Below are 72089 nucleotides of genomic sequence, written 5' to 3'. Positions count from 1 at the left end.
GACTGGCTACTCAATATTACTATTTGACCTATAGTTCATGTAAATATTCAAGACCTGATTGAGCATATCGTTGATATTTTGCTAAATATGCAAGGCTAAATTTAAGACAATTTAGCTGTATATCTCAAGTCATATAGTTCAGCATAGTAATTTTATTTTCAGGAATGACTTCAAAGATAATAATTTAAAATCAGGAAAATCCAAATATAAACACATATTGTCATAGCATTATAGAAAATATTCAAAATTAAAGTACATTAAATGTTAGATTGGTTGTGATTAAGTATGTAATAACACCTTTTCTTGATTTAATATTATTCAGCCATGTTTGTATATAAACATGTTAATTTAAAAAGTAGAATATGCGATTGCATGTCTATTTCATAATTTATAATATTTTATATTATTAGAATACTTTAAAATGTTGAAGCTATGCAAGAAATGGACTTGACAGAATTGTTTGCAGCAATTAAATTATTTAAATTAATTTGAGTTAGGACAATAATAGGGGAAGCAAAAAGCACATATTTCTTAGACATCTATCTAAGCCTTGCAGTTTCTTGTAAATGGTAGTATTAACACACACACACACATTCAAAACACTAAAAACACCCACTCAACAACAGAGTATCACAGATATTCCTGCAAGAGAGGGAGAAAGTCACTTGTCAGTGAGAAAGATGGTTCACTCCCACTTATTGCAGTAGGAGAACGGGTGGCACTGGAGCCCAGGAGCAAAGAGCATTGCCATTTTTTCCCTCCTTGTCATGACTCTATCTTAATGTGTTCTGTATGTAGTGATTGAATAACAATAGTCGCTTTTCTCAAACTATCCTGTCTTAATCATTAAATAGCATTCAGACTTAATGAAAACATTTGTCCAGAAGACAGAGTAACATAAACAATTTATCATCATTCCCACTGGTCAAACATAAACGTTTTCTGAATTAGATATGGAGTTCTGCTGTGGCTTAGTGGAAAGCACTAGATGGCAAAGGCTCTGCAGTTTTAAGGCTGAATAATTTGTTTTGTGGCACAGTAGAAATATTTACTTTGGATGGAGAGTAGTGTTCAGGAAAACAAAAAAATGCTGACCAAGGGGAATAAGTGCTGGTTTCAGAAACTGGATGTTAGCAGCATTTTCTAGCCCTGTATCTTTATTAGGAAGTATTATCTTACACTGTTTTCTTTGTTTTAGGGTTTTATTTATTCTTTTGAAAAAATAACTCTGAAAATATGGAAGCATAAATATAAAAAGCATGAAGTCAAACCCTCCTAATGTCCACTTTACAACCATCTGTCTTAGTTTGATGATTATTCTTCCAGGTGTATTTCTTACTGATATGCAGAAATATATTTGGCTATTATTATTTATAGAAAATTGAGCAGCGTTGTACAAATTATTCATCTTTTTTTGTCTTACAAATTAACATATAATGCACATCTTTCTATAGCATTCAATATATTCTCTTTCTTTTTCATGGCTGCACTGTATTCACTTTTATGGGTCTATCATTTTATAGCTGCTCTTTTATTGATAGAAAAGTAAGTCATGTTCATTGCTGTACTCTTACTAGCAGTGCTGCTGCGAACATCTGTATCACAATTTCTGTAAAAAAGCTTCCTGTGCATAATTAAAACTTAATGTACACTGAAAAATTTTTCCCAGGAAAGACTGTTGTTAGCAAATATTACACTCACCAGGAGGATGTGAGTGCCCTGTTCCCTTCATCTCTGCACAGAATGTTAAAAAAAAATTAAATTGCTTGCCATTCTGATGGATGAAAAGAATATCAATGTAACATATTAATTGGAAATTCTGTATTGCTGGAACAGAAGTGTATCAAAGATGCAGTGATATCTAGATGATATTTAATTTTAACCACTCAGATATATAATGGATAAATATTGTCTATATCTGTATCAATACTTACATTTTACCAACAAGTGTGTGTGAAATTAGCTACATTTTAAAACATGATAGCACAAAATACTGGTATGTAGATTGTGTCAGTCTGACAATATGAAGTTATAATAAGCTGATATAACAATGAAAAATGTTTTTAATTTGAGCTGCTTCAATTTAAACTATAATTTGAACTATTCAGCAGATTAACTTGGTCATAGTGCTTATCTATGACTGAAGATGGTTTAAAGGACAGACATAAGGCTAAAATACTACAGTTCAGCTTAGCATCATTACATCATGTAGTCCAGACATGCAAAAACACAATGGGATTTAAGTGGCAATGGGACTTAAGTGGAGTCTGCAATAACTTGTTTTTCAACTAAGTTCAGTTATTGTTTTCCTAAATCTTGAATTGTTTGGCTTCAACTTAACCAACAACCCGTCTTTCAAGCCAATATTATGTTCTGGCAGACATCAAAATCTGTGAATGGAATGGTAAACAAAGTTTAAATATGTATTTATTTACCAGGCATTTTATTTTTTTGCCCTAATTCATATTTTATTCCAAACCAGGATAATAACATGAGCAATATTTCAAAATTCCCATCTGCAGAAGTTTCTAACAAAAATCAAATCTTTTGTTCAAATTTATTTGTACTTGGAAAATAGGCCTGTGCTTAAGAAAAAATGCACTTAAAATGATTATTGAAATTGTGGAAAATGATTTTGCATAACAAATTGAGACAAAGAAAGCAAGATTTTAATGATTTAAGTGCAAAACAATCAGAAACAGATGCATTATATATTCCATTAAACTCTTTATTTTGTTTTTTAAAATCAAGAGCACAGTATTCAGCAAAATATATTTTAGATTCTAGTGAATGTTAAAAAATATAGGTCTTTTTTAAAAATTTACCTTAAAGCAACTTACAAGCAGAAGTAATCGTAATGAGTTTTATTTTTCTTGCTCCTTCCTTCCCTCCTTGCTTCCTCCTTCCTTCCTTCCCTCTTTCCTTCCTTCTCTCCTTCTTTCCTTGCTTCCTCCCTTCCTTTCTTCCTTTATTACTCCCTTCACAGATATTACCGCCTACCCTATTCTTTGGTGAACTGGAGCTTCCTCACACACACATTTACAAAATAATTTTGAAGTCTACACTTTCTGGGAAACTAGCCCCAAGCAGTTTTATTTTAAGAAATGTATTAGTAAACATTAGGCTAAATAGCCTGGATCATCCAAAATAAATAATATGAAAATATTATATTTTTAATAAATGTCTTAAAACTACAGTTTCTGGTTTATTTTCCTGTCTTGCTAAAAACATAGTTTTGACCCATATTACTATTATTTTTTAATATTCACCAAGACTTTGTTTTTTCTGAACTCCTTTTCTGTTCATTTTATTCTTTGTTTGAGATTTTGCTTTTATTGTGAAAAACTCCGTATTAATCTATTCATTTTTAAATAATATTTTTCATAGCTCTGGGTTTACTGAAGCAGTAGAGAAAGGACATATTAGGGAGCAACACATAATTGTTCCTTTGCTTATATCCTCACTCCTCAAACTATTTAAGAGAACAGTAAGTCTAGGATATTCATTAAGCTATAAATATTACAGGTTGCTGATAGGGAATGAAGTCACCTAAAAGCAAATCTTTCAAAATATGCTTTATTTTATTAAGCATTTTATCTGAAAATAATATAAAAATTACATACAGGGAACTAGAAGTGTGTGATCAGTCATTTATATTTAACAGAAAGTATTAATGGCCTCAAGGTTTTTAAGCCTTTCACTAATGTAGCTCATTGAAAAATATGTGTTTATTTAATATTTCTATTTTTTAAATATAAGCCTAATTTTAAAAATCACAATTTTGCATAAAACAAGATACCATTTTCTGAAATTAAAGAAGTTTTATTTTTATGTGGCCCCCAAATTATCTTTTTCCATTTTTTTTTCCATTTTGTTTTACGTTAATAAATGGGAAAGATAAAAAGAAAAAATAGCGGAAGTATTTTACCTTCAAACCAATTGATGAGGTTAACAACTTGGATCCCTGAGGCAATATAATCGCTTGTTTAAGTATAGGTACAGACTTTAATTTTGATCATTCTCTTTAATTTCATAGATGCCAATGTGCTCTTAAGATAGCCAATGCTGGCCCATCATTGCACGTTTGGAAATCTCAGCTATGCATTTTAATCTAAGCACAACAATTGACTGTGAACCGTGGATCTTCCAAAATAAGCACAGCTGTGATCTTCATATCTTTAACAGTTCCCTTCCAGTCATGCACAGCTGTCAGAGATGCTCAGTTATTCCAAATGTAAAGTTTGAAAGATCAGCCTTCTGAGAAGCCACAGGAATTGCTTCCTAAGTCTAAGAGTTATAACAAACTATGACTTTTTGTGTGGAGAAACAGATTCAGAGCTGAACAACTTATCTAAAGCATTTCACTAAAGCATACACACTACGTTGGGCTGATTCCAAGGGTTTCACCTTAGATTGGTCAACTAAAGTAGACAGCATAGATCTTCCCCTAAAGTGTTTAACATTAATGCTTACAGTCAAGGAACTCTGGGCTCCTCTCTGTTACAATGTAAAGTCTGTTGTGCTAAATGACCTTAAATGCAATCATCAGGGTTGTAATGTAAACCATGAGTGCTTAGAAATTAATTAGAACATTATGCTCTAACACAAAATTGTATTTTATGAAGATGGTGTAAACCATGCATTGTTCTAGCTAGAAATTATTTTTGACTAGTCAGAGACATAGAATAACCTAAAATTACATACAAACCTATGCTTCTATTTTTCTACTTTGAACGTGGTCAGCATGTATTTCAATCCTGAATTATCTATTGTGGAATTCTGAGAATCACAAAGTCAGATAAATAAGATACTTTCAAAAACACTTCCCTAATCTTTTAGTGTACAAAGAAAGATATGTATTATAACAAATATTTTTTTATTCTACTTTTACCTCTAGAATTTCTCTAATTCTCCTATGTTTAGCATTCCAAGAACAAACAATATATACACCCATTTGGAAAAAAATTGATCTATATCTCTTTATACCTATATCTATGTATTCATAAAGTATTAACATCTATGCATATATAAAATTTATCTATCCACATTTTTTAAATGTTACTTATCTATAGCCCCACTGCCTCTAACTCCTGCCTGCAACTGATATCAGACAGATAACTAGGAAACATTACTCCTTGAAGAGTTTTGATTTTACCAGTCAGTAAATTAAAACTCATACCATATCCTCTCCTTTTTGAATTCTACTAGCTCTCTACCCCCTCATACTATTTCAAGAGGAAGTAGGTAGAATATAAGGAATAAACCATTTACCTCCCTTTACTCTCCCGTACAGCAAATATCACTCTAATGACAGTATTGTAATTGCAAAATGATAGTATCGGTTTTGTTGATTGTGAAGTATTCTTTCACGGCCCTTAATATTATATATGGTTACAATTGGCATTTTTTTTTTTTTCAAATTAACTTTGAGGTTGTAGAAGTATATTAATTGTTTTATTTATTTATTTTTAATGGCAGATGCTGTCCTCATCAAGCTGAGAGGGGGAAATGCCTTGGCTTATAGCTGAAGCATTTGGGCAAAGTTCTTTATGGCATTTTAAAACTATGTTTGCTAGACAAAATAGCATCATGTGACAGGACCATAGCAATCATAACACCTTAGGTGCCAGAAAACACTCAATCTGGGTGGCTCAGATGACTCCAAATTCTTAAGAACACCTTTTTTTTTTTTTTTTAACAGCAGAAATTCCCTACAGTGCATTAATTTCTATATGGAGCTAATAGCAACTCTGTTTCTAAAGCAAATGGTTTTCAGTTTATTAGTCTGCAAAGCAGAAGAATAACAGATACATATCACTGACATTTAACAAAGCTATCTTTCTTTTCTTTTTTGCCCTTTTACCAGAGTCTTTTGTAGAAAAACATCTCTACAAATGATGAACTAAATTATTTCTGAAGAAGCGTTTTCTCCTTCAAATTATCTCAAGTTTTAAAAAGGCCATGATATTATTTTAGCAATTGTTAAAGACTTATTGTCCCCTCTTCTGTGTGTGCATACCAAATGATGTCTATAATAGTCATTCTTGTATCTGATATCTGAGACACCGAATCACAATTAATTCCATAACCTTGGCAATATTTGTTATGGAGAATAGACAGATTCTATTATTTGTAATCTTTTACAAGGATATATATGGTAATGTTACTATCTGACAGATTGTGAATCTGCCTCTGAAAAATAAGATGTTTAGTGATTTTTCTAGATTACTTTCACTATGAATTGCCATATGGAGAAGAAAAGTTATCATAGATGGCCATAATTGTCCAGGTTCCTAAGTTTTACCAGAATGAAATATCACAGCTTTACCAAATCTCCTTTCCTCTTGGCAGATGAATTTTATGGCTGGTACCACAATCAGTTTCTAAAGGAACTTCCCTTCTTCAGTTGTCTTGGCTTAGGTGGACCAACATTCCAAACCAAGTTTATTAAGAAAAGGAAAATGAAGAAATAATAAAATATAAAATCTAGACACAGATGTGTTTACATACAGATTCCCTTCTCTGAAGGTAGCTGAAGCCTAAACCACAGATTAATTCGTCTCACCAGCTTTTATAGACTTGGAATTTGATTTTTTCCTGTCATCTCTGTCTGGCATTGTTTCACACCAGGAAGGCCAACTTCAGATGGGCAGTCTGAGTAGGTAGTAAAGTTCCCAAGCAATACTACAATATTGTTCTTTCCCACCTCCTTTGCTGTCTGTTGTGTTGTAACTTAGTTCAGACCAAGTCTTGATCTCTAGTTCAGAAATGAAAAATAGAATCATACTCTCATCCAAAAAAACTTCTCTCTCTTCAGACTAACCAGTAACTTCTCAGATATTGTCCATGTTTGCATTAGAGGTCTCTCTCCTAAAATGATTATTATGAATCCCAAGTATTTTTCTCTATAATGTTTATTTTATATATATATATATATGTGTGTGTATATATATATATATATATATATATATAATGAAAAGATAATTCAAATACCATTAGAGATCAAAAAGGTAAAATGAATATGTAAGGCAGTGCTGGGGACAGAGGCAAAATAATTATTCTATCTCAGTGAATGTCAAAATGTGATCCCCAGACCAATTATCATCATTATTATCTAGAGACTTCTCAGAAATACAAATTCTCAGCCCTTCCCCAGAACTATTCAGAAACTCTGGAAGTGATACCCAATAATCTGTTTTTAAACAAGCTCTCCAATGTCAGATACATGCTAAAATTGATGAAGATCTGTTTAACCCTAAGGCATTCATTTTTGATTTATTACAAACATAGCAATGGATTATTTTATTTATTTTTATTTTTGCTAGATTTACCTCTGGGTCATTGCTATGGTTTGAATGTTGGTACCTGTACTAGTTTGTTTTCACACTGCTATAAAGAAATACCTGAGACTGGGTAATTTATACATAAAAGAGATTTAATTGGCTCATGGTTCCACAAACTATATAGGAAGTATGGCTGGGAAGGCCTCAGGAAACTTACAGTTATGGCAAAAGGTGAAGGGGAAGCAGGCTCATCTGACATGGTCAGAGCAGGAGAAGGAGAAAAGGTGGGGAGTACTACACATTGTTAAACAAGCAGAACTCAGGTGAACTCATTCACTCTCATGGGAACAGCAAGGGGGAAAGCCATCCCCATGATCCAATCACCTCCCACCAGGCCCGTCCTCCAAAACTGGAGATTACAAGTCAACATGAAATTTAGATGGGGAAACAAATCCAAACCATATTATTCTGCCCCTGGCCCATCCCGAATTTCATATCCTATTCACATTGCAAAACACAATCATCCCTTTTCAACAGTCCCCCAAGTCTTAACTCATTTCAGTATTAACTCAAAATTCCACAGTCCAGAGTCTCAACTGAGACAAGTCCCTTCAGCCTGTGAGCCTGTAAAATCAAAAACAAGTTAGTAACTTCCAAGATACAATGGGGGTATAATTATTGGGTAACTATTCCCTTTCCATAAGAGAGAAATCAGACAAAAGAGAGGGACTACAGACCCCATACAATCCTAAAACCCAGCAGGTTTGGCATTATAATATATTAAATCTTAAAACAACAAAATAATCTCATTTAACTCCATGTCTCACATCTGGGGCATGCTAATGCAAGAAGTGGGCTTCCAAGACCTTAGGTAGCTCCACCCCTCTGACTCTTTAAGGCACAGCCCCTGTGGCTGCTTTCACGGGCTGGCATTGAGTGCTTATGGCTTTTCCAGGTGCACGATGCAAGCGATTGGTGGATCTACCATTCTGGGGTCTGGAAAATGGTGGCCCTCTTCTCACAAGTCCACTAGGCAGTGCTCCAGTGGGGCCTCTCTATGGGGACTCCAACCCTACATTTCCCCTCCAAATTGTCCTGGTAAAGGTTCTTCATGAGGGCTCTGTCGCTGCAGCAGACTTCTGAATGTATATATTCAGAGGATGTATAGAAACATCCAGGCATTTCCATACATCCTCTGAAATCTAGGTGGAGGTGCCCAAGCCTCAATTCTTGTCCTCTCCACAACCATAGGACCAATGCCATGTGGAACCCACCAACACTTGTGTTTGCACCCTCTGAATCAAGGGTCGGATCTGTGCCTTGGACCCATAGGCATGGCTCGAGTTGGAATGGCTGGGACACAGGGTACCATGTCCTGAGGCTGCACAGAGCGATGGGGCCCTGGGCCTGGCCCATGAAACCATTTTTCTTTGCTAGGCCTTTAAGCCTGTAACGGGAGGGGCTGCTTCGAAGATATCTGACATGTCCTGCAGGCATTTTCCCATTGTTTTGCCTATTGACGTTTGGCTCTTCTTTATGCATATTTTGGCAGCTTTGAATTCCTCCCAAGAAAATGTTTTGTTTTGTTTTTTTCTACCACATGGTCAGGCTGAAAATTTTCCAAACTTATTGGGAACTGGAGTAAAGGTCACACTTGTTATAATACATTTGAACTGAATAATATATAATGATTACATAAAACATCTGTTTATGTAATCATCATATATGGTTTAATATAACTGAAAAAAATGTTTCTTGGACTGATACTGCAAACCAATCTTTAAATAGAAGTGGAACAACTGTCAATAATCCAGTTGTTAAACTGAGTTGACAATGGTTGAAACTAAACATGTATAATAACAAGCAAAATCAACCAGGATTTTACCCAAATTTAAATAAACCAAAAGCAGAATTGAAATATGGAATGATTCTTTTGGGTAAATTGAGCTAGTAAGGTAACCTGAAAAGGTTTATTACTCTGTGAAAACTGATGAGAGCGAGCAGGAATATGGGCACAAAGATGACATTTATCTTCATGTTTATAACTTCCTCCAAAAGGAAAGTTCTTTGGTTGCATAAGTGAAGGAAATCTTAAAGAAAGATGTGTCTAAGAAAATGGTTTGGTCCTCGAATTACAGATCTCAGCCAACAAATACATTTTTCAGGATTATTTAGGTATTGACTAATTCTAACACAACATTCTAAATATTTACATTTTCATTCGAGAAATATTTATTGAAATCCTACAAAGTATGTAGTACTCCTTTAGCTGATACATTGAAAGGAAACAAACTTAAGCTAGATTTGGATATTTGCATTCAAAAATGTCAAAGTTGAATTGGGTTGTGTGTGTGTGTGTATGCATGTGTGCACCTTTGGTCATGTTTACTTGCATATTTATAAGTATATAAGGTGGATTCTAGTGTAGCAAGAAAAGCATAATTTAAGTAGGCCTGAGAATATTTACAATGTCCCCAAACTGAGCTCATAAGCTATATTGCCAGTGATATCTCGACTTCGCCACAGGGAATCATTAGCAGAAATATCCATTTTTTGGCCTTTGTAACATAGACAGTGAAACACATATCAGTGTACTAGTGTTATGGATTGGGTTGTGTCCCAACTTCATGTATTGAAGTCCTAACCCCCAATAACACAGAAAGTGCCTTTATTTGCATAAGCACACAAGGAGATTGCCATATGAAGACAAAGGCGAAGATTATGATGATGCATCTATAAGCCAAGGAAACCTGAAGACTACCATTAAACCACCAGGAGCCAGAGGAGAGGCATGGAACAGATTCTTCCTCACAACGCTCAGAAGGAGCAAACCCTGCCAACAATGTAATCTTGCACTTCTCCTTGGTATGAATTATAAAAATTGTACAAATGCATTATCCAAACATAGGAAGAGTGTTCAAAAGGTGTCAAGCATTCAAACCATCAACAATTTTTGTACAATAAATATACATTTATCTATGAATATAAGTTTGTGTTTTTATGGCTCTATTTCTCCCCTACTCTATTTTTTTTTTCCTGAATGCCAGAATGGTTGTCTCAGTAGTTTGTAGTTTGTCACCTCTGTGAGATTGCTGTAAGTTCTAAGGACTAATGTAATATATTGGCATTTTGGGAAGCAACAGAAGGCTATGGAACCTTAATTCTGCATTCTGGTCCAGTCTCCTCGCTGCTGTCCTTACCTCATTATTCCCAAATATAATTCCCATTATTCCACTGGGTCCCTGTGATATATTGCAGTTTAAAGAAAAAAAGATATATACCACTTTAAGTCCTATATTATGCATAACATAGATTTATCATGCATTTTTTAATTTTATTTATTTATTTATTTATTTATTTATTTATTTTATTTTTGAGACGGAGTCTCCCTCTGTTGCCCAGGCTGGCATGTAGTGGCACAATCTCGGCTCACTGCAACCTCCGCCCCTCCAGGTTTAAGCAATTCTCTGCCTCAGCCTCCGGAGTAGCTGGGATTACAGGCGCATGTCACCATGCCAGGAGAATTTTTTTGTATTTTTAGTAGAGACGGGGTTTCACCATCATGCATTATTTTTAATCTAAATACTGGGCACAGGGATTCACCAACCCCTCATTTGAGAAATAAGACATAGTCTTATCTGCCCTCATGTACATAAGCCTATCTGGGGTTTAACATTCTTCTCTCCTAGTCTAAGCTCTCACTCTCACAACCAGGATCACACTCTATACATGTTTCTTGAGTTTCTCATGGTCGTAGATCCACATCTAACCATCTTGTTACATTACTATTCTACCTTTCTAATTTGTGGCCACTGGGTTATAAAAAGAGTCCCTAACTGGTCATCTATTTAAAAATAATTTTGGCATAAACTTTACACTATTTCTTTCTAGGTTAGTCTTTGAAAACACAAGAGCTAAGAACTTACACTAACTTTGCTTTTCTGCTAAAACATACATTATCTCAACAACTGTACGTCCATGCCCCAATTGTAGGACTGTGCTTAGAAACTAGTGCAAGTTTTAAGTGGTAGGGAATAAACACCTCTGACTCTGACGTATTTTTTCCATATAAAGAGATGTACAGTGGTATGAAACCCTTGACCTTTTGCTGTCCCCCACCATCAGTTTCTTCCAAGATTAAAGGCTTGACATAATAAATATGGGGAGAACAAACTAATCATTTGAGCCTGGCTCAATTCTTTCCTTTACTTCTTGGTAGCAAATCTGCCTGCTGAAATATGTGTTCTTCTCTACTTTCCAGTTTGAATTAAAAATGGTTTGCTTCCAAAGGAGAGGCCTGGGATCATTCAGCACAGGCTGGTATAGGGAAGAGAGGTTTATCAAACCTGTGGTTTATTACAAATAGTGTGAATAAACGCCCACGTTTGTTAGGACAGTCCTGGTTTACACTTATTTTCACAACGAAATTATTAACATTGCTACTTTTTGTTTTCTTTCAAAAGTGTTCTGGTTTAGATACTAAATAATGTAGTTATTCTGAAGTTGAGTTAAATCAGCAGAGAAAACTCAGCCCACAGGCAGCTTGCATTCCAGGGTGAAGGGCATATAAAAACAGAATACAAATAATCAAGTTTTGACAGTCCAGTGTTTTCAAACTTTTCTACTACTTCCCTAAAGAATGCAACATATTCAATCATATTTAAACCACACATCTACAAATATTAACTTATTTAAAGTATGATGGCCATTTAACAGTAGATAGAGTAGGTCACGACCTTGGTCTAATAACTGGGAATTTTATAAGGTTTGCTGAAAATGACTTCATGTCAGTAAGGCCTTTAAACTCTCCCATATGAAAAAAAAAAAAAAAAAGTTTCTATTACATAAATGAGAAATAAATAGATAATTTTGCCATTTTACTTGGTATATTGGATATATGCAGAAAACAAAATAGTATAGACTTCAGAGAGCTATGCAGTGAATCGCTACTTTGCTACTCTCTCATACAAAGTTGAAATAGAGTTATAGTATACCAGACATGTCCTTTTTCCAGAAGGAATTTTATGATGCTGTCTAAATTTATATGGTGGTTGCTAAAACTCAGTAACAAGGCACCAAAATAATGGCAAAAACAATATTCATTAGCAATGCTAGAATCACTAAATGTGAGAACATACTTTTTTATGTAACCAGCTCCTGGGAGACTAAAGAGGCCAAAATAGAAAATGATTTCCAAACATTTAACAAAAAAGTCAAAGGATAGTTTTTTTTCATAAAACTCTGTTAGGTAAAACTTTTCTGGCAATGGTTTGTCTGACATTGAATCTCGGAATGGATGATTGTGTTAGGTGGTTCATATCCTCTTCCAGGAAAAAAACAGTATTTGTGTCTGTAAAACACTTATTCTCTTATCCATGACTGTATTTACTGATTAAAAAAAAAAAAAAAAAAGTCTACCAAATGTGCAGGGAATGTTTATCTTCCCATTTTTAATCATGAGGGGATTTTTCAGTTGGTACTGTATATGTAGGAGCCAATCCAGAAGAACGAGCTTTGAAATTTATATCTGCTTTCTGTGGCAATGAAAACCAGTCCACAGTTATCATTTGTTCTGGTGGAATGTAACGCATTAGCTTGCATGGCAATAGATCTAATAAACCTAGTTCCTCATGGAAACAGAAATACAACTGTGGGGAGAATGCTTCATGATCTTAATAATAATTTAAATATTTGCTTTTCAAATCCTACCATTCATTCTTGGAATTCAATATTTTACTTTCACTAATTTACTTACAGTATTTTGGGTGAGTTTTTTCCATTAAAAAATGAATTTAGTGCATAATAAAACTACTAAGTTGACCATTTCTACAAATAAACATCTGAAAAGTAAAAAATAGCAATAACACAGTGTCCTCTGTATTATAATAACACAACTTTTAACCTATTCCTACTTGTTGCTGATATAAATATTGAGTAGTTGAAATATTTTGGTTTTAAAATAATTATAATTTTAAAGATGCAGCATTTGTTCATGTAGGAGTTTTACTTGGAAAAATACTCAGATTAACACTTCAGTTGGCATTGTCTCTACAAAGCATATCTGGAAAACCACTCTTCAAAATAGTCTAAAACTTCCCATTTTCATACACACGATGAAATTTTGTAAGTACATTTTATTAAGTGAGAAATGGAGATATTCATATGCACATGAACATTCTTATACACACATTCCACAATTCAAATACTACACACGAGTATTATACCTGCTAAATCCCAAGTTTTAAAATGTTTAGCCATAAGCATCAACAATTGTGAACAGTCTGAAATTTTACACAAATTACAAGTGAACAAGTTAGTCTGCTAAAGTTCCATGGATATTGGTAGAAGACAAAAGACTCCGAGGTCAAAAGCAAAAGAAATATATGGAGTCCTTCACACTGTAACCAGATATAGTGTAGAATATGTTGCATATTCACTATAATGATGGTTTCTGACAGTAATGGTATTAATCTGGGCAGTGTATCCTTGAGAAACATCTTATTTTCTGTTTGACTTACCATAGAACTGGCTCTTACTCTGAGTATCTACTTAAGTTACCTAGATGTTTTGATAAGCAGCCAATATTTGTTTCCATAGTTAATAATTCCAAAAAGGGGTATCTAATCTGCCAGTCTGAAGTTTTCAAAGTGGCAGATGAAACACCTAGGGCAGTGGCAACAGACCAAGAGTCAGTAAAAGATGGCAAGGACCATCAAGGGATTGGCCAGAGCTGTGAGAATGGCTTTTAGTTCTGCTCAGTAGGCAGAGTGACCGTGTTTGCTTTTGATTATACTTAGTTCAATTCTGAACAACTCACTAGTCCAATGACAATAATGGCTTTTAATTTAGCTGAATCATCATTGAATCAAGCCCAGGCACTAAGGGTGCCTTGGTGGATTGAGGGCCCTAATGAGCCAGAAGCTTTGCTCCAGGTGGCAGAGTGGAAGATTACTGCAATTTTTTCATGTAATGCCAAAATGCTATTAGGGTTAAGATGAGTTTATTTTTGAATAGATCATTTCCATTAGGCAAATAAAACTTGTTGGGTTCTTACTAGTTCGTTAGTTATTTAGTACAAATGTGCCTACTCCGACATGAGAATATCTGGCAAGAGAGTCACCACATCCCTTGGTTAGGCATTCAGTTTTGATGAGAACCTCATAGCAATCTGATGGCTGCCTTCAAAAGGAGTGTATGTGAGAGCCATGTCAGGAAAGCAGTAAGTCCAAAATCCTAGGGAGTACCTTTGGATGGGGAAGCTGCCTCTCTTTGCTCAAGACTCTAGTCAGCAAGATTATCAATCACAGAGACTCATAGCCCAAAATGGTAATTTTTGTTGGGGCACCACAAAAATAAAGAACTTGCCACAACTGGATGGACAATTTCTGAAACAGTATATTAATTTTAGGCACCACTGAAAGAATGCTTCTTTGTAGGACAGCCAATATAAAAGATCAAAAAGAATGCATAAATTCACCATGTACTATCTTCAATACTTAAAGACTCCAATAAAGTCCTAACCACCCCCCCCCTTTTTTTTTTTTTTTTTTTTTTTTTTTTTTTTTTTTTTTTTTTGGCTAGGCAGCCATCCAAATAAATTGCAAATTTCATTGAATGCCAGAGGGGTTGAGCATTGTTAATCTGTTTACATAGTTCCTAGAAACTTTACTTGGTGAACTGAAGTTTTCAGTATTTAACTATTGTCCCTGATAGCAGAGATGTGATAACATCATGGTAATAACCTGAGGACTTTCAATGGATCTGAGGTTGGCATAATAGCTCCAGGAGAGCTAAGCTCTAAGACAGTCCAAGTTTTGCCTTTTTTTTTTTTTTTTGACAAGCAATAGGTGATGTATTCCCTCCACTTTCAAGAGAAAGAAAGTACTCAAAGTGACCCATCATACTGGTGAATTTTATTTTGTTCTCATTCAGCTTAGGCACATGCTTTTCTGACTATTGTCTGAAAGAGAGAGTGACCTCTTGTATATCGAGGACATATCTTAGGACTAGTTGTTGCGATCAAATGGAACAAGGCTGACCACCAGTTCTTTAAGAAAGCCTCCTGCCTAAAGGATAGTAAACAATAAGGATATTGTTCAGGAAGTTGTCTCTGAAACTATTTCAAGTACTCATCTTATGACTACTGTCCTGTTTTTTTCTCACTGACAGGCAATAAAGAAGAGGACTATTTTGCCCAATTTACCATGCAGTTTTGTCAATGCATTTGCTATTTATTCTGATGGTGTCCCTTCAAATTAGGTTAATTGGCCTACCACGCCCTTATGTTTTCTTTCAGAAAGCTGTTTTTCTATCAGCATCCCATCTTCATTCCCAAAACTGTGCAGAAGTATGAAAGGTTTGAGATGTTACCTAAGTTGACATCTAACAAGCTCTGTGGATACTACTATAAGGTAGACAATTTCTGGGTCAGTATACAACAAGCAGCAGGAACATGCACAAATTTGCATCAGTTTCCCTTACCCCTCCATCCCATGGGATGGTGCAGAAGAGACTAGATGGATGCTAGCACATGCAGTGTGGTTGAATTAAACAAAAGGAACCTTGAGTTAAAAGAATCTGCATTTTTATAATGGGAAGAAAGCATGCCTATCTTTTGCTCTAGAAGGAGACATTGTTCAAACTTGTTCCTTACACAAATATCCTTGAAAAGACAATCTACAACAAAATGCCCTTAGTACCTCTTCTCACAAGACGTGCAGAAATGATAGGGCCCTGTGAAGAAATGTTTTCCAATTTTGGTGCTTGGGTCTCTAATGAGGCTGGCCTCAGAATTAAGAGATTCATTCTTGCCATTTCATGATGTCAATGCAATTTTGATGTAGCCTTATTTTTGTGTTCTGCTCCTTTAATTACACAAATTAAGTCTTCACGATCAGCACATTCATATAAACAGTATGGTATGATTTGACAGTGGATTATTCTTCTCAGGAGACTACATTCAAACAAGTTGACCTAGAAAGAAAATGCTTAAGTGAATATAACCAAATGTGTAACAGTATCTCTTTAAGCTCTGTTATTATAAAGACCCCTATTGTGTTTCTTCCTCTGTTTTTAAGTTTTCCTTAATATCCAAATCATTTGTAAATCTGTCTACTTCATTGGCATGTCTGTTATGCTAATCTCCAAATATATTATATTATTTTACCGTTTGGACTTATATAAATATATTTATTTCAGTTGCTTATTTATCTCCTCTAGTTTAGAAACAAGAAAGGGAATTTACCCATTTTATTCTCTATTTCTTTCCCATACTACCTTCCAGTGAGAGGCCTTTAGTAGATGATTAATAAATGTTATTTAATTTCATGTTCACTTAAGTTTAGTCTATAGCCTGTGTAGATAAAAAAAAAAGAAAAAAGAAAAGTAAATGGCTTGTTTTTAAATTATTTTTTTCATTTTCCCTCATAATTCTGTGTGTGAGAGAATGTGTATGTATGCTCGATCAATCATTTCCCTTGTGACATAAAATTAAAATTAATTTGAGAAAAAATATGAAAAAATACATCAATTTAAAATATTAGTCTTATGTTTAATTTTCCCACCATCTAAGATGATAATGAATAAAACATTTTGTTATTGTTCACAGATGTTAAAATTCTATTTTCCATATTTAAGTTTGGTTACATAATATCTTCTGAGAAAATACTATAAAATAAAAAGTGAAAAAATTTTGCTGTTTTGAAAATTTTTTTCTCATGTATTAAAGTGCTTTGAATAATCCTAATTGCCGTGAATCACTTTGATTAACATATTTCATAAATTATAATGCCTAATTCTGAAATTTTAGATTTTTTTAAAAGGGTCATATTTTTTAAATATTTAAATTATATGATACTGAGTCTCTGGCATGTTTGTTGGGAAAATATTCTGTATATATCAAATAAAATCAGATATATTGTTTAGGTAGAGAGTTGTTTTCCATTGATCTCTCCATCCAAATATTTTAATATCTAATACGTGACTGATGCTGTAATAGAAAATGAGAGTCTAAGAGTGAGCCAGAGCAATATGGAACCTTACCTCTTAAAATTTAGTCTGGTGGAGGAAGTGCCTCTTCATCAAATAATCAAGCAACAAAATACAATTACAACTATAACAAGTGTTACAAATAAGAAATTGGTGGAACTATGAAAGCACAGCATAAGGTGATTTCGCCTAGGCAGAGGTGTCAGGAAAGACTTCTCTTAGGAAGTCATGACAGCACTGTGAAAAAAAAATAGGAGTTAACTATGTTAAGAGTATTCTATGTGGAGGAAAATACGTATTTGAAAACATTGCTGAAAGAAGGGCCAAAGTATATTTAAATCCCTGATACAAGTCCCTGGAACAAGGGACTATGGCTGGAGAAGATAGAGAAGAGTTGGTATAAGCCTCAAGCTGAAGAATGAGAACTGAGACCTTCCCATCCAGGTAGTTTAATTATTAAGGACTAAGAACTGAAGCCACCAGGGACAACTATGAATCAGTGATTCAACAGATTTTTCTAGTGGTTTAAAGGAATTCTTGCCTTGGAAATTAGTCTGTAAGCCAATAGATGCCATCTCTGGTTCTTCTGTGAAGTTCCCACATGTCGATCTATCTGAATAATCAGTTACTCCTCTGGGAAAGTAGTTCATTGATCAGAAGAATGCATTGCTATCTTGGACAACCGGCACATTTATCAAACAACAATTTACTTAACAAAGTTCACTTCTAACCTGAGTCACTAAATACTAAGCTTTTATTATGATACAAAATATGCTCAATCCTGGTAGTTTTCCTAACTTGAAATACTGTCTTTACACCATTTAAGTTCATATTTCAAAACTTGATAAATATCGTCTCCTAACTTTTTTCTTCTGAGATACTACTAAGACTGTCAAGGTGGTATCTTCCCTTAGATCTATTGTTCAAGTGGTACCTTTCCAATACATCTAATAAACTTAACTTTCATCAACAGGTTGTATTAGTGACCATTTTAGTAGGAGGCCATAAATGCAGCCACTTGTAGGCCACATGAGGGTTTTTTACTAATTGTTTAGTCCAACCTCCTAACCTATATACAACATAAAACTTGTGAAATGTTTTCAGTTAGAAGATGGAGGGTAGCACTGGAATAGTAATATGACTAGAACTGCATTTTTAAATAACCACCCTAGCTTCAGTGTAATAAACTGATTGGAGTCAGGATAAATTATGGAAGTCTAGAGACAATTACATCAATGAGGTTTATAGATTATGGCAGCTTAGTTTAAGATGATGAAAGTTGATATTATTAGAAATGGACAGTTTCAAAACAATAAATAATCCATAAGATAAATAGAGTATTGTGATCAAATAAGATAGGTAAAAGAAAGTAGGGTGCCCAAGATGTATCCTTGATTTCTAACTTACATAATCCTAAAAAGTATCTATCACTTTTGAAACATGATGACAAAACAGAAATGATATCCCAGGGTAGCCCCCCATTCGGCAGTCTGTTTTAAATTGTGAGTATATCTTTTTAGTAGAAAACTTGACGTTATACTTATCATCTTTCGGAGGAAATTGTCACAATGAAGGCTCTTCCAACAAAAGAAGAATCAGAATAATGTTTAACGCATTTTGATCCATATGACCATGCATTGCACAATTCTGGACTTCACACGAACAAATGTGTGGCTCAGTCCCAATCTTCATGCAGCGTGTCGAGTTAAGAAATGCACAGTCATTTCTCCAGGATACCCTGGCAGATTCAGATTGACTGGCCCAAAGTTGTCCCTGGGTCTCCACTCTATCTCTGCCTCTGGATCTAATCTCCAATGTAAAAACTAAATCCTACAGATTTTGTGGTATAGATACTTCAGCTCTTTCGAGCTCAACAAGTGATTATTTTGGGATTTTCATTAGGCACTTGGCTTATGCGGTGGAAATGTCTCATCACTTGGTGGGGTGAATCATGACAGAGTTACTACAACCTGTATTAGGCAGAGGATCTGTTCTTTCTTTCTTTCTCTTTCTTTCTTTCTTTCTTTCTTTCTTTCTTTCTTTCTTTCTTTCTTTCTTTCTTTCTTTCTTTCTTTCTTTCTTAAATGTTTTAGGAACTGTGAATTGAGGGATAAGTAGTTGCCAGGGTGATGATTGGAGGTAGTCCAGCTGGTTCAGTCACCTCTTAATATTTAATAAGCCCTGAGAGAGATAACTGGCCTCAGTTACTGGCAGGTCACTTTAGAATACCAAGTAATTAAGACCTTTTTGTTTTTGGAGTTTGACTCTGCTCACTATTATTAGAGTAGGAGGAAAAATACAGAAAAAAAATGCCCTAGTATATCATTAAAAAATTTAATTTTTTAATAATACTACTTTATTTTATTATTTACTTTAACCCCTCACCACACATTGGCAAGCTTTCAATATGTTACATATATATCCTTATAATTGCATGTTACCTTATAAATACACAGCACTGATTTGGTCCTGTATATTTGTAGAAACATGTTCTGTAAAAATTCATAAAACTTTTCTTGTTAGTGGCAACATTTTCTTTCCATAATATTAAAATTTGTCTACAATTCTGTGTCTACATCTTGTTTGATGCTTCCAATGGTTGCATAATATTCTTTACTGTATATCATCATATTTTGTTACCTATGTCTGCATTAACAGACATACAAGTTATCTTGAATTTTTCCTTACCCCAAAATGCATGGAAATTAATATCTGTATGTATGTCTTCTAATGGCATAGTGTGTGAATGATACTGTGCTATGTACAAAGAAGAAGAATTGCAAGATCATAGGTTCTGTGAGTGTGCGTGTTTGTGATGGGTATGGGTATGGGTACATACAGGTATATAAGTTAAATTTGACCAAGCACTGTAAGAGTGCTCTCTAGGAAGGCTATACTAATATGCTTGCCTATAAAATACAAATCCATCAGGCATTCTGCACATCTCTAAACTCTTATTGAAGTTTGCATTTTTAATATTTTCAGACCTGGTAGGTAGTTTTATTATGCTCTTGTACCTGATTCCCAGCGAAGTTCCTTATCTCCCCACATACTTGTTACCCCTTTGAGTATTGTAGTCTATGAACTATCTCTTAATTTTCTGCTTATGTACCTACAGATTACTTATTTCTATATATTACAATAATTTTTTGTAAAATATATTAACTTTTGTCAGATTAAGAGAGTGTAAGAATAATCTTACAATGTCAGCTGAATCTTAACATCTACAATGGCCATATTAAAAAATATGCTTATTTCTTAGTTTAACTGTTTTTTAGATAATTGCAGATTCATTTGTCTTATTAAGAAATAATACAAGCCAGGTACAGTGGCTCAGGCCTGTAATCCTAGCACTTTGGGAGGCCGTGGTGGGTGGATCACGAGGTCAGGAGATCAAAACCATCCTGGCTAACACAGTGAGACCCTGTCTCTACTAAAAATACAAAAAATTAGCCAGCATGGTGGCATGCATCTGTAATCCCAGCTACTCAGGAGGCTGAGGCATAAGAATTGCTTGAACCCGGGAGGTGGAGGTTGCAATGAGTCGAGGTTACACCACTGCCCTCCAACATGGGCAACAGAGTGAGACCCCATCTCAAAAAAAGAAAGAAAGAAAGAAAGAAAGAAAGAAAGAAAGAAAGAAAGAAAGAAAGAAAGAAAGAAAGAAATAATGCAAACTGTATATAGTGGCTCATGCCTGTAATGTCAGCACATTGGGAGGCTGACACAGGAGGATCACTTGAGGTCAGGAGTTTAAGACCAGCCTGGGCAACATAGAAGACCCCATCTCTACAGAAATCTTTAAAAACTATCCAGGAGTGGAGGTATGCACCTATAGTCCTAGCCACTCCTAGACTGAGGCAAAAGGATTGCTTTCGTCCAGAAGGTCAAAGCTTCAGTTAACTATGATTATGCCAGTGCACTTCAGCCAGGGTGATAAAGTGAAAGCCTGTCTCAAATTAAAAAAAAAAAAAAAAAAAAAGAAAAGAAAAAGAAAAAGAAATAATACAAAGTAATCTAGTTTCACTTGACAATAAAATCTTGCATAACTATCTTACAAAATTACCACCAGAATATTGGCATAAAAACATTTTATCTACAAAAGAGTTTCATCATCAGAAGGATCCAGTCTGTTACCCTTTTAGTGCTGCACCCATTTCCACAATCTTAACCCTTGGAGTTACTAGTCTTTTTCCATTTCTGTAATTTTCTCATTTTAAGAATGCTATATAGATGAATTCCCTCAGCTTTTGTTTATCTGGGAAGGAATTTATTCCTTGCTCATTTCTAAAGAACTTCATTACTGAAGTTTTGCTGAGTATAGTATTCCTGGTTAATTTTTATTTTTAGTACATTGAATATGTCATCCCATTCTCTACAGGCCTGTAAAGTTTCAGCAGAGACATGCGTTATAAGTCTAGTGAGGATTCCCTTATTTGAGACTGGGCATTTTCTTCTTGCTGTTTTCTCTTTATCTTTGACTTTTGACAATTTCACTGTAATGTTTCTTGAGTTGGACCTTTTTGGGTAAAATATATTTGGAAACTTTTGCAATTACTACATCTGGAATTCAATATCTCACCTCAGACTTGGAAAGTTTTCAGCTATTATCTTATTAAATGTGTGTTATGCCTTTTCCCTTATCTTCTTCTTCTGTAATTCTCATAATATGCGTAGTTGTTTGTGCTGTCTCATAAAACTTGTAGGCTTTCTTCATACAATTTTATCCTTTCTCTCAGTGGGTAATTTCAAATGGTCTATCTTCAAATTCACAGCTTCTTTCTTCTGCTTGATCAAGTCTGCTGTTGAAACTCTCTATTGTGTTTTTTTATTTCATTCATTAAATTTTTCGACTGCAGAATTGGGTGAGCGTTGAAAGCAGAGAGATCAAGAATAATAGCTAATTGATGCTGGGCTTAATACCTGGGTGATGGGATGATCTGTGTAGCAAACCACTATGGCACACATTACCTATGTACCTATGTAACAAACCTGCACACCCTACACATGTATCCCTGAATCTAAAATAAAAGTTGGAATTAAAAAAAAAAATCTTAAAATTCATATGGTAATGGTAAAGATCCAAGATAGTCAATGAAATCTTGAGCAAAAATAACAAAGCTAGAGTCATCACATAATCTGACTTCAAAATTATACTATAGAGCTATAGTAACCAAAACAGCATGCTACAGGCCTAAAAACAGACATGTAGACAATGAAACAAAATAGGAAACTCAGAAATAAATCTACATGTTTGTGTGTATATAATCTATTATAGTCAACTGATTTTCAACAATGGTGCCAAGAACTTTCATTGAGAAAGAAACAATCTTCAACAAATGGTGCTGAAAAAAACAAATAACCATATGCATACAAATGAAACTAGACCCGTATCTGTCCCCATGTACAAAAATCAAATTAAATGGATTGAAGATGTAAATGTTAGGTTTGAAACTACTAAAAAAATCATAGGGGAAATGATTCAGGATATTGATCTGGGCAAATATTTTACAGAGATGACCTCAAGCAACAAAAACACAAAAGTACAAGCAACAAAAGCAAAAATACACAAATGAGAGAGATTATATCAAACTAAAGAGCTTCTGCACAGCAAGGGAAATAATCAACAGAGTGAAAAGACAACCTATAAAATAGGGGAAAATATTTGTAATTTATTCAAGCAACAAAGGACTAATATGCAAAATACACAAGGAACTCAAAGAGCTAAACAGCAAAAAAGCAAATAATGAAATTAAAAAGTGGGCAAAGTATCTGAACAGATATTTCTCAAAAAGACTTAAAAGTGGACAACAGGTCTATGAAGAAATGCTCAACATCACTAATTCTGAGAGAAATTCAAATAAAAACCATGAGATACCTTCTCACTCCAGTTAGAATGGTTATTATCAAAATGATGAAAAATAACAAATGCTGATATGGATGCAGAGAAAGGGAAAGCCTTATACACTGTTGATGGGTATGTAAATTAGTAATCAAGAACAAAGAAAATCAGTATATTAGACAGTTAAGATATTTTCACTTCCATATTTATTGTAGCACTCTTCACAATAGCAAATACATGAAATTCTAGTGTTTTATTGCGCTATAGGGTGGCTGCATTTAACAACAATTTATTGTACATTTTCAAATGGCTAGAAGCACAGATTTTGAATGTTCCCAGTGCAAACAAATTATAAATGCTTGAGGTGACGGTTATGCTAATACTCTCAATTTCATCATTGCCCATTGTATACCTATATTGAAATATCACTCAGTACTCCATAAATATGTATAATTATTATATATCAAAATGATAATAAAAGCAAAACAAAAAATTAAACATGATGTTACTACAAAATCCAGAAATTCAACTTCTGGATATATTCCCAAAGCACTTGAAAGACTGGACTCAAAAAAATATGTTGATATCAATGTTCATAGCAGTGTTAATCACAGTAGCCAAAAGACAGAAACAACCCAAATATTCACCACCACCAACATCAAAAACAAATGTTATATAGTGGAATCATGGTATGAAACTTTGTAGGATTGTGTTTTTTCACTCAGCGTAATGGTCAAGAGATTCATGCAATTTGCTACATGTATCAATAGTTTGTTCCTATGTATTGCTGGGTAGTATTCCATAATATGGATGTACCACAATTTATTTAACTATTCATCCACTGAAGAACATTTGGGTTATCTCCAGTTTGGATTATTACAAATGAAGCTACTGCCCAAGAGTGCAATTTTTAAGTTATATATTTACATGTTTACTCTTATAAGAAACAGGCAAGCTTTTATCCAGAATGACCGTACGATTTCACATACCAACCAGCAATGTAAGATTGACATATTTTCTCCATGTCCTTCACAGCCAGGTGGTGTTGTCATTGTTAAAGTTTAGTTATTCTAGAAGGTACATAGTAATACCTCATCATGGCTTAATATTTGCATTTCCCTAATGGTTAATTATGTTGAGCACTTTTTAATGTACTTTTTCACATTTCACAGCGATCTTAAATCACTGTCCCAGCTATTCGGGAGGCTGAGGCGGGAGAATGGCGTAAACCCGGGAGGCGGAGCTTGCAGTGAGCTGAGATCCGGCCACTGCACTCCAGCCTGGGCGACAGAGCGAGACTCCGTCTCAAAAAAAAAAAAAAAAAAAAGAACATTTAACCACAAAACTTCACTTTTAATACTTAGGCTTTTAATCTACCATGATTTCTCATCTATATGTTGTATTAAGAAATATTTTATTTTTTTTCTATTGAGTAAGCCAGTTGAGCTAAGTCTTAGTTTTCAGTGTATCTTTTCAACATTAATTTGTCATTTCATATTAATATTGACATATTTTCATATAAATCTGAGCCTCTTCCACGGGTCTGTTTTTGTTTCTATTATTGTGTTTTCTGTCCTGTTATAAATGAGAGGTTTTCATAAATGAGAGGTCAATTTCTCCTCTGTACTCTCCTTTTCTACATTTTACATATCTGTCAACTCTTATTATTTAAGATTCAGAGTTCCTCAAAATGTCCAAGTAAACAGTTTCCTCCTTTTGTACTTAATATCTAGATTAATTTTCAAATAAAGTATTAACAATATTGTCCTATTCATGAACATTTTATGTATTTCTGCTTATTCAAATTTTTTCTATGTACTTTAAGAAAAGTTTAAAATTATCTCCGTTAAATATTTGTCTATAAAGAAGATTTGTCTCTTCTCCCATATTGATTTATTCAATAACTAATTTACATAACATATATTTCAAAAGTATAAGTGAGCAAATGTTGTTTTTTCATGTAAGTTACTCATTCAGGCTTTAAGACTATTATTATTGATGATTCTTCCCTTTTACTTAAAACTGACATGGGTAAAATTTGTTTACCACTTTTACAAAATAACTTTTAGAGAAGGGAGAATGCAGGCATGAGACATAATCAAGAGAGAAAAATATAGCATTTTATTTAATGCAAAGATTACAGTTAACTGATATTTTCTATGATCTATTCCTGTGTACCATTGGATCAATCTATGCATGAAGATTTCAATTCTGCTTAACCTAAAAAGCTATTTAACCTAAGCTATTCTTCTTTGTTACAAGTTCAACTCAGAATAGCTGTGATGGGCTCTTTGATTTGTGCCTCTTGCAAAATTTCTATATAATTGCAGAACTCATAATTGATAAAATAAGTTTACGAAAGTAAGTTGTGGAAAATATGTAAAGAAGTTCAGTGTTAGTGCCAGCGTTAATGCTGCTGTTGCTATACCTCACTTGAACTACAGTAGCAAGGCCAGTCTCTACAAGGTCCTATATCTTCTGCTTTCCCTTACTTACATAGTCTCTTGTTTTGCTTCTTCTACCCTTGCTAATTTTGTTACAACAGTCTCCTTGCAGTTACTTGAACATCCAGATGTGCTGCAGTCTTGGGGTTTTTGCACTTACCTCTCACTATCTTGAATGGTGTTGCCCAAACAATCAATGTTCACTATCATTTTCCCCCTTTTTATCTATATTCTAAGGCACTCTTTCAGTGAGGCTTCCTTCATAATTCTAGATTATAATAACCTCTCCCTTTGCTAATAGATTCTATACTTCTTTCCTGTTTTATTTCTCACCATGCCAATGTATTATTGCATAACATACTGTACCTGCTTTTTGACTATTGCTTTTCACTAGAATATAAGCTGCATGAGGGCATGGAATTGTATCTATTTCTTTGCCAATTTTTCTGCATTTCATACAATAGCTCAGGATAGGTAGAAGGTACACAAGAAAAGTTAGCCACTTTTTAAAAGCTTTTGCTAAAATAATTTATATATTTTTTCTAGATTTATGATACTGAGCAATAAAATTGATATAAATAAATATGTATCTTTGATATTTTAATGAATTTCTTATAATTATGTATATCAAGAAGAGAAAAATCGAGGTGCATCCACACTTAGGGAATGCACTCTTTTACTTTAGCTCTAACAGGACGAATTAGAAACAGTTATTTATGTTTAACTTTTTACTAGCCATTAGAGATGAGTATAGTATAATCATTCCCATTTTAACACAAAGGTAAGCACTGAAAACAATTTGCTCTGCAGCGATTCTCATTTTCTTTCTCATTCAATTTCCTTCCACTCAAAACTAAGAACCATGATTTTTGGTAAAAATTCTGGGAGTTTATTTTCAAAAACATAAGTAAAAAGTATAAAAAACATTTTGATAGCTAATGAGCAAATGTGACTGCTTTTCTAGATTGTGTTTTAAAAGTTAAAAACGAAATATATTCTAGATAAATACAGAAAATGAGAACTAGTGATTTTAGGGAGTTGTGGGGAAAATAAATAATTGGTTCTTATTCTATATAGCATAACTTTTCTCTTTATAAACAATTGTAAGAACAAGGTACTCTCCTTGGGACCATAAATATATCTTATACATATACTTCTTGAGAAAGCTGACTTTTTTCTTTTTCTGATGGTCAGATTGTAAAGCCATCCTTTTGGTAATTCATTTGGTTACCTTGTTCATAGAAGTAAGTTTTATGCTCTTGGGAGAGAGGTATGAATGAGTATTATTTTTTATAGTTTTGCTCATATTTTCCTTTCTCCCCGTAAGGTGCAGTTTTGTCCTATCTCTCACAAGGAGTTATTTAAGAGGAGAAATCAGGAACTTCCTTAAATTTTCTCTAAATCCCACTATGTTTTGTCACTTTGGGGATATGAAGCAAATCAGCAAAACTTGCTGACTAAATTTGATGTTATGATTTTAAAATTCACCTTCAAAACATTGCCATCTTTAAGATTCAATTGTGAATCAATTATGAATAGTTGTATACATTAGTAGTTATTAAGCTATTCTTATCATTTTTTTAATTTATTTTTTATTTTTTTATTATACTGTAAGTTCTAGGGTACATGTGCATAACGTGCAGGTTTGTTACATATGTATACTTGTGCCATGTTGGTGTGCTACACCCATCAACTCGTCAGCACCCATCAACTCGTCATTTACATCAGGTATAACTCTCAGTGCAATCCCTCCCCCGTCCCCCCTCCCCATGATAGGCCCCGGTGTGTGATGTTCCCCTTTCCAAGTCCAAGTGATCTCATTGCTCAGTTCCCATCTATGAGTGAGAACATGCGGTGTTTGGTTTTCTGTTCTTGTGATAGTTTGCTAAGAATGATGGTGTCCAGCTGCATCCATGTCCCTACAAAGGACACAAACTCATCCTTTTTTATGGCTGCATAGTATTCCATGGTGTATATGTGCCACATTTTCTTAATCCAGTCTGCCACTGATGGACATATGGGTTGATTCCAAGTCTTTGCTATTGTGAATAGTGCCGCAATAAACATATGTGTGCATGTGTCTTTATAGCAGCATGATTTATAATCCTTTGGGTATATACCCAGTAATGGGATGGCTGGGTCATATGGTACATCTAGTTCTAGATCCTTGAGGAATCGCCATACTGTCTTCCATAATGGTTGAACTAGTTTACAATCCCACCAACAGTGTAAAAGTGTTCCTATTTCTCCACATCCTCTCCAGCACCTGTTGTTTCCTGACTTTTTAATGATCGCCATTCTAACTGGTGTGAGATGGTATCTCATTGTGGTTTTGATTTGCATTTCTCTGATGGCCAGTGATGATGAGCATTTTTTCATGTGTCTGTTGGCTGTATGAATGTCTTCTTTTGAGAAATGTCTGTTCATATCCTTTGCCCACTTTTTGATGGAGTTGTTTGTTTTTTTCTCATTTTTAACTCATCTTTCTACAAAATGATCTATGATCCTGGAGCTGGGACTCTGTAAACCACAATCCATTGTTAGTTGGATTCCTCTTAGGATCAAATAATACAGAGAGTTAAAAAGAGAATGGAGGGCTGAAAGAGACAGGCGGAAATTATTCCTTTCTCTGCTTTCTTTGACTTCCTTTTCCATTCAGTGTCGCACAGCTTTCCTTCTTCAGCTCAACAGTGGTGATTCATTTCAGTTACAACAATCTGGAGTTTTTTCAATACTTCCGCTGGTGACTTCTCAATGACACTGGCAGGAGCCAGCCAGCTTTCCTTCCTCCCGAGTCTGAGTCCCAGCCCCTGAGGGCACCCTCTGCAAGCTCTGAGATATTCCTGCTAGCCAAACAGGGACCCTGGGAGACTAGAGTTCCATTTACCATGACAGGGTCCCCTCCTCCAGACTTTAAAGCTTTAGTGTTCCCAACCTCTTCTTTTCATTCTCCAAGTTCTAGGGGTGACATATGCTTCCAACAGTTGCTTCCAATGTGGTTCCTTATTTTCTCTTTCATAATGTTTCAATTTTTACTATCTACTTACATATTCTTTATGTTAGGTTCTCTTTGTTAAAAGAATTGGCGTAGTTACATCTCTTCACTGGAGTGTGACTGATATGAGAGTCCTTTGGTGTAACCGTCTCTACTTCTTTCTGGATTTTGCTGAATGTCTCTTTAAGGTATTATTATAATAAACTTTAGCAATATTTAAAGAGTAGACAGACAAAAGAGCAGGAGAACATTCTTTCCTGGTGTCCTGCTCAATGGGATTTTTATGTGATCTTTATTGTATTTTAGACTATAAAAATTATACTTATTTTTAAATTATAAGCTGTAAGCATCTCCTTTGTAACTTATTACATTTATTCTAAATTTGTAATAACTACAAAAAATGAAACAATACAATTTTTCACATTAGATATCTAAATTAAATGGTACTTTATTGTTTTACTCTGTTTCACGGTGTTCACATTTCATATGTCTCTCTCATTCTCATTCTACAACTACATGCTGAAATATAACTAGAAACTCATTTCTGAATATCTACTCTGAAGGGACAAAGATAGAAGGGCAATAATATACATGGTGTATATCACTATTAGTATCATAGATAAAGTGCCCTTGGAACAAACTGGTTTTAATAAATAAATAAACTGAAATTAGGTTATGCTCTTTCCTAGGTAAAACTACATGAGAATACATTTTCCAATATTGACCCAGAGGGCTTAATTAAAGTCAGAACCACACAAACAAAAATTTTTTTTGATAGAAGAATCTGTAATCAAATGATTAATATCTTCAAAGGAATCTGAAAGCTTATTCTGGGAAAGCTCAATTGAGAATACAGCAGAAATAATGAAGTTCAAAATGTCCTCACTTCCTTTGTAAGAGATCTCTGTCTTCTGTTTCAAAAGCAATTACATTTCAACGACATTTCTCCGGGTTAATGCATTCAGTAATTTTCAACAAGTAACCACCTCTTGTATGTTCAGAGGATGATCTTCACTGAGCAATGACGGTCTATCTGCTTATGAAGAATATGTCCAATATACTATAAAATTAAATCATTCTAAAAGATTTCAATATATGATTTGTTCTTTGTTAATTCTGGTTGAAAGAACTCATGTTAAGGAAAACTTACATCAATATCAACTTACAAACTATATTGATACATAAATTAACTTCATTTCTCCTTGTGATAGTTCATAAAGCATCCACTAGAAAAAATGAAACCATTTTTCACTTTTTTTTTTTTTTTTATTTTGAGACAGAGTCTCGCTCTGTCGCCCAGGTTGGAGTGCAATGGCGCCATCTTGGCTCACTGCAAGCTCTTCCTCCTGTGTTCATGCCATTCTCCTGCCTTAGCCTCCCGAGTAGCTGGGACTACCAAGCCCGGCTTATTTTTTGTATTTTCAGTAGAGATGGGGTTTCACCCTGTTAGCCAGGAAGGTCTGGATCTCCTGACCTCGTGATCCGCCCGCCTCGGCCTCCCAAAGTGCTGGGATTACAGGCGTGAGCCACCGTGCCAAGCCCATCTTTCACTTTTTAAGACTCTCCTTTATAATTGCCAGGAAATAAACATACATAGTTTACCTTGGTCAGGTATCTCAAATATGCAATAAAGAAAACAACAATATTTCTTGAAGGTAATAACTACCAAAAAAAAAAAAAAAGTTTCACAACTCAGTTATTGACTGATGGTTAAAATGGGTGACATTTGGTTGCGGTAGAGTCAAGTATACACAAAGTACATACTTTTGAGACCCAGATATTTTTCCTTCAGTGCTACATTCCTAATTTTATATCTTCAGAACATATTTCAATTAATGAGTGGCAATTAGACATAGACAGATTTTGAAAATCAAATTGGAAAATGAAGAAAACATTTTTCAAACATGCTATAAAATATTTTATTTAAATATCAGTTGAGTTATATGGCAATGTAAGATTTTAGGAGAGAATCTGTTGAATTCTGGGGATGATAGGCTGACATACTGACATATATCGAAACTATGCGAGCAGACAAAATGAGAGCAGAGATATAATTATAAGGCAAAGCAAAACACCACAGGGAATACTAATATTTACAAGCTAAGCAGGGAAAGGAAATTATAAAACACAATGAAAAAGGGTAGGTAAGAAGGTAGAAGCACCAGGAGAAGGTGTTAATTGCACGCTAATTGGTAAGATAATTGTAGGAAGGAATTACAAAGTGTTAAGTATTATAAGGAAGCAAATTTCCAAGAAAATCGATAACTATTCAATTAGTAATTTAAATCTTTATCAGCAGTCTTTACTAACATTATATTAAGAGAATTTGTATGGGATATAGTACAATTAGTTAATTTAAATGGAAAAAATAAAATAGAATGATAATTACATATTTTTAGGCAAAGAATATATATCTGAAACAAGAACATATGTAGATAATGCAGTAATATTGTGTTCAAAATGATTTAAAAAGAACATATTGAATACTTTTCTTAAGATTTTTTTCCCTTGAATAAAAAAGTCTCCAAATTGAACATTGAGACATAAGAAAATCCCGAATAGATTGGAATTATCAATAGTCTCAGTCCTTTGGACACTCTTTTATTTACTTCTGTTTAGTGTCTTAAGTGCTAGAGGCTAGTAGAATTATAATAACAAAAAATGGAGCTGCTGAGGGTATAATACCCCAGAGCACTGAAGTGTTATTTATTGTCAAGTCTCTTTTTCATTTTCATCTTGGAATTGGTCATAGAGATGGTGGATGAAGGCATTAAAAGAACTCTGATAATCTTTATTTTTATCTCCCAAAAGTAATGTTAAAAAGATTTAGTATAAAAACACATGAAAACTAATGCTTGCTAATATGGCTATAAAGCTATGCCTGGGATCCGACCCCATGCTGAAATTAAACAATTGTATTTGCTGGCTAACCTCATTTTAAATAACAACTTTTCTTCCCTAAGGGAGGCATATATGAAATATAATCATCTTTTCATTATGGGGTTTCAGGTTTTATGTCTTATGGATCCCTAGTATAAGTATTCTAGAGCCCTATATTAGAGATAACTAACTGGAATATTTTTACTCAAAATAAGTTTCTCTCTTTTCCTTAATCTCTTTACAGTAAGGGTGCTAAGGATTCTCTTTTGCCAGTCTTTGAAAAGAATTTCTGCTCTAGTGTGAATGTAACTTGAAAAAAGAATGCTACATTTTTAATCTATTTTATTACTTCTTAGCTTTTAAGTTTTCCATACTCTTTCAAAACACTGTATTTAGGAATGTTTGGCCTTCAAATCTGCTTGCTTCTTTGTGGTACTGTTAAATCTCTTGAGTATTCCTTTATAGCTTTTATCACACATATTATGGTTTTTCTTTACTTGTTTTTCACTGCCATGGCTTAGGCACAAAACTGTAAATTATTCACATTTGTATCTTTATGAGCTACCACAAACCCCAGCAGATACTGAAGAAAAAGTAAATGTAGAAATAAATTGTGGGTTGAGCTAGAGCTCTCACTTTTAAAGAAAATTTTGTAAATAAAATTTACTTTTGAGCAAAACATGCAGTTTTATATACCCCACAAATGACTGAAAAACACACACAAGGTGCCTAGGATTTTTCTTAGAGAACTGCAACTACTCTATTTACATTCTTTTGGGAATGACTACCCTTAATTAGAATTAAGGCATAGAATAGCCCTTCTATATCTGTTCTTGTTAATTAAACAAATACTCTCTGGAAGGCTATGAGGAAGGCAATATTATAACCAATATTCAATTAGATAAACTAAATTACCTTTGACAATAAACAAGTTGATGAATGTACCCATGAATAAAAATTTATTGAGTAGATGATATTTCAAATTACAGTAAAATGCTCACAGTACCAAAATACAGATTACGTGGTATTGGTAAATAGTGCCAATATTCTGGACAGCTCAAGTTCTCAAAAAGAGACAGGGCAAGTGAAAGCTAATTTCTTCTTGGTGGTGAAGGGGGAGACAGAAAAAAGCATTAAGAAGTGACTGTCGGCCTGGCGCGGTGGCTCAAGCCAGTAATCCCAGCAGTTTGGGAGGCCAAGACGGGCGGATCACAAGGTCAGGAGATCGAGACCATCCTGGCTAACACGGTGAAACCCCATCTCTACTAAAAAAATACAAAAAAAAAAATAGACGGGCGAGGTGCCAGGCGCCTGTAGTCCCAGCTACTCGGGAGGCTGAGGCAGGAGAATGGCGTGAACCCGGGAGGCGGAGCTTACAGTGAGCCAAGATCCGGCCACTGCACTCCAGTTTGGGCGACAGAACGAGACTCCGTCTCAAAAAAAAAAAAAAAAAAAAAAAAGTGACTGTCTCCTGATCATGTGGGTAATTCTGAGTTCAGTATAAGGGGTGTACTTTCTTTATAATGATCAGTCCTCTTTCTACTTGGTCTGATAAATAAAAACAAATAAACAATTTATTTCCCCCTTTCCTTTTACAACGTAGTAACTAAAAAACGAACTAAAAAAGTATTGGTTTTGTTAACCTTGTGATACCACTACCCCACATTCTGTACAATTGAATATTTGAAACTTATTCAATTATGGCAGAGTTTCACCATTTACCTAATTTAAAGTAAATTTTAATCATTGGGAATCTCTGCTAATTTCATGGGTAAGCTATGTTTTAACTTGCAATTCTCTCTTTGCAAATTACAAAAATTTCATATCATCCTGAATGTCTTAGACGTAAACAATACTATGATTGAAACAACCTTTAACAAATTGAAATGTAAACAAGTATTTCTACCAGAAACAAACACTAGTTTGAGTGAATGTACCCAAATATAATTTTGGTTTACTTAAACAAATATTTTAATTCACAAATATTTTCCAGGGCACATGTGGTCATATAGTAATTAAAATATAACACGGTTCTTCATAATGAGGACTTCTTTTCAAAAATATTATATTACTGGAAGAGTAAGAATTTAAAAATCTAATTGTATATGAGAGTATATAAAATATAAATTTCAGGAGTCTTAAATCCACATATCAGCATGGAAGACTGAATGATAAAAACTTTAATTCTATCCTTGAAGATCATTAAAGGAAAATAAACCAATGGGCACAGAAGAAATATACAGGTGGGTATTTTTTCTACATAAACAAAAATTTTTATTATGCTTTTATCACACATTAGTTACACGTTTAAAATGTTTGTTCCAAATGTAAACTGCTGTTATACTTTCAGTATATATAAAACAACATTAATTGATTGATGTGATAGAATTGCATTACAACATTTGCCCAGGTACTGAATGGGTAAATTATTTAATGTTTGCAATAAAAGCTTAAATTATCTTAAGACATCTCAAATGAATTTCATGTTCATTTTTGTTTTTTAAATAAATAAACTGTAAAAACAATTTATCATTAAAAAAATAATGTAATTGTGTCTACAAGTTTGCTTTGAGACTCAGTTTTACATATGCAGTTATCACAACAAAACGAAAGCACAAGAGAAAATCTAAGCTAACAATATATTTTAGTTATACCAATCCAAAAAATTCCTTCCTAAGCAAAGACCTGTGTAAAATTAGCTACTGACGAAGCAGAAACTTATGCAGAGGGTACAGCTTTTGTGTATTTAGGAGAAAACATATTTAACTGGGATTTGAAATGTTTTTCTGGGCAACCATTATAATTAAGCATATTAAACTCTTTCTCCTTTTTTGTCAAAGTTAATTTCTATTTCACTTCAAAAAACATCTTTCTAGTTAAATACAACTTTATGAAAGTCAATACTATTGCTTAGTCATTTGTTTTTATACAGAAAATGTCTTACTTCAACAACATTGCACTATTCAAAAGTCAGCTGTGTTCCTTTTTAATACAGGGAGTTTTTCCATCATAACATAAAAATATTCAGATTCAGAGATTTGGAAAATATCTTGATCTCTGTCTCTGAAACCTGAAACATCATCTTCAGTTAGTTCTCTCTCTTGTTCTCTGTCATCTCACTGGAAATTTTGGTTAGCATCCTTTGTGGATCCACTTCAACATTTCAATATCTAATTACTGGATTAACTCTAAATGTTGTTTCCATCCTTACCTTTCTCATTTTGTCTTGTCACTTCTGTCCAGTTCTTTGAGTGCAAAGATTTCCAAATGTAATTTTACAGCCCTAGTATCCCCACTAACTATACACATCTACCTCCATACTTGATATCTACTCAGAAATATTGTATAGCTCAAACTTACACCCAAACAAAATTTTTCTGTTCCCCAGCCTTCAAATTCACTCTTTTCACTTCAGAAAAATGGTTCACCATTCATGCATTTATTCTGGTTAAAAAAAAAAAAAAAAAAAAAACGAGGACATTTTATATCAACTACTGTTTCTACTTGCACATCTTTATGACTAAAGATCAGAAAATTCCCTCAGCTCTACCTTCAAAACATATTCATATTCTGACCACTTCCTACTCTATCCAGTGTTACTGTCCTAGTTATAGACATGTTAGATCCTCCACATGGAACCCAGTTCAAGGAAAGACTTACTTCCTAATGTCAGGTAGGACAATCAGCAGACAGCCTTTTTATGTCAGGAGCTTCAGGGTGTACCTCCATTGCAGTGAGCCACTGCCTTGCAGATACTCCCTTTCCAGAGCAGCTCACATTCTTATCAGTGGACTGAGCAAGCTGGGGGCATAAAGCCTAAAGATCTGGCCTTCTAAGATTAATGTAGAATGCTTAGATATATACACACCAGATCATTATTACGTAGACTATATGTAGAATAATATATAATGAAATGTAAAGCACCCATTTTTGTTCTCTATATTATCCAAATTCTAATGAAAGTTAAGACTGTGAGTATTGTATAGACTCCTGTGAGTTTCATCCATTAGTACATAAGTTTATAACAAGAAGATAATTTTTCTTTAGTGTTGTATTGCATTCTACTGTTTGAAAATTATGTGATAGCCACTAATAATAGAAATATCACTGCTACCATAATTCCTAGGAGCTTTATTTTCCGGCAATTCTGAAAGATTCATCAGTACAAAACAATAGAAAAATCTATCATGTGATGGTTTTGTAAAATAATTTTCAGTTTGAAAAATCATTATTCAAGTACTTTCATTTGCATAAATTCTTTGAAGTTGTCTCGAAAATTATAAAGCATTTGGGTTGTCTCTTATTTGTTCAGGAAATGTTTCTTCCTCACAAACTATTATAATTAAAAACTCATGGGCTTAACCTTCTGAAAATAAACTGTCGAATAGAATAATTAATGGTTTGCTTCTCGTATGAAGGTCTAAATTTTTATTTCCTACAGCTACCTCTTTTAATCCAACATGCTTGCATAGCTACAATGTCATACCAGGAGAGAAAACCAACTACATCTAAAACAGAAGAATATGATAAAAACTGTTTACGTTTCTACATGCGTTTTCTAAATTTATATTGAAACACCTATAAGGAACATATATAAACAAGAACAGAATTATAATTACTTGTGTGAGCTTTTTACAAATATTTGTTAAATATATCTTTAACATCATGTGGCTGTCACTATTAGAAATTTCCACTTATTATTGTGGAAAAATAGAAATTTTTTAGAAAAAACAAATTATCAAGTAGATGAATTATTATCCTATCATTTCAGCCAGTTGACCAAATGAGCAATATACTGTCATAATTACAGTATCTCACATAATCAACGTATTTCAAAATCAATGTTCTTAGTGTTACTTGGTGTGTGATGCATTGCTTTATACATTATACATATACCAGCTTAATTTTATTTCTGCACGTATCTCTTAAATCTATTTAACAACATGTTTACCTCTTGAGTTCAATACGATTGTTGGAAGCTGGCAGGAAGTATGTGAAGGAGATGACTTCCCTAAATTATCTTTTGTGGACATTTTAAGTATTGCTAGGATTTTGATTAGCTCATTTACAATAATATAAAGACTCCTACGTGAAGCCACCTGTATACTTCAAGGTTATTCTTTCTTGGGGGGAATGTCCCGCAAGGTTACCCTATAGAGAGACCCTGCTGGAAGGATTCAAAAAACATAGATTGCAAATGATCCTAACTTTTATTTAGCCACAGAATATTTCTGTACTGGCTATGGGATTCATTCCTAACTCCCACCCTCTAAGTGGGAGAGAACATTCTTTCTGTCGTCCCAACCCTCCTTCCCAGTCTACACCCCAGACTGATGGATTCCCTCTGTAGGCAATTTCTGCTGCCAGGGGAAAGTTGAAGTTCAACATATGTACCTTCAGTGGTGTCACAGTGACATATTTGTCTTATCATATAATTTTAAATTGCTTATTGCTATTCAGAGCTTGGTTGCTCAGATGTTTGCTTTTCTAGAAAAGCAGTTTTCCTTATTAATGACTTCAGTTTCTTTTGTTAACTAGATACTTTGTCATTTATAAAATGGTATCTTGGAAACTACCACAGTGAGAGAATAGTTTACTCTCTATATATACAAGGCATAAATCAGAACTAATGATTGTTTCAAACTACTTAAGGATATGTATCACGAAAAAAAAAGAAAAAAGCCCAGCTCCAAATGCTATGCAGTTTTTTTTTAAATGTGCTCTTTGTTTCCACTAGGATAGTAGAAGGGCTTTTAAACAACACAGTTTAAAGCATGTCAATATATGATGTACTTTGATGGGGTGATTTAAAAATGGGAAGTATATACAAAATACACAATTATTCCATGCAATACTGTGAAGCTGGTGCTATTCACATAGGCATCCTCTCCTGTACCCCACTGCATTGACATTGAATGTAGAGGTGGACAAAGCCTTAGTAAAGGGGTTCTATGGTGCAATGATTAGCACTCTGACCTCCGCAGATGCCTTAGCATTTATCTTTTTACATATAATCAGAGTTCCAAATGATGATACCTTAGTCCAGTGATGTAAATTTTCCAAAATTATTTTTAGATAACTCAAAGTCCGGATTAAAATTCAAATGTCCCAATATTATTTTCAGAGCTCTCATTCAGCACAACCATGCTGGGTCTACCCTACACAAACTTTCCCAGCCTTCTCCAATTCCTCACTTTCAGATTTCCTCTCAGCTCTGTAGAATTCAGTTTTTCTTCTATATAATGCGAACCTTTCACCTCAGCTGGTTGTAGTCCTTAACTCTTCCATACTTCATCATTATCTTAGGCCTTCTGTTTCACCTTTATTAATCCAAATTTTGTATAAAGAATTTTTCTTTAAATCCTTAAGTAGGACACCACAAAATCTTCTGTTCCCTATGAACCTTTCCTCAGAAAAAATTTCTAAGAGCCACTTTCTTGTCGTCTTGCTTATGAGAACAAGAAATGCTCAGAAGAGTCTCTGCAGACAATGCTTTCTCCCACAAGCATTGATAATTTCAATCTATTTCTTCCTTTCTGGAGTCACATCATCTGGAATTCCATTTCACTTTCTCCTTTGTCTTTCACTACAGCCACAGGTGAGTTCCTACCATTGTACCTTAAAAGTGAGAGTCCGGAAGTCTAGGCCACTTCTGGGAAGAAGGTGGGGCATTTTCAAAGTGTTTACAAGGGAATTTTATAAAAAGAAAATTTGATAACATGCTAAGTATATTCACAATGTGGTAATGGAAGACACCCTTCCTCTACCCCCACCCCTTCCCTTTTTTTTTTTTTGGTAACTCTCCTGTACTCGTTACAACTTGTAACCTAAAAAGGGCTGGTTGAAAGATGGCTATAGAGAAAAACATTTATAATCAAGAACAATTTTAAAAACTGTTAGATTACATTGGGTCCTTATGGCTATCTACAACACCTCAAAACAGAAGGATAAATGAGTCAATAACAATTTATTCTTGCAGCACAGTCTGGCCCATTTTAAAATAATATTTTCTCTGATTATCTTTTATCTTAGTGTTCACATGCATCCAACAGGAATAACAGTTTCTAGCTTATCTGAAAAAAAACTGCAGTCAGTTTACAAAGTAAATCAGCAAAAATATCATGCAGAGATACATATGAAATATCCCACAAATGAAAAATAAACAGATTGCTGAAAAAGAGTCATAGAATAAATGGGACTTAAAGTTGTAAAAGATTGGAGTTCTTTATGTAAAAAGCAGAACAAAAGAAAAGCATTTTTCACCATGTTATCTTTGGAATTACCTAGACATTTTATTCAAGGTAAACATACAGTCTCTATATGAGAAAATTTGACACACCCTTGATATAATCCAATACAATTTTTCTTTCAATCCATATTCATTATTTTCATTAGAATATTTTTCAAAAATTTAATCATTTTATTATTGTGCACTAAAAAATTTTCTAGGGTATTTATCAAGTAATTTAGAAAATAAGTTTCTTTTATAAGTGTAATTAAAATTTTGCTTTAACAAGTGACTATTACAGAGGTCCTATTTAAGTCATCCTAATTAGTCCACTAATTTTCATTTATCAGAATGTTAGATTTTTTTGTTAGGTTCCGAAATTGGAACATGACATAGTGTTCCATGTCAGAACACTTAATATATAGTCTGTTCTATTTCATAGAGTAGTTGTTTTTTTAGAATGCCAAGAAGAGTACTGGATATATTCTACAGTGTGTTACATGTTAATATTATGGCTGAAACTAGTAGTTAAATTTAGTTCTGATCTGTAGTTTCTTGGCTGAAACTTGAAATAGTAGACTGTATTGTCTTGTATAGCATTTTAGAACTTTTTCTTTTTCCTGGCTTGTTCATTACATTTAGAAAGGGTTTATTTTTCAATTATATTTAAATTTCATGTGTTGTGTCCTTTCTTGTTATTAATTATCAATATTTTAGCTAATGATTTAATTGTTTATAGTTGGTAATTTTCTAAAACTACTGTATGTTCTTTATTTACTGGCTTAAAACACACTGTGTGGGTGGGCAAAATAATATTTTAGAGCTGCCACCATGCCAGCTGGCCACCTCAGTGTCTCACGGTGGGTGTTCAGCTCTGTTCTGTTGCCGTATGACATGAAACAGGGCTTTGACCCTTGCAGCACTGTGCTTGTAAAAGTGAGCTAGGCTATAAAAATCACGATGATTTCATCAACAGTAGATCCTCCAATGATACATTCCATGCTTTTGGTTATTTACTGTACACGGTCAGCAGACTAATGCCCTGTCAAAGTTAGTAGTTTGAGAAATATTTAAAAGGACTGAAAGTCGGTTATGGTTGCTAAAGATTTTCTTGAGACATTACAGATAGAAAGACATTATTAATTATCATGTATTATAATGCATCCTAGACCAATTTGCTATTTATTATCAGTCTCCTTTAGATTTCAAATGATGACCTTCCTCATTGTGAAGGATTTCATAAAGCTCTTTCTAGAATCTATACTTATCAGAATATACAGGATACCTGTATGCAGGTATATGGATAAAGAATATCCATTATCAGGATAAAATTTTGCAGTCTGGATATCAGTTTTATTCTTCTTTCCTTCTCTGTATCACATTTTCAAGCAATGTCAATTCAAATAATGCATCCTGAGAGTTTAAGTGGAATTATACTAATAATCACAGTATTGATGTTCTAGGAATTAATTCTTCTCCTTGTTTCATCTAGGGATCTACATGTGCAGGCTCATAAAGAGCAGATGAAAAGCAGTCAGGACAAGAATATGGTGATACTAGCTTATTCAAGAGGGCTAGTAACCTTTTGTTTTTTCCAACCAGTACAAAGTAGATATTCTAATGGCCTTCTGGTGAAATGAAAACAAATACACAATGTTCCTTTATAATAGCACAGAGAAAAACCGTTACACTACAAAAGCCTGTTTAGACACTTTAAAATATAATTCTGATTTAGATGTGAAAACAGTGTGCTAATAAAAGGACACACAAATGCAGCAGGAGAATTGTATACATGGTAATGCAGCACTAAACTTAATCTCCACTCGAGGGGTGGAATAAAATAGCCTTCAGTGTCTCTTTGGGTGTTGATCATATATATTCTTAGGATTCGATGACAGTAGATAAAATATTTTACATTTTAATATCAGTCTCAAGAGATTCCTAGTCTTTCAGTGTTTTTAATATGTGATTTTCTAAACAGTAAGGGTCTGTTTATTGGCAAGGAAACAAAACCAGAGAAATAGAAATCTGCTTGATTCTGCTATGGTCGAACAGGTACTGGCATGTTTCCATTTCTTTTCCCAAGATGCATATTTTCTCATTGTACTGAGAAGATTTAAGTCAATGAAATCTCTACATTCAGCTCACAAATAGTCTATTTTCAAGAAGTTCCTTCAGTTCGAGCGCCTATGTTGCTTAATCCAGTCATTCCAAATTTTAATGGGCTAGTTAGATTTTAAAGGTACACTGAATACCTAAATAAGGAATAATAGCCTTTTGTTATGCCAAGTAAGAACACCAATAAATCCTTTACATTCTCAACTTGATACACAGCTGTTTTTTTCTGTTTATTCTGTTTGGTTTGGTTTTATTAATAGTTCTCTGTGGATTAATACAAAGAACAACAAGGGAAGTCAATTGTCTTTGCTTATGCTCTATTTCCTAAATAAACAAATCACAGTTTATTCATACAAAGTGAGATAAGCCAGTCATAGTTCTTATTTTTCAAGTGAAACTTACAAATAAGCATATTCAAAATGCCCAATACATCAATGTGTAAGCTCTTACTTGCTTAACCCCATTGTCACTATTTTCTGTGTGTTTCCAGTCTTGACCCCCTTCAGAGCCCTAGCAACATGGAAATACCTCCTGGCTACTGTACACTAAGCCCAAATGCACCAGAAATATGCTGATCTCAACAGGTTGGTGAACATGCTGAATACCACGTACGTGACCTTTACAAACAGGGGTTGTGGTGCCCTAGGGATAGGCTTAGAAAATTTGCAATGATAGTATAAGATAGGACACATCTCTCTAAGACATCATATTTATTCTCAAATTAGGTCAATTTTTTTTTAATACATGTTGCCATATCTTGGTCCTAAAATGTTGCTTACATCTATCTTTAAAGATGGTGCCATATTACTGACAAAAGAAATATAAAGACTCAAAAGACATAATGAGTTTAAGAGTTTACTGCCTTTGAATCAGGGAAAATGTGAGTCAAGAAAAATAGATTATTTTGCTCTGTACACAAAGATTGTCAGATTAACATCAAATAATAACTCAGGAGGTTTGTTTAAATTATGTTCTCATCTGTATGTATAGAGAGAAAGGAACCCATGTAAAGATGATGTTAGACCAAACGCAAGGATGACACTCAGACTCAGAAACGCAAAAGCTGCATGTTTTTCAGGGAAAAATGATAAGTTAAAGTAAACAAGTCTTTGCTATATTTAGAACTGGTTGCTATAGCATTGCTTGGTGTGACATTTTTGAATAAATAGATAAAATCTAGCACTGTAATTGTCACTTAAGAAAAGAAAGAACTGTAAGGGGAAAAAAGAAAGCAGTAAACAACATCCCTCCACCAAAGAAAAACTAAAACTAAAGCAAACCAAACCAAACAAACAAGAATCACAAAATGAAGTTTAAAGAAAAATGCCAAATGCATTGATCTTTAAGACTCTAGAATCCGCAAAAAACACTGTAGATAAGTATTTCATTACCTTTAGTCATTTTAATGCCTCCCTTGAAAAAACTCACGTGCAGTTTACTAAGGCAGTATGCATCACTGAGAAAGCAGAATGGCAGATTGCTTAGGAACAAAATGCTGAATTGAATATTTTAAGTTTAAAAATATTTATTCTACCCCGGTTATAGGATTAATATAGAACATTTAAAGCACTTCGTCTAATAAAGTTAGCATCATTACTGTTGGTAACCATCACAATATTTGTTTCTTGTTATCGGATGCTTAATATTAGGTGATGAATGCTTGATGAAAAACAGGACCTTTACAAAGTCTCAAAGCAGCTGCCAACAATATGTTTATTGCAAAAGAAATACAGTTACTTTACAGTAGAGAAATCTTGCAGTGCCACTATTACCGAGTGACCTATTTACTATCTCTAGAAAAGGGACAAAGGAACATCATGTGCCTCCTGATAGGTTATACTGAGAAGAATATAAAATCACTTCTATAATATTACATCAAAATACAAAAGCTGAATGTAACCATGAGAAAATATCATACAAAGCCAAACTGAGAGACATTCTGTATCCTTCATAAATGTTAAGGTTAGGAAAGACAAAGAAAGACTAAAGACCTATTTCAAATTAAAGGGTATTAAAAAGATCTGACAGCTAAATACAACATGTGCTACTGGATTTAATCCTAGACCACATAAAAGATATTAGAGGAGAGATCATCAAAATTAGGATAAGGGCTACAGATTAGGTAATTTTATTATATCAGTGGTGACTTTCTGATTTTTACCATTATACTGTGTTTGTATAAGAAAGTTCTTATTTAGAAAGGCATAAAGCATATGTCTGAAATGTATTGTCAAAGGTTTCAGAAAACTTTACATATGTGTATATATACATACATACATATACACACATATATGCATACACATACACATGTATATAGAATTATCTGAACCATTAAATATATATATATATAGAATTTCATATATACATATTTTATATGTATACTCTGTATGGAATGTTCCTCACATTTGTGGAATCTGAGCCATGAAATTTACACAGGAATTCTTGGTGCTGATATTGTCATAAGTCTAATTATTTCAAAATAAAATGTTAAGAGAATAAATACAAAGTCAGTCTCAAAATTCATAATAATTACAAGTAGGTGGTGAATCCTGAGAGTTCCACACTTTTAAATTTACTGTAGTCATAGTAGTTTTGCTCAGACATTGCTGATTTTGCTCCCAAGAATTCCTGACTAATGTTTTTGTCAGTCACACCTCACATAATTTTGTCAGTCATGGTTCACATGTTGTTGTTTCTATAAAATTTTATTCTCACTATTGATTTTATTAGAAATTCCTTGGGTGCAAAATAGTTTGACCTTATCCAGAAGAACACATTTACCAAACATTTCCTGAGCCCCTTCATCTGGAAATCTTGACATATAGACTGTATCAACTGAGGCAAAAGTGAAGAGAAGATAGCAGGTAGAAATGTATACCCTTGTGGAAAATGAAAGTCTAAAGTAAATTTTCTGCAACTCTAACAAAATTTCATAATCATTCACATAACTGCCTCTGAAAAATAAAATTATTTGTAGTACATCTGCTGGGACACCGGTACTTCTATTATTGGACCCTTGCTTCTGGCCAAGTCAGATTGGACCAGAGTATATATTTGACTTAAACATGGGCAACTAATTTGCCAGCTAAGGAGCAGACCCATCTTTTAAAGCAGTTCAACTCAAGAGTCATATACTGAAAGCTCTGGAACTAAAGTTTCATTTAGAGTCAAGGCCTATAACTGTACCATAATAAGCCTAATAAAGTTAAAGAGAAACAGAGACTCTGAATCAACAGAGACATCAAATTCCTGAATTAGAAAGTCAAGTAGAAAAGAGAGGCAGTATTTCTTCCAGTAGTAAGTCAAGAGGAATAGATGCAGAATAGCCACCTCCCATCCTGATAACACATTAAATCCTTGTTCTGTATCACCAAAGTCACAAGTGTCTTTCCTGTGAAACTCTCAGTGTTCTGTCAATAAATTCTACATCTGGGTGGTCTTAGTTTCCTTTCCTTGAAACAACAGACCCTTAACTAAACTTTTCTTAACTAATCTTTTCTACTTCTGTTGCTCAAAGATAGTTACTGAAAGAGTAACCAAATAATAGATAGCAACTTTAAAACCAAACAAAACAGACAGGTAGCAAGTTTACAAGACTCTTATATATAACACATTTGTATCCAGTTAGGTAGAGGAAATAGAATGCTGAGAGAATATTTGGGTTATGGTCCTCGTTCTGTCACTTATCAGCTAAATGGCTTTAAGTAATAATTTAAATACATTTAAATATGTTAATACATTTTCTTCTATACACTGATGGAAACTCTCATTCATATTACTGAGTGTCGTGGTTTTGGCTGTGTCCTCACCTCAGGTAGGCCACTGGGGCTTACTTGAGGGTGGAGGTTGAGAGGAGAGTGAGAAGGAAAAAACTACCTATTAGGAACTAAGCATTTTACCTGAGTGGCGAAATAATCTGTACATCAAATCCCCGTGGCACACAATTTACCAATATAACAAACATGCACATGTATCCCTGAACCTAAAATAAAAGTTAGAAAAAAATGCCTTGGGAAGGCCTATGATTGGCAGCCTTGGAAGGGCCTTTGATTGGCAGCCTTAGAAAGGCCTTTGATTGACAGCCTTTGGCAGCCCATGAATCCTGGGCCCATCATTTTTGGACTCAGAAAGGTGGATTTAGGATTCTGAGGGAAGAGTTGCTATATCTAGAAAAGTAAAGGAGAGGGTGATGTTTTCTGGCAAGACAATAGATTTCTGTTTAGGAACAGTATCCAAAATATTTAACAGCTGGTAATTCATGGGCATCAGTCAATCAGAACAGAGGTGCGATGAAACTGCTGGAGAAAATTTTGGAGGCTCCCTACTGGATAGACTCATTAGTTGCAGGCTGACTTCCTCCCTTCCTTCAGATTTTCTTAAAATATCAATTTCCCCCAAGTCCTTCTTTGACCACCCTTGTCTCCATAGTAACCTACATATAATATACTTAAACAATTAAAATGTTATTATATGTGTACTCCAACCAGAATGTATCTTCATGGGGTCAAATATTTGGATCTTTAATGCTGTGTCTTTGAAATCCAGATGAGTACAATCAATGATAGACAATCAGTGATAGAGAATCAATAAATACTTATTAAATGGATTGATTATATTCTTTGTTTAGAATATTGCTGAAATTATTCTCCTTTGTTACTATTGGCCTCTCCCAAGAAAAGGGCATTATACAGATGGCTTCATTCATGAAGGTCAGAATTAGGTATTAAGAAAATATCTAATTTCCATAGAAAACTGGAAAACATAGCATAAGCTAAGCGATTTACTTCTGTGTGGAGGAATTTGTTATCTTTGTAAATTAAAATAAAAGTTTAAATGAGGTCATATTCTGATATTCAGAGATATATATATTATATATGGTATATTTTTGCATTAGTCAAGGTTCTCTAGAGGAACAGAACTAACCGGACATATGTATATATGAAGTGGAGTTTATTAAGGAGAATTGACTTACACGATCACAAGGTGAAGTCCCCCAATAGGCCATCTGCAAGCGAGGAGCAAGGAAGCCAGTAGTGGCTCAGTGCAAGTCCTAAAACCTCAAAAGTAGAGAAGCTGCCAGTGCAGCCTTCAGTCTGTGACCAAAGGCCCAAGAGCCACTGGTGTAAGTCCAAGAGTACAAAAGCTGAGAAACTTGGAGTCTGATGTTCAAGGGCAGGAAGCGTCCAGCATGGGAGAAGGATGAAGGCCACAAGACTCAGCAGGTCAGCTTCTCCCACCTTCTTATGCTTGCTTTATTCTAGCTGCACTGGCAGCTGATTAGATGGTGCACATCCACACTGAGGGTGGGTCTGCCTCTCCCAGTCCACTGACTCAAATGTTAATCTCCTTTGGCAACACCCTCATTGGCACATCCAGGATCAATACTTGGCATTCTTCAATCCAATCAAGTTGACACTTAATATTAACCATCACCATATTTTATATATATAACATATTTATATATTTTATATATCATATATAACATATTTATATATTGTACATATATATTAATATGTTTTATATATCATATATTAATATATTTTATATATCATATATTGATATATTTTATGTTATATAAAATATATAGCATATAAAATATATTAATTTATTTTATATCACATATATGTATGTTTCTCTCTCTCTGTCTTTATGTCAGAATTCTAGTCTATTACAGGAATCTCCATTAAATGCAAGCAAAACCACCTTCATGCTTGCATCAAATGGGATCATGACTTTGATTATCGTCTCACATCAAATGGGATAAAACGACATGGACACATGTGGAATGGTTTTAAGGAGTGGAGAGTTTAATAGGCAAGTAAGAAGGAAGAAGCTTGCCTGTACAGAGGGAGCAGGCATCCAAAGTTGAGAGAGGAAACCCTGCGTGCAGCGGAAAAGTGGCTGCTTATATAAGGAGACTGGAGGAGGTGGTGTCTGATTTGCATAGGGCTCAGGGGACTGGTTTGACCAGGTGTAACCATTCATGTAACCTGCCCCTCCCACCCTAGCCTTTTAATATGTAAATGCAGGGAGCTAAGATGCTCTCTACACACTTGGAGAAATGTGGGAGCGGCCATGTTGCCAGGCACATGTGAAGGCAAGGACAAGAGGAGGAGGGTGGGAATCATCATGTTTGGGTGGACCCAGTTTCTAATGGCTTGTATTTGCATATCAAAGATTGCCAGCTCTAAGAGCTGGGGCTTTCCTGCTAGACAGGAAACATTTCTGGAGCTACTTCAAAAGAAATGAAAAGTTCCCAAGGACACTTTTTTCTCTCTATCTGTCTAAAATAATTTCTTAATAACTCCTATAACACTTGCTGCCTAATAGTCTAGAACCATATTCAGGATCTGACACCTTTTGGCTGAATCCTTAACACACAACTAGTTCTTAATTATGGGAGTCAGCTACGTTAAAACAAAACATAACAAAAACTTTCCTGGAGTGAAACTTTTGTGTATATTGCTACTGAGTCTTCCATCTAAACCGAAATTTCCTTACTTCTAATCTGCCTTGTATGGCTATTGACAGATTTGGGTCTTTTCCAAATGCCACACTCAAGTACAACAGTATGAACTGAAGTTTTAAAAAGCTATGCAATTTAACTCAAGGGACAATTGTTAAGCCTACTGCTATTATAAACAACATAAAGAAAGCCAGATATGACCAGGTATAAATCTAGTAAGAAAATCATAAAATGGGCATGGTAATATACAATATATACGTAGTAAAATACATTTAAAACCTAGTTTGAAAATAAGAAAGTAACAGCAAAATGCAAAATGAGCAAAAGGCATGACTGAAGATTCTCCTGAAAACAAAATAGAAATGTTAGCTCCTAAATTCATAAAATGAAAATTAGCATTACTTACGAAATTAAAAAGAATAGCAAATTAAAACTACATTAAAAAATTCATATCAATTCATCAAAATAAGCTTAATAATATTTTGTTTTCAGTGGTGGTAAAACCCTATCTCAAATTTAATTTTTGGATATTGTCAATATATTTTCTTTAGCAGGCCATTTGAAAATATCAAACTTATAAAGGCAAATCTATTTTGAACAAGAAATTTCAATTGTAGAATATATTTTATGAAATTTACTCATGTGTCTACACATATAAATACCTGTGAATATGAGGATATTGACTATAGTATTGTTTGATTTCAAAGGTGGGGAACAACGAAAATGGACAGACCTGCTATTTTAAAACATAGTATATAATATGTATTAATCAAAAATTATAAGATACACTACATGAAATACATGTTAAGATATGTGGTTAAGTAAAAAAAATAAGATTAACAACTGTGTGATTTGTCTTTTATGTAAATAAATAAAAGTGATGTATGCATATATGTTCACATATAATTACATTATCACTGGGGAGATAAATTGGTAAGAAATATGGACCAGGGTAAGGATAAGATGTACTTTTCATTGAAAACATTTTTATACCTTTTGACTTTATAGAAAAAATATGAGCATAGAATGTGTATTCAAATAAATAAAATTTACAAATGTTATTTAAATCAATATACCAATTAAAAGTTTAAAAATTTATTTTATTTTATTTTATTTTTGAGACGGAGTTTTGTTTTACTCTTATTGCCTAGGCTGGAGTGCAATGGCGCAATCTCTGCTCACTACAACCTCCACCTCCCGGGTTTAAGCTATTCTCCTGCCTCAGCCTCCTGAGTAGCTGGGATTACAGGCGTGTGTCACCACAACCAGTTAATTTTGTATGTTTACTAGAGATGGGGTTTCACCCTATTGGTCAAGCTGGTCTCAAACTCCTGACCTCAGGTGATCCGCCTGCCTCAGCCTCCCAAAGTTCTGGGATTACAGGCGTGAGTCACCATGCCCAGCCTAAAAATATCTTCTTTTGGGTGAGTAGAGAGCACAGATTTTGGAGTCAGAAACACTTGGATTAAATTTCTGGCTTCAAACTAATTTATAAACTATATTGATGTGGCTAATGTTCTCAGTCTTTACGAGTTCATTTTTAGCTGAAAATTGTGTCAACAAAACCATTTCTGAATTTTTGAGAGGATTATATTGATAAGGCAGATAATTAGTCTAGCCTGCTTTCTTTCTTTCTTTCTTTCTTTCTTTCTTTCTTTCTTTCTTTCTTTCTTTCTTTCTTTCTTTCTTTCTTTCTTTCTTTCTGTCTTTAAATAAAAAACAACCACACCCTTTTCATTCCATAATAATACGATCTTCTACTGGGAGACCTGTTAAATCAGTGATAGGTTTGGAAATTGGAGATTTATTTTGTCTCTAGAAAAATAAAGTTCTTATGTTCTTAATATGCTTTGCATTTTCTTCTAATAAGTAAAATTATTCACATCAATAATAACGGTATAATTTGATATTTCCACTAAAAAAATAAGAACATCATTTAATTTTTGTTGTAGCATTTAATTTTTACCCATCTTCTAATTTACAGAAAGATTGTATAAGAATTCAAAGAACTCCCATATACACGTTACCTAGACTGAGCAAATGTTTACATTTGCCCAACAAATTTTTCTCTTTTCATGTATATATATATACACACACACACATACATGAGTTTTATGTATACATGTAATTTTTTCTAAAAATTTTGAGAGCAAGTTGAAGATATTCCACCTATTTACCCCTTAAATCCTTTGTGTGTATTTCCTTCGAATTAGGACATTGTTTTATATATTGTAATTATACCATTTTGAAAATCAGAAAATTTTACATTTACACAATGATATTACCTAATCTACAACTGAAATTCAAATTTCATTAACTGTGCAAATAGCTATTTTTATAATAACTTCTATAGCTTTTTTTCCTGCAGTTCCAATATCCAATTCAAGAACCCACTGCACCTGGCTGGAAGTGAGATATTTTAAGTCTTCCAAATTGAATTTTCAAGATTGTTTGGCTATTGTAGATCTTTTAAATTTCCATACATGTGTTAGAATGAATTGCAGAAAAACTTGTCATTTTCCATAAAAAATTCTTCTAACAAAATTGAAAATTTTAACAAACTTGAGTTTTCTAACATGGGAATACATTTATTTATCCACTTATTAAAGTATTCATTACCTTTTCTTGGTACTCTCTTGTAGTTTTCAATGTATAGGAATGTGTTTTGAATTATTTGACAGATGAATTTTTGCCATTTATTTTTGCATGTTATTGAGAATTGGGTTTTTAAATTTCATTTTTCAATATTTTCACTGTCATATTTAAGTGTAATTGAATTTTATATGATGACAAATCTTTCAACCTTGCTGATTTTTAAAATTATTATTTAAAAAAATTTAGAGCAGTTTTAGGTAAACAGTAAAATTAAGAGGAAGGTATAGAGATTTCCCCTATATCTCCTCCCCACACACATGCACATGCATAGCCTTTCTCATTATCAGCATCCTCCAAGGGGATGGGGTGAAATGTGTCACCAGAGTCGTACATTTTTACCATTGGTTAGCCTACACTGACACATTATTATCACTGAAAGTCCGTGGTTCACATGAGCATTCACTCTTGGTGTCTGTTGGACATTCTGTGGGTTTGGACAATGTATAATGACTTTTATCCATCATTTTGTATCATACAAAGTATTTTCACTACCCCACGGATTCTTTGTACTTTGCCTATTTATCCTCCACTTTCCAACCCTTGGCCTGACAGTTTTAATGTCTCTATTGATTTTTTTCCCCAAAATTCATATATTTGGAATCATACAATGTATCGCCTATTCAGATTGTCTACTTTCACTTAGTATTAGAAATGTAAGTTGCCTCTGTGGCTTCCATAACTTGATAGGTCATTTATTTTTAGCACTGAATAACATTCTATTATCTGAATGTTTCATAGTTTATCTGTTCACCTATTGAAGGACATCTTGTTGCTTTTAAATTTGGGTGACTATAAATAAAGCTGCTTTAAACATCTATGTTCAGGTTCGTTGTGTGGACATAAGTTTTCATTTTATTTCAATAAATACCAAGGAGTGCACCTGATGGATCTTATGGTAACAGCATGTTTAGTTTTGTAAAAAGCTGCCAATCTGTCTTCCAAAGTGGCTGTACCATTTTGCGTTCCCCTCACTAGTGAATGAGATGCTGATGCTCTGTATCGTCACCAATGTTGCGGTGGTCCGTGTTGCAGATTTTGGCTGTTCAAGGCCTCACTTCAAGGCTTTCCATAAACTACACACCTAAGGTAAACCTCACTGTGTTGGCATGACAATAAGTTAAATAGATCAATAGAAAAAATAAATAATATAGTGCAGTGGTATCTCCTTGTTATTTTAATTTGCATTTCCCTGATTTTACATAACGTGGAACATCTTCCATGTTGAAAACTTGAATCATTAATTCTATAGCTGTAGATATTTCAGAATTTTCTATGTAAACAATTTTGTGTCTGTAAATAGTCATTTTACATTTCTGTCTAACTTTTCCTTTTTTAATTTTAATATTATTTTCTCTAGTTTTTATGTATTTTTCATATTTCTTTATTTATTTTATTTATTTTTTTGGGCTAGGACTTCCAAACAATGTTAAATAGAAATGAGAAGAGCAGGTGACCATGACTTCCCTCCAAATTAAAGGGAAAACTATTAATAGTATATCAATATGGTTGATGTTCCTCATAGATTTTCACACCCATCCTTCTGATTGTGGACAATGTATACCATATTCATAGTAACTGAGTGTTTTATTATGGAATGGATGTTGAATTGCATCTATTGAAATGATCATATATGAGTTTTCTCTTTATTTTGTTAATATGGTGAAACACACTGATACATTTTTAAATGTTAAGACAGCCTTGTATTACTGGGATAAGCCTTATTTTGGCAAGATAATTCTGTTCCATTTTGCGTATTGTTGCATTTGATTCACTAACATTTTATAATTGATTTTTGTGTATATGTTCATTAGGGCTATTGCTGTAATTTTTTCAGCAATATTAGCTGTAATAATAGAATTTTACTCACTTTATAAGTGCATGCTACAATGTGTTATTATTTACATGCTTAATAAAATTCACAAGTAGATCATATAGGCCTAAACTTTCCTTGTGGAAAAATATCTTCTCATATTTTTGTTATTTTTCTTGTTTACGTTATATGAGTTGTATCTTTTTCCTGGTTTCTTAAGTTGAAATCTACAATCTTCAGTAATTGATTTTAAGCATTTTGTTTGTTTGTTTTTGTGACAGAATCTTGCTCTGTTGCCTTAGCTGGAGTTAAGTGATATAAGCATGGCTCACTGCAGCCTCCACCTTGGAGGTTCAGAAGATCTTCCTGTCTCAGCCTCTCACTACAGTTGCACAGCACCATACCTGGCTGTTTTTAAAATTTTTGCAGATATGGGATCTCACTTTGTGGCACTCTCAAACTCCTAACCTCAAGTAATCCTCCTACATCAGCCTCCCAAAGTGCTGAGATTACAGGTGTGAGCCACGGCTCCCAGGCAACTTTTTTATTTCCCCCTAAATTAGGCATTTGTATTGGTTTCCTATGGCTGCCATAAGGTCGCTTAAAGCAACAGGAATATATCTCTCACATTTCTGGAGTCTAGAGTCTGAAATCAAGTTGTTGACATGGCCATATACTCTCTAAAGCTTCTAGGAGAGAATCCATCATGTCTCTTCCAGCTTCTGGTAGCCTCAAGCATTTGTTGATTTGTGATAGAATAATTCTAATCTCTGCCTGTCTTCACATGCCCCACTCTGTGTCTCTCCTCTCTTGTAAGGATGTCAGTCATATTGGATTAAAAGTCTACACTACAACTGGAAGGTTAAGCAGTTTACAAAGAACAAATTTTCATATTGTTATCGGAGAAAGAAGACCATTTATTTAAGTAAATAAGACAATTCTGTGGTGATTTCCCTCTGGGAATAGAAAGTAATGTAGCATGAAAAATAAATTATTGATTTTTGTTTGTAGTTTACAAATGCAATGTAGAGCAGAAGATTACTCTGTAGGTCAGGTGCATTGGCTCATGCCTATTAATCCTAACACTTTGGGAGGCTGAGGTGGAAAGATCACTTAAGCCCTGGAATTTGAGACCAGCCTAGGCACTATCTTTACAAATAATTTTTGTTTTGTTTTGTTTTGTTTATTTATTTATTTATTTATTTATTTTTATTTTTTATTATTATTATACTTTAACTTCTAGGGTACATGTGCATAACGTGCAGGTTTGTTACATATGTATACTTGTGCCATGTTGCTGTGCTGCACCCTTCAACTCGTCATTTACATCAGATATTAATCCTATGCAATCCCTCCCCCCTCCCCCCTCCTCATAATAGGCCCCGGTGTGTGATGTCCCCCTTCCCGAGTCCAAGTGATCTCATTGTTCAGTTCCCACCTATGAGTGAGAACATGCGGTGTTTGGTTTTCTGTTCTTGTGATAGTTTGCTAAGAATGATGGTTTAAAAATTAGCTGGGCACATTATCACACACCTGTGGTCCCAGCTACTCGGGAGGCTGAGATGGGAGGATTGCTTGAGTCTGAGAGTTTGAGGCTGCAGCAGGCCTTGATGGAACCACTGTACTCCAGTCTGGGTGACAGGACAAAACCATGTCTCAAAACAAAAACAAAAACAGTTGCTCTGTGACCAATATTACTTTTAAAAAAGGAAAGTCATGGTTTCAAGCAATATGTATATATACATCAAACATTCATGTATCACAAATAAAGACTCTAGATAAAAATGTTACCATAGTCATTTTACAAATGATAAAATTAATTAAAAATGCAAACATTCTTGCTAAAATCTAGTACAGTAGCTTAGAACTAAGGTGCTTTTGATGCAGTTCGATAGGTGAAAACATTGTGCATTAGTTGCATTGATCAATCAGGCTGATTATCAATTTGATACAGTATTTAATTTTGATAGCTAATAAATTGAAAATAAAAGCTATATTAATTTTAAAAATTAATTTACTTCATTAAAGAGAAAGAAGATGAATACCAAAAAATAAAATATGATTATCTTTAAGAAATGAAATTTTGTGGGATTTAAACGGTTTTTTTTTCCAAATGTTTTACTTGTTTCTCCTTATATTTATTCTAATAAGAATGTCTTGTCTACATTTTTGAAGTAAATATCAATTAAGGGATGACATCTTCATTACCAGCAATTAGCGAAAATAAGTTATTAATGTAATTAGCATTTCCTACATCTTGATTCCATTGGTCACAATATATTTTACCGCAGGCTGTGGAATTATATCACGGAATTTGATTTTTATTGTCTCTGTATTCAGTGTCAAGTAATTGAATAATTTTACTGTGATCAAAGCATGTAAATCAATATCTTAATAACATCAAATAACCATCATTATTTTATACTGAAATCATGGTTAAAATTAAATGTGTAGTCATAAATTAATGTGTTTCACATATATGAGGTATGAAAAGTATTTATAATAAAACTCAATAGAAAATAGACTTAACTAAACATATTCACCAAAAATTGGCATTTGCGATATTCTAACCTCATACGTAAAATAGAGTCTATGTGGAAATTCCTGACAGTGTATAAACCAACTTGATACTGAGGAAAGCAAAAATAATACTTGTTCATTTTAAACCTCTAGACATACATCTTTGTTGCTGGAAAGTGGTGTTGGATGAAAGATTAAGTAGGTGTGTATTCCCTTAAGATTCTGTCACAAAGCTGGCATTTCTTTTTAGACCCCACACACAATGTAAAGATACAGATTTAATAAACAAACCATTTTTGATCTCAGCAAGGAACTTAGCAGGGATTTTGAAAGTCAAACACACAGGAGCCATGCTTAACTGTGGTGGTAAAAGTAACATCTGCCTGAGAGGTTTAAACAACAGACTTTTCAAATCACTTTTAAAGCCACAGTAGGAGATGTGACAACCGTAAGCAATACCTCAACCAGACGGGGAACATGAAAACTGGAAGAAGTCAATTACGTTCAAATACTAAAATAATCCCCATTAAAGGGAAACGAGAAATAAGTTGAAGTTCCTGCTTCGTTCTGTCTACCTAAGCCTTTATGTACCCTTTCAAGTCTTCATTAACGAATGTAAACTGACTTTAAAGAAAGAAAATAATCGAATGTTACCACTGATAAACGGTTAACTTCACACATTTAAGTTAGATGAGTCATTTATTTCAAAGTCAAAATTTATTTCCTAATTCAGTACTTTTATGTAGGATTTATAGGACATCAAGTGACATGTAATAATTACTACTGTACTGGACAATAAGGGTGTAAGGAGAAATACTGTGATGAACTAACAAATATCTGAAAAAGCAAGGTAAAAATATAACCAAAAGTACGTAAAGTCTTTGAAGTTCATTTAAATTTGTTTCATCTTTTCTACTGTACCTGCAAACAAAGAAATACTTGTGAACATTTCATACGTCTTTTAACTTCATCTGTTGTGGTGCACTAAACCTGTGACTAGATATTTCACTTGTTAAAACACTGCAAGTGGAGCTTAGGACATGAAGTAAACTCCAAAGAAGAAAATGTTACTATGAACCTTCTCTTGTACCCATCAGTAAAAAGGAAGAAAGTAACTTTTTTCATCTTGGCATAAATAAATTATGTGTTCAGATGTCAGAAAACTATACACAGCATGGCTTTTCTGCTGTACGGAGTGAAAATAATGACAAAAGCAATGACTTGAAAAGGCAGGAAACAGTTTTCTCCTATAAATAAAGAATATAGTAGATACATGCTTCCCCTTTATACTGTTTCCTCAGAAAATATTTAATGATAACTCAGGCACTCACCATGGTATCTCACTAAATCTTAATTTTAAAATGACCTATGTGATGACATAGTTACTAAATGTCAAAAATGTTCTGTATGAAATGTTCAACTATGAGAATACAGTTAAAATACAATTAGCCATTTTCTGTAATAGATGATAATTTCTCTTTGATTTCTTTGTGCAATGATCACCAACCAATTGAGGAAAATTTCCTACACACTGATACCCCCCCCCACACACACACACATAAAATTTCACCAAAAATAGTCACGATTTCTTCCAAGAAGTGTTTTAAAGTGTTCCTCTCTGTTAATATACAATTGCTGAAGATGTGCACTCTTCCACCTGCATGAATACAATGCCCTTAATTCATCTACATTTAGTTGAGGCTTGTATTAATGCAAAACATTCTTCTGAATATTATGAACGTTTACTAAAAATTATTGGTTTAGGCTGAAGGACCAATTAAGGTCAAGGAACACGATGAATAAGTGATTATTTGATGGCTAGGACTGGAATAAGTTTTAGGATACCAAATTCTTCAATATTTCTGCTATATCACAAATAATAATATCTCTACTATGATAAAAATATCTCAATTAAAAAATACATATTATATTTCTATATGAAGATTTCCAAAATAATTACTAGATTGTGAGATCAATAAAATTATACTTTATCATTTTTCCATGTTTTTTATGAATGTATAAATAGATGGTTAGACTAAGTCAGTTAATTGATTTAGACATTTATGAATCTCTAAGGAATATATGTAATTAATTTCTTTCTGGAGAAAAATCAACCAAAAATTTAAAATATTGTAAAATTTCTGCTCATACAAATATGTCTACTTAGAGAACCTTGCTTTTTCAGATCTTCGTTAGTTCATAACATTTCTTTTTATATCCTTACTATCCAAGTCAATACTAATGATTATATGTCATTTGATGTCCCCCATAAATCCTACATAAATTTCTACTCATAAGAATTTATGAATGATCCCTCATAAGAATTTTTAAAATGTTAAAATTTTTGGCTGTATATAAAATCAGAATCATTTTGTAACTATCAAGTACTCAATCACAATGCTTTTCATATTTAACAGACAGCTCTTCCTTATTATTATAATTTCTGATTAAAAAATTCAGATATGATGGAGCAGAATACTCATTTGCTTTTATGTTCTTTGAACTTGTTTTAGGTTTCCTTAGATTAAGTTAATGTCTTTTCAGGAAAGGTGGATATGTTTTTACACATATGTCTCCTTCTAAAGATGGCAATATTTTACAAAACAGGATTGATATAAAATTGTCAATTAGGTAAAAAGATGAGGAAAATTCCAGACCTTTCAAATCATCTCTTGATTGTAAATACACCCTGCTCACTTTTAAAATCACTAAAAACTCATAAGGAAGATTTATATGAAAGATACTTTTCTCTGGAATAGGAAACATAAACATAAAGCAATCATTATCCTTGCTTCTACTACTCTGAAAATTTTTGAAGTTATTTAAAGCATATCTAACTGTCTGAGAATGCAGGAAACATAACAGGATTCTAGGTACCTTCAACTACATCTAGTGATGTCAGATTTGGCAACAGATAACACCTACATTGTTACAGAATACAAATATATTCATACATTTTTCTCTCTGTTTTTTTCTTTATATCTGGAATATCTGTAGATCTGAAGTCTTGATGATTTCTAACTTTAACAGACATGTCATTATAATTATCCTGGTTTTCATTATATACTGAGGATTGTCTCAAAAATGCAGTATCTTATCAGATTCTAAGAAAAGCAACAACAGAATAATATCAGTAATTCAGATAAAAATGAAAGGGTCTAAAAAACTGTTACTGGATAACTTTTTCTAAATAGCCATCTGCATCGCTACTTACATAACAGACAATCATAGAAACCTGTAAAGAACAACTGTTTATTATCAATTCAGGCTTATGAATAACCCCTTTAAGACTGTAAGTATGAAGGATCATACATCTGACCTTTCATTTTAAAAATAAATAATATTTTTGTTTTCTTTATGAAAATTTATTGGCATATTTACTTTTTATGTGTCTTTATTAACACTATTTAAACCTTTTATGAACACTACTAAACCCTTATATATGATAATTGGTTGTCTGACAATCAGAAACAGTGGTAGAATTAAAATTAGTATTTTTCAAATACAAGTATCTATGTTTTATTTTATTCAAAAGAATTTCCATATAAAAATTCAATATATAAAACACCAAACATTTACTAATGTATCTTAGAAATTATGAACAATATTCATTTCATCCACACTTAATATTTAGCACCTTGTCTAGTCCTTAACTATATGAGGACCCAGTTTCTTGAAAATTAAATTAAATTGGAAGCATGAATTTATATTCTGAACCACACTCATTGTGACAGAGGTGAGAATAGAGCACAGTGCACACATAAAGGAGAATCACTTGTTTTAATCCACAGATGTATAAAAGTTCTAAGAAGTGGAATTATAAAGGAGAATCACTTGTTTTAATCCATAAGCTTACAGAAGTTCTAGGAAGTGGAATTTTATTGAGTTTTGAAATGAAAAAATTTTTAAGGTTGAGTGAATGTTATATAAAAGATATGTCAAGTAACAAATAGGTGATGGGTATTTTTAATATTTTATCACAATGTTGCCGGTGATGGTCAAAGCAATACACTATTGGCTGTCAGGTGATCACAATAATGTTTACATAATTATTATTTTGTTGCACTCATATAGACCTCTGATGTGTTATGATAAAGGAATGTGGAAAGAAGAGCTAGCCTTTAGGAGGGATCACATTAAATACAACAAAAATAAATTTGAAAGAAATAATTGAAAATCAGAAAACCCAAAATAATGAATAAAATTGTATAGCATACATCATTTTTATTCAAGTCACTGCCCAAAGATAAATAAATTTGTTGAGCCATGAAAGATAAACATATTTGTATAGAGTAATAAAAGAAAACTAAGGTTTAAAGCAGTAGAAGCCTTAAGGGCTTTGGAGAAGAGTCAAAATTGATGATGCAAGGAAACTTCAACTTCACGTATAATATGGTTTGGCTCTGTGTCTCCACTGAACTCTCATGTCAAATTGTAATTCCTAGTGTTGGAGGAGGGACCTAGTGGAAGGTGATTGGATCATGTGGGCAGATTTCTCCCTTGCTGTTCTTGTGATAATGAGTGTGTTCTCTAAGATGTGGTTGTTTAAAAGTGTACAGAATCTCCCCCTTTTTTCTCTCTCTCCCTCTCCTGCTTTACCATGGTAAGAAGTCCTTGCTTCCACTTCACCTTCCACCATAATTGTAAGTTTTCTCCCAGACATACTTCCTCTACAGCCTGTGGAACTGTGAGTCAATTAAACCTCTTTTCTTCATAACCCAGTCTCAGGTGGCTTTTTATAGCAGTGCAAAAATGAACTGCTAATAAGTAGGGGAGTTTTGCCATAAAGATACTTGAAAATGTGAAAGCAGCTTCAAAACTGGGTAATTGGCTAAGGTTGGAACAGTTCGGAGGACTCAGAATAAGGCAGGAAGCTCAGGAAAGATTTGGAACTTCCTAGAGATGTGTTGAATGGTTTCAACAAAAATGCTGATAGTGATATAGACGGAGAAGCCAGACTGATGAGATCTCAGATGGAGATGAGGAACTTATTGGGAACTGGAGTAAATGTCAGGCTTGCTACGCTTTAGTAAAGAGACTGGTTGTGTTATGCACCTGCACTAGATAACTGTGGAACTTTGAACTTGAGAAAGATGATTTAAGGTATCTGGTGGAAGAAATTTCTAAGCAGCAAAGCATTCAAATTGGCCTGGCTGCTTCTAAACACATACACTCATATGTGTTCACAAAAAAGATGGTCTGAAATTTGAACTCATATTTAAAAGGGAAGCACAGCATAAAAGTTTGGAATATTTGCAGCTCAGCCATGTAGTAGAAAAGAAAAAAAAACAAACAAACATTTTCTTGGGAAGAATTCAAGGCTGCAGAAATCTGCATAAGTAAAGAAGAGCCGAATATTAGTAGCCAAAACAATGGGGAAAATGCATCCAGGGCATGTCAGAGACTTTTGAAGCAGCCTCTCCCATTACAGGCCTGGAAGTCTAGGCAAGAAAAATGGTTTTGTGGGCCTGGCCCAGACCCTAATGCTCTGCACAGCCTCAGGACATAGAACTCTGTATCCCAGACACTCCAACTTCAGCCAGGTTTAAAAGGGTCCAAGGTACAGCTAAGGGCCTTGCTTCAGAGGGTGCAAGCCACAAGCTTTAGTGGCTTCCATGTGATGTTGGGCCTGTGATTGTGAAGAGGGCAAGAATTGAGGCTTGGGAGCCTCTGCCTAGATTTCAGTGGATGTATGCAAATGCCTGGATGTCCAGGCAGAAGTCTGATGCAGTGGCAGAGCCCTCATGGAGAACCTTTACTAGGACAACATGGCAGGGAAATCTGGGGTTGGAGCGCCCACACAGAAACCCCACTGGAACACTGCCTAGTGGAGCTATGAGAAGAGGGTCATCATACTCCAGACCCCAGAATGGTATATCCACCAACAGCTTGCATTGTGCACCTGGAGAAGGAGCACACTCAATGCCAGCCCATGAAAGCAGCCACTGGGGCTGTACCCTGAAGAGTTACAGGGTTGGAGCTACCAAGGTCTTGGGAGCCCACCTCTTGCATCAGCATGCCCTGGATTTGAGACATGGAGTCAAAGAAAATTATTTTGGAACTTTAACATTTAACAACTGCCCTGCTGTGTTTTAGAGTAGCATGGGGCCTGTAGCCACTTTGTTTTGGCCAATTTCTCTCTTTTGGAATGAGAGCATTTACCCAATGCCTGTAGTCCATTGTATCTTGGAACTAACTAACTTATTTTTACCTTACAGGGTCATAGGTGGAAAAGACTTGTCTTGTCCCAGATGAGATTTTGGACTTGTACTTTGCAGTTAATACTGAATGAGTTAAGAATTGGGAGGATTGTTAGAAAGGCATGATTATGTTTTGAAATGTGAGAAGAACATGAGATTTGGAGGGTCCGGGACAGAATGATATGGTTTGGTTTTTGGCCAGGGGCAGAATGATATGGTTTGGTTTTTGTCCCCACCAAAATCTTATGTCAAGTTGTAATTCCCAGCGTTGGAGGAGGGGCCTGGTGAGAGGTGACTGGATCATGGGGGCAGATTTCCCTTTTGTTGTTCTCATGATAATGAGTGAGTTCTCTTGAGATATGGTTGTTTAAAAGTGTGCAGAACCTCCAAGTTTGCTCTCTTTCTCTCCTGCTTTACCATGGCAAGATGTGCTTGCTCTTCACCTTTTGCCATGATTGTAAGTTTCCTGAGGCCTCCTAGCCATGCTTCCTGTACAGTCTGTAGAACTGCCAGTCAATTACACTTCTTTTCTTTATATATTACCCAGTCTCAAATAGTTCTTTATAACAGCATGAGAACAGACTGATACAATAGAATAACCCTTTTGTACTTGATGTATTTTCATATGAATTTAGAAGCAGTGTAGTAAATGCTACAGTAAATTTCATTACATAAAATTTTCACTGCAGTAAATACTACAGTAAATTTCATTACATATAATTTTCTTACTGTAGTAAATAATATAATTTTGTTACATTTAATTTTCATAGACTTTTTCAAGCAGTTTTATGTTTCCAACAAAATTGAGCAGATGGGACAAAGATTTTCATATACTTCCTCCCCTACACATGCAGAGCCTCCCCCATTATTCACCGTTATCAATGTCTACCACAATGGTGCTAGACACCATTTGTTACCATTCATGAACAACCTACTTCGACAACTCATCATCACCCATAGTCTACTGTTTACATTAGGATTCACTTCTGTTGTACAATCTGTAAGTCTGGGTGAATTAATAATGACATGTATCCTTAATTATAGTATTATAAAGAGTAGTTTCATGTATAATTTTTTCACATCTTTAATTTGAGTGTTTATTCTATAAACATATGAAAACTCTAGGTATATGTTTTTATTTGGTTTATATCAATTTTGCTTTCTTATTTTGCCTCATGTTTTAATTTTGATTTCAGACTTTCTTTGATAAATTATTTTTTATAACTGCTGCTTTGATAGTCTAACTTTTCATATGATCATTTACAATCATTTCCATTTGCAAATATTGCGAAAAGCAAAGACTCTGAATTTATAAACTTTTGTTTTCTACTAAAAGTTGGTGAAAAATTGTAAATAGGGACTAAGAAGACAGCCACTCCAGGCAACCATACTCCATGCCAATACTTTAAATATGGCCCATGTGCAAAAACTTTGATCTATAATCTTATCCACCAAATAAACGGTCAGCAAAATATAATATAATTCACTAAGAAAACTTGAGAGGACTTGGTATTTAATATTTTCAAATAATTAAATGACACTTCTTACATTTGAGTTATAAATACAAAAGTTAGCCACAGTTTTTAATAAAATAGAATATTTAACTTGTGTGTGCAACTTATTTTGAATGGTTTAGACATAAAACATAATCCTGAACATCTTATTTTCAAAACAGTATTATACAACTAATGATAAACCCCACTTTGAAGTATATCTTAAAAGGGTACAAAAATAAAGCAACCACCATTTATTTCCAAATTGATTACATGTATAGTATTGCTGACTATACCTAGAAAAATTAAGGGGAAAAAAAATGGAAAAAAATTATAAAGGAGCAATGAATCTGACCAATGAGGTAAAATGACTGAGAAAATAGTTTGTACTGATAATATATAAAAACAGCAAAAAACTTGTCCACTAATTGTCATAACGATAATAATGAAAATTCATATGAAATCATTTTCAAGCAATTTAAAAAGGAAAGAGAAATTCAATCCTCAGGAACTTTTAAAATAAATGTGTTTTATTTTGATTATTTTATAGCTAATAAAACTACAAATATGTACAAAAATTATAGCATATAATTATTAGCAAAATATAAATATCTATAATCTCTCAACTTACTGATGACTATTGGTATCATACTGGTATATTTATTACCAGTCTTTTTTCCTTTATTATGTTGATTGTACTACATTCTAATCTGTTGTAGTTATGTTCACTTAGGGACATTTATAGTTATCATGATTTTCTTACTGATATTCTCACAATGAGATAAAAAGATCAATGACAGCCTTTACATTTATGGCAAGCTAGGTTTAAAGGAAAGACAGGAATGCACCAAAAACTGAAATTACTGGCCAAGGATCAATGGTTTTGTGGGTTTGGAATTCAAAAATGAGATTTGAGAGCCAGGTTGTCAACGTGACTAATTTAGGTAAAGCACAATTAATGACACTGTTTTAAAACTTGGGACTGCAACAGGATAAATGATGACCTCTTGCCTTCAAATCATGCACTGTTTAAATGTGAGCTGAACTTTAAAGAGTAATGCAAAGTGTGCAGGTGGACACAGAGATGATAAACGTGTAATCTGCTGCCCAAATTTTCCTCCCTAGCTTACCCTCACTCTCCTCTTTAGTATCAGTTGACTCTGTTAAAATGATTTCAATTAAGAGAAAAATAGTAAAAGTAACAAAAACCCCTCACAGTTCCCATGAAGTCTTAAAGTGTGAAAAGAGACAGGATAAAACGTAACAAACCAAAAACAGATGAAGCTTTTCAATTAGATGAATTGCATATGTACTTTTCAAAAAATACTTCCCCATAATCTCAACAGCAATATACAAATTATTTTAAAGAAACTAAAAAATAACTCATGATAAATGAAAGAAGAGATCATTACTCTTCACAAAAGGGAATACAAAGTGAGTAAAAAGAACTTGGAAAAAAATTACAGTAAAATTAAATCATTTCAAAAATTAAAGCCATATTAGAAGGAAAAATGAGTAAAATAAATTTTGCTGAAAATTGAGTTAGGTACAGATAAGCAAAGTCACATTTAATGAAATAGAAAACAATAGAGGAATAATGCATAAAGGTGATACATATAAAAGTCAAAAGAGATCTGTTCTGTATAGTTACCATTTCCATACCAAAGAACAGTGTTGAAGAAAAATATTTACAGTAATTGTTTTCTCAAGTCAAGAATGGAATATTTAAATCACAATGTACAGTGTGTACTAGGAAAATTACTAATAATTACTTCTCATACATTTTACTTTGGTAAATATTACGAACCTCAGGAAAACAACAACAAAGATCTCCAGTTGATGTAAAGAGACACCTAACAGAGAGGGAGTCAGGCTGATTTCAGATTATCCAGAGCATCATTTCCTGAAAAAAGAAAGTATACTGATGTCTGTAAAGTTCTAGGGAAAAAGAAATATGATCTAAGGGTGTTATGTTTTCATGTAAGAATTCATAGATCACAGCTCAATAAATTAGTCTTGGAAAACTATTAAAACAAAAAGGCAAACTATATGCAAAAATATTCAGCCAAAGATGAGATTAATCAAAATGAAGAACTCCATAACAGAGAAAGAAGTAAAGGTTAAAAAAATAATGGTAAGCACGAAATTCCACTAATAAAACCTAAGAATAAATAATTGAGAGAAATATTAAAATAATTTAGAAATGTTACCACCCAGAGCAAGGTATATTTAAAGTTAAGATGGCAAATAGAGGTAGACTGAAATATGGGTGTTCAAATTTTCTCCTCTTTTATACTAAAAAGTTATTATTTATTAACTAACAAAAATAAATGTGGAATTATTAGTTTTAAGTATATAGCTCATAATTTTGAGGAATAGGAGCTATAATCAGTATACCTTCTAAAGCTGGATATAAAAAATTAAAAAAAATATAGCTCCTAGAAATAGATAGAAAATAAATAATGACAAAATATAAAATGAAACTTACGGCAAATTTAGAAAAATTCATATTAAATTTATTAATATTAAATTTTTAAAAGACAAAGTTAAATATCTAGTGCCAAATGAATAGATGCAAAGATATGTGATAAATCTAAAATAGTTAAAATGTTAATTATACAATCTTTGTGATAGATATATGGGCAGTCAATGTAAAATTTTAAAAACTTTTCCATTTGTTTGGAAACATTCATAGTAAAATGCTGAAAAAGTGTTCTTCATTCAATAAGCTAAAATAAAATCTAACTGCATGAAATATATAAACACTGAAGGAAAATATAGACAATCTAGAGGAAACCACGAAGAATCAATGAAAAAAATAAGACCATGGATGGTACAAAAACAATTTCAAAGTCAGTATGAGACATCTGCTCTGGTTCTGGTACACATCCCACCTGATTCTTACCACATGAAAATTCCTTTGTGAATCTAGGAAAGATGAATACATGATAAATTGATGAAACTTTGTCTCTAGAGACTCCAATCTTTTTAAATATGTATTCTTTTTGGAAAAGCTATACAATTGAAAATAAAGAATTTTTTCTCTATGTTAGTTAGGAAGAGAAGTGAGTGAGAGAAACAGTGTCTGGGGCCATAAGTAGGTCCAGACTGCTACATCTGAGATAGTAAAAAGACCTCTCAGACTGGGGAGATAAATTGTGGTTAGCATCCTCTTCACCAACGCAGGACTTCAGTAAAACTTTTCTTGCCTTGGAAAATAAAGAAAACCCAGATTCCGCCTAAGAGCATTCCTCAGTCAACCCATCTGTAAACAGCACCTCCAGTTATGTGAGCCTTAATTGTTTCTAATTGTGATTCTTAGAAAGTAAAAAGAGTAAGCACAATTGTAAAATTGTTGAAGAACCACGAGACTGAATAGTTAAGCAATTTTGAGAAAGAAGAACAAAGTTAGAAGCCTCCTATTCAAATTATATTACAAAAGTTCAGTCATCAAATGATATTGTACTGGCATAAAAGCAGACATAAAAACAAAGGGAACAGAATAGAAAGTCTAGAAATTAACAGAAATATAGTTAAGTAATCTTTGGTAATGTGACAAGAATACATAAGGATGAAAGGAAGATCTTTTCAATAAATGGTGATGGGAAAACTGAATTTTTACAAACAAAAATAATGAAATTGGATCCTCTTCTTACAAATAACAACAAACTAAAAATTGTTTCAAAGACTTAATTGTAAGACTTGGAATTGTAAATCTTCTAGAAGAAAATATAGGAGAAAAGTTCTATGACAGTGTTCTTGGCAATGACTTTTTGGATCTGATACTGTATTAGGCTATTTTTGCATTACTATACAGAAATACCTGAGACTGGGTAATTTATAAAGAAAAGAGGTTTAATTTGGCTCATGGTTCTGTAAGCTATACAGGAACTGTGGTACCAGCCTCTGCTTCTAATGAAGCTTACAATTATGGTGAAGGATGAAAGGGGAACAAGCATCTCACATGGTGAGAGCAGCGGCAAGAGAGAAGTGGGAGTTGCCACTCAAATCTCATGTCCTTCTCACATTGAAAAATATAATCATACCCTGCTAATAGTCCCCCAAAGTATTAATTTATTTAAACATCAAGTCCCAAATCTTCAGTCTCATCTCAGACTCATCTCCTTCTACCTGTGAGTCTGTAAAATCTAAACAAGTTATTTATTTCCAAGATAAAACAGATATGCAGACATTAGGTAAACATTACTGCTCCAAAAGGGAAAAATTGGACAAAAGAAAGGAGCAATAGACCCCACACAACTCCAGAACCCAGCAGGGCAGTCACTAAATCTTAAAGCTCCAAAATAATCTCCTTTGACTCCATGTTCCACCTCCAGGGCACACTGGTGCAAGCAGTAGGCTCCCAAACACTTGAGCTGTTCCATCACTGTGGCTTTGCAAGGTACAGCTCTTGCAGCTACTCTCATGGGTTGGAGTTGAGTTCCGGTGGCTTTTTCATGCTCAGGAGGCAAGCTACCAGTGGACCTACCATTCTCAAGTTTGGAGGATGGTGGCCCCATTTCCACAGCTCCACTAGGCAGTATCCTCATGGGGATTCTGTGGGGGGGCTCCAACCCCACATTTGCCCTCCACACTAGCCTAGTAGAAATTCTCTGTGAGGATTCTGCCCCTGCAACAGTCTCTATTTGGGTACCCAGGCTTTCTCGTACACCCTCTGAAATCTAAGGGAAGCTGCCAAGCCTCTTTCACTCTTGCATTCCAGGCCCCTGCAAACACCATATGGACACCACCAAGGATCATGGTGGCTTGTACTCTCCAAGAGTGGGCCAAGCAGTTTCCAGTATCCTTTTAACTAAGCCTGAAGCTGGAGCAGCTGGGATGCAGGGAACAGACCCTGAGGCTGTGTATGGCAGTGGGGCCCTGGGACTGGCCTACAAAACCATTATTTTCCCCTAATTCTCTGGGCCTGTGATGGGATGGGCTATATTAAAGATCTCTAAAATGTCTTTGAGGACTTTTTCCCATTGTCTTGAATTTTAGCACTTGATTTCCTTGTAGCCATGCTAATCTCACTTGCAAGTCATTCCTCCACAGCCTGCGTGGCTTCTCTTGCTGCCAAATGGTCAGATGGCAAATTTTCCAAATTTTTATACTGCTTCTCTTTTAAGTTCCAGCTTTAAGTCCCATAGCTGCTCATAGGTTGTTAGAAGCAGACAGGTCACTTCTTGAACACTTTGCTGCTTAGAAATCTCTTCCCCAGATACACTGTCATCGCCTTTAAGTTCAGATATCTAAGATCCCTAGGACATGAAAACAATGCAGCCAAGCTTTTTTGCTGGGGTTTAACAGGGGTGACCCTCACTTCAGTTCCCAATAACTTCCTCATTTCCATCTGAGACTTTATTGGTCTGATGGTCCCTGTTCATATGTCTACCAATATTTTGCTCACAGCCATTTTACCCATCTCTAAGAAATTCCAAAACTTCTCTTATCTTCCTGTCTTCTTCGGAGCCTTCCAAACTCTGCCAACCTCTGCCTATTACCAAGTTCCAAAGATTCTTCAGCACCTTCATACCAGGAATGGGTCAGTGTTGTCCCATAGTCCTTGTATGAATTTTCTATGTAAGGCTATGTTTGCATTTCTGTAAAGAAATACCTGAGACTAAGTAACTTATTAAAAAGTTTATTTTGGCTCACTGTTCTGCAGGCTATGCAGGAAGTATGATGCCACCATCTGATTCTTATGAAGGCCTTAGGAAAATTACAATCATAGCAGAAGGTGAAGGGGGAGCAGGCATCTAATATGGCAATAGCAGGAGCAAGAGAGAGAGGGGGGATGTGCCACATACTTTTAAATAACCAGATCTCACAAAAACTCACTCATTATTATTAAGACAGAACCAAGCCATTCATGAGGGATCCTCCCCTGTGACCCAGAAACTTTCCACTAGGCCCCACTTCCAACATCAGCGGGTATATTTCAGCTTGAAATTTGGAGGGGACAAACATCCAAACTATATCAGGTACCAAAAGCAAAGGCAACAAAAGCAAACTAATCAATGAGACTATATCAAACTAAACAGTTTCTGCACAGCAACTAAAAAAGGAAAATAAATCAACAAAATGAAAAGGAAACCCACAAAACTGGAGAAGATGTTTGAAAATCACAAATTTAATAAGGGATTAATATTCAAACTATACAAGGAACTCATATAAAGCAGATATAAAGCAGTAGCAAAAATAAACAAACAAACAAACTAGTAATGTTAAGGAATAATGGGCAAAGGATGGGGATAGACATTTTTCCAAAGAAGACATGCAGATTGGCAATATATATTTGAAAATCTGCTCAACATCACTAATGATCAGGAAAACTTAAATCAAAATCAAAATGAGATATCACCTCATACCAGTTAGGATCACTATTATCAAAAAGTGAAAACATAAAAAGTGTTAGTGAAGATATGAAGGAAAAAAGAAACCCTTATGCATTGTTAGTGGGAATATAAATTGGTACAGCTGACACAGGATTTTTCTTGGCTTCTTTTCTGGGCTCACAGCAGGAGGCATCCTGCCTACTTGACGTACTGGGCCACATCTGGCTTGTACTCTGGTACAAATCCCATGACCACAGTGACTGTGCACTCATCCCTTGGCAGGAGGCAGTATGTGAGTGAGTGAGTGTGGAGTCCAGCCACCATTCCAAATGCTGGCAGAGGCAGTCTCCGTGCAGGGTGTTCAGCTGAACCCGTCAAGTCACCCTGAGGGAAATGTGGTCCCCAGTCAGGCGTGTCCATGACCTCAAAGCCCCAGAACGAATGTTACAATGTGCTAATTAGCTCTTTTAGTCTATCTGCCCACAGCCCAACAGAGAGCAGCATATTACCAGCTTAATCAACCCCTTGCCCCTCTCTGGGCTACAGCTCTATGGCTGACTCAGCTCCGCTGCTGCTTCCCATCAAGTGGGGCAGCTGCCTTATGATGATGGAGGGCAGAGGGTCACAGTATTATAGCTTTCTGAGTACCCGCATTCAAGAAGATCTTTTCCCACATCCAAGAAGAACAAGGTCATGCTGACAATTGGTGGGTGATGAGGACAGAGAATTTTATTGAGTGACAAAACAGCTCCAATGGAGAGGGGATGGGAAGATGGTCTCTCACCTGAAGTCAGGTATCTCTTCAGTGTGGCTGAGTCTGGGGCTTTTATAGGCACAGGATCAGGGAAGGCAGACCATAGGTGGTATTGAAAAAGGCAACATTTTTTTGGTTTGGTTTTTTTTTTTTTTTTTTCTTTGAAATGGAGTCTCACCCTGTTGCCTAGGCTGGATGGCGCGATCTCAGCTCACTGCAACCTCCACTTCCTGGGTTCAAGCAATTCTCCTGCCTCAACCTTCCATGTAGCTGGGACTACAGGCATGCGCAACTATGCCCAGCAAATTTTTGTATTTTTAGTAGAGATAGGTAGCAGCTTTCATCTGGAACCAGCTATCCAGTCTTTCAGACTTCAGGTTGCTCTTGGCTTAAAGGATGAGTTTCACTGGGGACCCACCCCTATCTGCCTAGGTATTTGTCAGTCTCCTGCTGCTATCACAAATATATAGACAACAGTATGGAGGTTCTTCAAAAAGTTAAAAATGGAACTGCCATATGAACCAGCAATTACACTTTGGCGTAAATATCCATACAAATTGAAAGGAAGATTTCAAAGAGATGACTGCACACCCATGTTCATTGCAGCATTACTCATGATATCTAATACATAGAAACAACCTAAGAGTCTATCAGTGGGTAAATGGAGAAAGAAAATGTGGTATATCTACAAAATGGTATATTATTCAGCCTTAAAAAAGAAGGAAATATTGCCATTTGCAACAACATGGATGAACCTGAACGACATTTTGCTAAAAGAAATAAGCCAGACACAGAAATGTAAATATTGTATTATCTCACTCATATGTGGAATATAAAAAGTTGAACTTACAGAACAGAGAGTAGGAGGGTGATTACCAGGGATGGGGGAAATGGAGAGATGTTGGTCGTAGGTTAAAAACTAGTGTTTATTATATGAATAAGTCTGGAGACCTAATGTCTAGCATGGTGATTATAGTTAATAATAATATATTGTATATTTGAAATTTGCTGAGAGTAATTTTAGGTATACATACCATACATGCAAAAGAAGATAATGATGTGATGTGATATGATGAAGATGTTGATTAGCTTGATAGTGTCAATTATTTCACAGAGTATACAAATATTAAAACATCTCATTGTACACTTTTAATATATATAATTTTTATTTGTAAATTGCAATTATCAATTTTATTTGTCAGTTTCTCAGTAAAGCTGGGGAAAAAAGGATACAGTTGATAGGCAGAAGCTATTAGTTATCAAGCCACCAGCAATGAACTTGACAGGTTTCATTTTTATGATAGAAAAAACATGTCAGCATGATATCAGCCTGATGGCATAATTTTGTCTATATTCCATGTAACAAATGATTGAGTTTTCTCTAATTAAATATATATTATTCTTGACACTAAATTTGATTCAATTATATTTTATATTATGTAGATGAGATCACTTTCAATAACTTTTTTATTAGATGACATAGATTATATCAAAATTATTTATCATTGTTTGCATAAACAGCTGATCATGTTTAAATAATGAAAGCAATCTTTTTACATTAGTGTCAAGTAAATGGACAAATAATTAGATTTACTCTGTATGACTCAATTCATTGGAATTCAGTAAATAATTTAATTATATTATTTATTGTAAGTAAAAGTAAAATCTTCCACAGATTTTTAGAATAATTCAGTATTTTTTTTATTTATATCATATTTTCATTTGTGTCTCCATTAATTTTTATAGTTTTGGGTAATCTGTTTATGTTTATTATAATGTCATAGCTCATTGTATTTGGCATTTGCATTTATACATTTATATATCTGTTTGCTTGAATTATCATTAATAATTAACATAGTCCTTAAAGTGGGAACTATAAATCTATTTGGAATCCAGATCTGGTGATCCCTACGGCATGGCAGTTCTCACTAGATAGCAAAGCCTTTTCCTTCAGACAGAAACTTAGCTACCTCACCCAACACAACAGGCTGCCTATTTGAGGAAGACCTGAAAAATGTTCACAGGTTCTTTCCAACATCTCTGCAAGATATCTTCCAGTGATTAATCAAGAAATAAAGGCAGTTTTCATTATTCTATAATGGCACATTATTTGGGTTGCCTTTCAGCAAGCCATTAGTCTAAATTACTTTTAGTAAACTCCACAGTTTACTGATGGTGGGAAGCAATGGAGTGTGTAGCAAGAATTGCCAGAAGGCTCTTTTTCCTAATAGAACTTTTGTTGTTGTTATTGTTTTAGCTTTGACAGCATCTTGGAAATGAGCCCATTTATGCAAGCAGTAAATAATGCAAGATGAATGACAATTTCATCATATAAAATGCAGCTATTCACCAGAACTTAGATATTGCCATGTACTTTTAACAGGCTGGATTTTTTTTTTTTTTTTTTTTTTTTTTTAGAATCAGTGACATGAAGTACTCAAGACAGGGAGAAGGCTGTTGAAGAGGCACCGTTTTCCCTTTCATGGTAATGTTAAATAAAGAAAGCATTGAAAAATACCTGTGGGCAATGCTTTTGACCAATGACGAGAGAGAGTGAAACATCTGTCTTGAACTTTCACAACAGCCTATGATGGTCAAAGAGACAGCTGGAACAACTTCATAACCCTTTTAAAGACATATCATGGCAAAGAAAGACTCTTTAAAAAAGATCCCAGAATATTTTTTGTAGGATTTGGGGAAAATGGTCAGCAGTTTTGTTACTCTTTGATTAATGACCTCAGATGAACAAAATAAAGGTCAAGTATAATATCGGAGAATATTCCAAGAGAAAAGTATCTCCAGATCTAATTGCTGATAGGAGTGAAGTAGTTTATTAGCAATAAACTGGTAGTTCAGGCAGATCTACAGGAGTTATTGGATAATAGGATCTTGTTGTTAGCTTAACAGACCAAGAATGTTCATATTATGTGAGATACATGTTACATTAGACTAAGAAAGACTAACAACAAATAAATGTGCAAGATTTTGACAGATACACAGTTTGAAATTTACAATGACAAACACAAGTTTTGAGTAGACTAAGCCTATTGATCTAATACGATAGCCACTAGCTAAA

Source organism: Macaca fascicularis, chromosome 5, assembly GCF_037993035.2.
Source record: "Macaca fascicularis isolate 582-1 chromosome 5, T2T-MFA8v1.1".
Classification (NCBI taxonomy): Eukaryota; Metazoa; Chordata; class Mammalia; order Primates; family Cercopithecidae; genus Macaca; species Macaca fascicularis.
Note: the sequence above shows the minus strand (reverse complement) of the source record.